General features: G+C 43.0%; 1 protein-coding gene across 1 annotated transcript; it reads left to right on the top strand.

Moving 5' to 3' along the window:
* Positions 1–6,079: 6,079 nt before the first annotated feature.
* LOC111962278 (fatty acid 2-hydroxylase) lies at positions 6,080–40,357 on the top strand. The gene is made up of 7 exons (XM_023985248.3): positions 6,080–6,462; positions 35,819–35,902; positions 38,630–38,772; positions 38,992–39,092; positions 39,280–39,452; positions 39,744–39,996; positions 40,217–40,357. Exons 1-7 carry the CDS (start codon positions 6,181–6,183, stop codon positions 40,282–40,284), a joined length of 1,104 nt encoding a protein of 367 aa, XP_023841016.1. The 5' UTR covers positions 6,080–6,180; the 3' UTR covers positions 40,285–40,357.
* The last annotated feature ends 31,732 nt before the right edge of the window (positions 40,358–72,089 follow it).

The following is a 72,089-nucleotide window of genomic DNA, read 5'->3' on the forward strand; positions in this document are numbered from 1 at the left end:
GTTACATCAAAACACACGAACAGCCAAACAGTCCCGAATGTGAAAATACATCGACAACACGAAGACATCACAGGAGACAATCACCCACAAACAAACAGTGAGAACACCCTACCTAAATATGACTCTTAATTAGAGGAGAACGCAAAACACCTGCCTCTAATTAAGAGCCATACCAGGCAACCACAACCAACATAGAAACAGATAACATAGACTGCCCACCCAAAACACATGCCCTGACCTAAACACATACAAAAACAACATAAAACAGGTCAGGACCGTTACATTGATGAGGGGAAATAAAATAAAACATCTATTTTAGAATAAGACTGTAACAAAATGTGGAAAAAGTCAAGGGGTCTGAATACTTTCTGAATGCATTGTATGCTCCCAATAATGTTATGGTTAAACCTAATAACCAATGTTTCGGCAATGCAGTGCCTTCTTCAGGGTTTCATAATGAATGCTTAAACCAGGTTACGTAGACAAAGATTGCAATTAGTGTAACCAATGAACACAGTGAAGGGTGTGTTATAGTAATTAGGGTAATGAGGGATGAACATCAAGATGTTGAATACATTGGGCTATTATTTGCATTATCATATTTCAACATGATTAGACATGGTAGAATACATGTTATTAACATCATTCATCTTTGTTTAATTTAATTTATTTCATTGTTTCCATTTAATGTCATCTTTGTTTTATGTCACCATCTTGTGGTTCAAACACAAGGCATAATAAACATTAATAGTCAGCTATCACGATCTCCAGTAGACTGGGCTTCCATGGTTGCTTGAGAAAGTTTGAATCCTATGCAAAACTGACCAGTGTGATCACTTGTGCTGCCTGGAAAACATTGATCGTGCAAGTGGTCGAGCTTTAAATGAAGTGCAACTTATGAAGGCTTCATAAGCACTACATACATTTGTCACAAATCATCTCTAACTGTATGTCATGCTATATAAAGGGTTCATAAATGGGGCCTAACTGTGGGACATAACCATCCATGTCAAATGTGACATAAACCTGTGCTTTTTAAAGGGTGGCATAACCACTGCTTAATACAGGCTTTAAAAATCATATCAAATTGAGGCTTCACAAAGCATCTATAACCTTGTAATGTCATACATTTCTAGGATGTCCCAACCTCTTTCCCTCTTGGGTGCATAGCTAATATTGGACCTGACCCCAACCTAAAGTGCAGTCATGGAAGTCACATGACACCAGGCAACACTTACTTGATGAAAGCCCCCAACATAAGGAAATTGATAGTGGCTTTCTTCTGGAACTGAGTTACATCTTCCTCAGTACGAAAACATGCACCAGACGGACCAGTCCATCTGGCATTTGCCAGAATTGCCCTATGATGACCAGTCTGTCCCTGGGTTCCATATACTCTAATGTATGGAATAAATAGGCATATTCTAACTTTGCAGACTGCTTTTAAACCATACTAAACCATCATTGCTACATCCACAAGTCCAACAGCAAGGGCACTCAAAATATCTGGTCTGATTACTGTTCGACGGATTATTTAGGGCTGCTTTGGACTCCGACAGACCTTAATACACCTTAATAAACCTGTAGCGATCTTAACCTAACTCCTAGCGAACTTGTCAAGTGGTTCAGACCTCTTGGTGTAAAGGTTAAGGTGTTAGCTTGACAGTCCCTGGACCTGGGTTTGAGTCCCAGTCAGTGCTACCCTCTGAGTTCGCTATATTGGTGTCAGAAGTGGGAAGGCACCTGAGAGGCCGTCGTAGAGGCGTGTACACATGAGGGACTAGAGAAGCGTGGGGCCACACTTTCCCAAAGGAAGGGAGTAATGTAGCGACCTTAGCCCAACACCTAGCGACCTTGTCAAGTGGTTTGTAACTTTTGGCGAAACGGCTTGACAGTCGCTGGAACCAGGTTCGAGTCCCTGTTGGGGCTATCCTTAAAATTCACTACATTAGTAAGGGCTATTTGACCAAGAAGGAGAGTGATGTAGTGCTGCATCAGATGACCTGGCCTCCACAATCACATGACCTCAACCCAATTGAGATGGTTTGGGATGAGTTTTACCGCAGAATGAAGAAAAAGCAGCCAACAAGTGCTGAGCATATGTGGGAACGCCTTCAAGACAGTTGGAAAAGCATTTCCAGTGAAACTGGTTGAGAGAATGTCAAGAGCGTGCAAAGCTGTCAAGGCAAAGGATGGCTACTTTGAAGAATCTCAAATATAAAATATATTTTGATTTGTTTAACACTTTTTTGGTCACTACATGTGTTATTTCATAGTTTTGATATATTCTCTATTATTCTACAATGTAGAAAATAGTAAAAAAAAAATAAAAAAAACTTTGAATGAGTAGATGTGTCCAAACTTGTGACTGGTACTGTATATACAGTGCCTTCAGAAATTATTCATACACCTTGACTTATACACACAATACCTTGACTCTACACACAATACCCCATAATGACAGTGAAAACATGTTTTTTGAAAAGTTAGCAAATCTTTTGAAATTGAACAACAGAAATATCAAATTTCCATAAGAATTCACACCACTGAGTCAATACTTTGTAGAAGCGCTTTTGGCAACGATTACAGCTGTGAGTCTTTTTGGGTGTCTCTAAGAGCTTTGCACACCTGGATTGTACAACATTTGCTCATAATTATTTTTTCAATTATTGATTGTTTATCATTGCTAGACAACCATTAAGTCTTGCCATATATTTTCAAGCCCGATTTAAGTCAAAACTGTAGCCAAGCCACTAAGGAACATTCAATGTCGTCTTGGTAAGCAACCGTTGGAAAGCAGACTAAACCAGGTTTTTCTCTAGGATTTTACCTGTGCTTAAAGCTGTATACCGTTTCTTTGTATCTAAAAATACTCCCTAGTCCTTGCCGATGACAAGCATACCCATAATATGATGCAGCCACCACCATGCTTGAAAATATGAAGAGTGATACTCAGTGATATGTTTGGGATTTGCCCCAAACATAACGCTTTGTATTCAGGACAAAAAGTTCATTTTTTGCCAATTTTTTTGCAGTATTACTTAAGTGCATTGTTGCTAACAGGATGCATGTTTTGGAATATTTTTATGTGGTAGAGGTTTACTTATTTTCACTCTGCCATTTAGGTTGGTATTTTGGATGAACTACAATGTTGTTGATCCAGCCTCAGTTCTCATATCGCAACCATTAAACTCTAACTATTTTAAAATCACCATTGTCCTCATGGTTAAATCCCTGAACAGGTTCCTTCCTCTCCGGCAACTGAGTTAGGAAGGACGCTTGTATCTTTCTAGTGACTGGGTGCATTGACACACAACCCAAAGCCTAGTTAACAACTTCACCATGGTCAAAACAATATTCAGTGTCTGCTTTTAATTTTTATCTACCAATAGATGCATGTCTTTGTGAGGCATTGAAAACCCTTCCTGGTCTTTGTGGTTGAATCTGTGCTTGAAATTCACTGGTTGATTGAGGGACTTTACAGATGATTGTATGTGTGGAGAACAGATTAACAATTAACAGTTATTCAAAAGTCATGTTATCCACCAATATTGAACACAGAATGAATCCATGCAACTTAATGCGATTTGTAAAGTACATCTTTATTCTTTAACTTATGTATGATTACCATAAAAGGGGTTGAATAATTATTTACTCAAGATATTTCAGCTTTTACATTTTTAATAAAACAATTCTACTTTGACATTGTGCTATTATATGTAGATCAGTGACAAAAAATCTTAATGTAATTAATTTTAAATTCATACATTATTTTAATAGCAGGTCACTGTAAAGTCCCTCTGAAGAGTATGAAGTTGTCAAGGCTCAGGAGAAGACCCAGATGCAGACAGTTTCGAAGTAACAAAAGTTTATTACAAAAACAGGGGGGCAGGCAAACGACAGGTCAAGGGCAGGCAGAGGTCAGTAATCCAGAGCAGAGTCCGAAAGGTACAGAACGGCAGGCAGGCTCAGGGCAGGCAGAATGGTAAAAACCCAGAAAACAGGGACTAGAGAAAGACAGGAAAAACACTGGTAGGCTTGATGAAACAAAACAAACTGACAAGAGAACACAGGTATAAATATAATGGGGAAGATGGGCGACACCTGGAGGGTGGAGACATGCACAAAGACAGGTGAAACAAATCAGGGTGTGACAGAATTAGGCTGTTTGAATCCTAAGCAATCTGCCTACTTATTGTTGGAAGTACAATAGACCAACATAATCACTGTAGTAGGTCAAAGCTGTGTGCTGGAAAACCTTGGTAGAGCATGGGTACACCTTGTGGTGCTGGTGAATTTCCTTTTCCCACACTTAAAACATTTTTTGGTTTTTACACCGGAATGTGATTATACAACATAATACAGCAAAACACAGTAATAAAAGTACACAATAACAAATGACAAAATAAATAATGCATTTATGAGTATTTATTTAATATTAACAGCTGATTTTCCAGAGGGAAGAAAAAAAACAGAAACCTATTTAAACCAATATGGATTAAACTGGAAACATTTCCCCTGATCTCTTTAAACAAGACAATTGAGAAAGCTCCTGGAAAATGCACAAAATAATCAACATGTACCCATTAACTATTTACATGAAAATGTACTTTAAAGTTTAATAAATGGCAGTATAAATATGAAAACAGGAGTACTCACAGATTTGGAGCAGAACATACATAAGTGCTACTGATGGTGTGCATATCAATAAACGTAAGTTGTTCGTCAGCTCCACGTGGGCCAGTTTGACGAATTTCTTAGCTTCTCAAATGAAAGAAAGTGGCCCCTGAAAATGAGAAACGTTTACAACCTGTGCAACTTATCGAGTGTATTTGTACCGTACTACGGAAGAGGGTAACGACATCTTCCTTGAGAGTTTGAGAGCTGGTCCCTCCAACTTTCTCTCCTCGGTAGTAGCAAGACGCACGCACAATACTAGTAAACGTCACACTGTCCCTTGCCACTCAACGATGCCCAAACAACCCCAAGGCCCTTTTAAGAGAGACCTAATAAATGACAATAAGCATGAGTGCCGGTGTGTGTGTGTGTCGGGAAAGGGGTGTCAAAAACTATACAAGAAAGAGAATGGTCAAAATCTCCCCTCAGGTAGGCAGACCTCGAGTCGCACCGCATTATTTCCGCCTCATGCACAAATTCACGTTGCTCATTTGAACAGAGAAAGTGAAATATTTATCGAAATTAAAATAGACGACGAACTGCTAATAATAAAAATGCAGGTATTCCGATACACGTGGCTACTAATTCAGTGCAGCTGCAGCGCGAGAGTCAGGAGTATGTTTTATAAAAACAGTGTTGACAGTGCTGAATAAAGACTTAAACATACAGCTCTTTGCTGTAATCTTTGATAGTTTCTCTATGGTCATAGTTTTAAAAGTGACTAAATCTCATGTAGGCATGTATCAAACTTTGCTGTGGAGTACTAGGCACGGTGATTTGAGCTATCAGATTGTCCAGAGCAGTGGGCACACTTGATTTACGCACAGCTCTCCGTGTCGGCCGGGTAGGCGGAGTTTGTCCCTTCAGTTCAGACAAATGAAATGGTTCAAAATGGGAACACTGCCTTTTCGGCGCACAGGGTTTCTGAATCAAGTGCACGTAAAGGCAAAAGCGCAAAGTCGAATTTAAAAAAAATCTAGTAATAAAGGAGCTCAAGCCTTTATCGTCGGCTTTTCTACAGAAATGTTTGGTGATCGACTGGGAATACCTAGATGATCGATCGCGATCGACCGGTTGGTGACCCCTAATACAGGTTATTGATATTGAGAGGCGCCCACACATCAAACAGAACTACGCCCATGAGGAAATAACACGCATGTTTAACAGGTTCTCTATTAGACTAGTTTAAAAAGTTCGTTTTTATTTGATCTCAACCACATCTAAACATGAATTAACAATGCAATTATGATCTCATAGCTGTAAACATTGGGGGTAAAAAAGAAGCTAGAGTGCTGTGAAGTTGCAGAGCAAGCAAAAGGCAGATGAAAGACAGCTTTGAGCAGTCTTGAGCGATGAATAATTAATGATATGCTAATGAGTTGGTCGAGTAAGCTCAGTCAGGGCTGAGAAATGAAGTAGAAGTTAGTACGCGGTCAGTCGGCCAGGGGGTCTTTACGCGCTCCTTTAGTTTATGCTTTGTTTTGTGGACAATTCAACATCGCAATGTCTCCATTGGTGTCCCCTCGGTTTTTCTCTGAGATGGAGGTAGCCCGTCATTGCACAAAATACTCATGTTGGGTATTATTGGGGACGAAGGTTTATGATGTGACGGGATTCCTTCGAATGCACCCGGGTGGAGAGGCTCTAATATTACACAGGTCAGGGAGTGATATCAGCCTGGAGATGGAGGGACCCCCGCACCGCCATTCCGAGAACGCACGGCGGTGGATGGAACAGTACTACATCGGAGAGCTGGACACAGACAGTAACGCCGATGAAACACAGGTACGGGCTATAATACTCTGCTCTGGTAGCCTACTCTAAAATGTAACCCAAGCATAGTTTCTTATCGAATCAAATCAAATTGTATTTGTCACACGCGCCACATACAACAAATGCTTATTTACAAGCCCTTAATAACCAACAATGCAGTTCAAACAATATAGTTAATATAATATTTACTAAATAAACTAAAGTTAAAAAAAATCGAAACAATCAAAAATAAACACAATAAATGTACATAACAATAACGAGGCTATAGGTTAGTCGAGGTAATTTGTAAAGTGACTGCATAGATAATAAACAGCGAGTAGCAGCAGTGTAAAACAAAGGGGGTCAATGGAAATAGTCCGGGTGCCCATTTGATTAGTTGTTCAGCAGTCTTATGGCTTGAAAGTAGACTACAGTAAATTAAGACGATGTACATGGCGGTGTGATTTTCACATCTGATTTGAGACACATTGCCTATTTGCATCTAACAACAATCTCACATTGCCCCTATTTGTAAACCACATGCATGTGGTTTACAAATAGGAGATGATGATGGCACAACAATATGCCTATTAACACAGTCAGTGGATTTGGGAGAAACTTTCCATTACAATAATGGTTGTAGGCTACATGCTAGTCAGTGGCGGTCGGTGCTGTTTAAGTTGAAGGCAGACAATTTTCTTTTTTCATGAGCATGGCCTTTTCTATTACAGCATATTGGATGACTGTCATTCATATTCCATTCATCCAGTTCAATGTAACATTGATAGGTTTAGGCTACTACATGATACTCTAATTTTCCCTATACCCATCCTGTGGTTGCTACAACCTAGCCTATAAATGAAAGTTTACAATGTAGGTGTACACAGGTCGAGAGAAAGATTTAAGGTGACAGACAGTGACACATTCAATACCGCCTTGCATACTTGATTACACTAGGGTGTAATCATTAGTTCAACAGTTGCAAACAAGAGTTTCTATTGGACAAATTCAGGTATGTTTATTCCCGTTTCATTCCGTTTGCTTCTGTTTAAGAAACGTTTTTCAACAGAATCGGCTAAATGAATACACCCCTGATCGGACATAAACCCAGTTCACTTTTATAGCAGCCACGTTGTATTCCTTCTCGCATCTGCGCGCTCTCCTCCTCAAACCTTTTCCCTTCGCTTGTGGACTTCAATGCACAACACATCAGCTGTATGCAATAAGGCAAAAAAAACTTTCCAAGCCAAACCATGTCATAACCGCTACACACAGCATACCTCGTTGTCACCATATTAGCTAAAGTTACGTCCTAGTCAACATAGCTAATAGAACTAAAGCGTTAGTAAACCCGCTACAATTATACAGTAACGTTAGTGTACAGTCAGTAAGCAGTTTAGCACTTACACCGGTGGGCCCGATGGCAATACATTTGTAAAACCAAAAGCTTACCTTGACTTGGAAGAGTTCCAGTGTTGTGTTGGATAGTCATAGCCAGCTAGCTAATATAGCATCCCTCTGATTGAGCTGGGTGTTTGAGTATGTTAAACTAGCTAGCTAGCTGGAATTTGCTGGCAAAGAAAGTGAAAGTGAAAAACAAGACGAAATATAGTTCTCTCACTCTCTTGCTTCTCTATCATTTTTGAAGAAATTAATTTGTTAAAAACTGTTCAGCTATTGTCTTTCTCTGAGTCATCTATCACCACATTTTATGCACTGCAGGGCTAGCTAGCTGTAGCTTATGATTTCAGTACTAGATTCATTCTCTGATGCTTTGATGGGATGGACATGTCAGTTCATGCTGCAAGAGCTCTGATAGGTTGGAGTACATCCTCTGGATGTTGTCATAATTACTGTGTAAGTGAATGGAAGGGGGTGAGAACCATGAGCCCCCTAGGTTTTGTATTGAAATCAAATCAAATGTTATTGGTCACATACACATGGTAAGCAGATGTTATTGCGAGTGTCGTGAAATGCTTGTACTTCTAGTCCCGACAGTGCAGCAATATCTAACAAGTAATATCTAACAATTCAACAACAGATACCTAATACACACAAATCTAAGTAAAGGAATGGAATAAGAATATATAAGTATGTGGATGATTAGGGATGGAGCTGCATAGGCTAACATGCAATAAATAGTATAGAATACAGTATATACATATGAGATGAGCAATGCAAGATATGTAAACATTATTAAAGTGGCATTATTAAAGTGACTAGTGGTCCATTTATTAAAGTGGCCAATGATTTCAAGTCTGTCTGTAGGCAGCAGCCTCTCTGTGCTAGTGATGGCTGTTTAACAGTCTGATGGCCTTGAGAGAGACTGAAAAACAGCTTCTATCGGTACTAGCTTTGATGCACCTGTACTGACCTTGCCTTCTGGATGGTAGCGGGGTGAACAGGCAGTCACTCGGGTGGTTGTTGTCCTTGATGATCACCCTCTGGAGATCCCATTGGTTGTAGGCGGTGCAGTTACCGTACCAGGTGGTGATACAGCCCGACAGGATGCTCTCAATTGTGCATCTGTAAAAGTTTGAGGGTTTTAGGTGACAAGCCACATTTCTTCAGCCTCTTGAGGTTGAAGAGGCACTGTTGCGCCTTCTTCACCACACTGTCTGTGTGGGTGGACCATTTCAGTTTGTCCTTGATGTGTACGCCGAGGAACTTAAAACTGTCCACCTTCTCCAATGCTGTCCCATAGATTTGGATGGGGGGTGCTCCCTCTGCTATTTCCTGAAGTCCACAATCATCTCCTTTGTTTTGTTGACGTTGAGTGAGAGGTTATTTTCCTGACACCACACTCAGATCCCTCACCTCCTCCCTGTAGGCTGTCTCGTCGTTGTTGGTAATCAAGCCTATTACTGGTGTGTCGTCTGCAAACTTGATGATTGAGTTGGAGGCGTGCATGGCCATGCAGTCATGGGTGAACAGGAAGTACAGGAGGGGGATGAGCACGCACCCTTGTGGGGCCCCAGTGTTGAGGATCAGCGAAGTGGAGATGTTGTTTCCTACCTTCACCACTTGGGGACGCCCCGTCAGGATGTCCAGGACCCAATATCACAGGGCGGGGTTGAGACCCAGGGCATCAAGCTTAATAATGAGCTTGGAGGGCACTATGTTGTTGAATTCTGAGCTGTAGTCAATGAACAGCATTCTTACGTAGGTATTCCTCTTGTCCAGATGGGATAGGGCAGTGTGATGGCGATTGCATCGTCTGTGAACCTATTGGGGCGGTAAGCAAATTGAAGTGGGTCTAGGGTGACAGGTAAGGTGGAGGGGATATGATCCTTGACTAGTCTCTCAAAGCACTTCATGATGACAGAATTGAGTGCTACAGAGCGATAGTCATTTAGTTCAGTTACCTTTGTTCCTGTACCCAAGAATGCAATGGTGGCCATCTTCTCATTCCAAGATGGCATAGCAGTCAGACGTCCTTTGTCCTCGACTTGTCGTGTCCCGTGTATATATATATTTACATCTTTTCTTCGCATATCTTTTCATATTTTTTTTTCTAAAAACTCAACTTCAAAACACTCTCCTGCAATCTGCCTCACCAATTAATTTGTAAAAAGTATTTTTCACCTCAAATCTGAAATCCACAACAGAAGCTAGCCAGAAGTTAGCCAGTTCACTGGCTAACGTTAGTATTCAGCTAACCACGGTTGGCGGTCATCAGCTATCCTTTAGCTCAAAAAGCTATCGCCAGTTTTGTACAACGCGACTCAGACAACATTTTCAGACAAGATAGAATGGCCAAAGGGGGCGGTGTTAGAACCTACTGCAGAGATAGCCTGCAGAGTTCTGTCCTACTATCCAGGTCTGTTCCCAAACAATTTGAACTTCTACTTTTAAAAATCCACCTCTCTAAAAACARGTCTYTCACTGTTGCCGCCTGCTATAGACCACCCTCTGCCCCCAGCTGTGCTCTGGACACCATATGTGAACTGATTGCCCCCCATCTATCTTCAGAGCTTGTGCTGCTAGGTGACCTAAACTGGGACATGCTTAACACCCCAGCCATCCTACAATCTAAGCTTGATGCCCTCAATCCCACACAAATTATCAATGAACCTACCAGGTACCACCCAAAAGCCGTAAACACGGGCACCCTCATAGATATCATCCTAACCAACTTGCTCTTTATTAAATACACCTCTGCTGTTTTCAACCAAGATCTCAGCGATCACTGCCTCATTGCCTGCATCTGTAATGGGTCAGCGGTCAAACGACTTCCACTCATCACTGTCAAACGCTCCCTGAAACACTTCAGCGAGCAGGCCTTTCTAATCGACCTGGCCCGGGTATCCTGGAAGGATATTGACCTCATCCCATCAGTAGAGGATGCCTGGTTATTTTTTTTAAATGCCTTCCTCACCATCTTAAATAAGCATGCCCCATTCAATACATTTTAGAACTCGGATCAGATATAGCCCATGGTTCTCTCCAGACCTGACTGCCCTTAACCAACACAAAAACATCCTGTGGCGTTCTGCATTAGCATCGAACAACCTCCCTGATATGCAACTTTTCAGGGAAGTTAGAAACCAATATACACAGGCAGTTAGAAAAGCCAAGGCTAGCTTTTTCAAGCAGAAATTTTCTTCCTGCAACACAAACTCAAAAAAGTTATGGGACACTGTAAAGTCCATGGAGAATAAGAGCACCTCCTCCCAGCTGCCCACTGCACTGAAGATAGGAAACTCTGTCACCACCGATAAATCCACTATAATTGAGAATTTCAATAAGCATTTTTCTACGGCTGGCCATGCTTTCCACCTGGCTACCCCTACCCCGGTCAACAGCACTGTACCCCCCACAGCAACTCGCCCAAGCCTTCCCCATTTCTCCATCTCCCAAATCCAGTCAGCTGATGTCCTGAAAGAGCTGCAAAATCTGGACCCCTACAAATCAGCCGGGCTAGACAATCTGGACCCTTTCTTTCTAAAATTATCTGCCGAAATTGTTGCAACCCCTATTACTAGCCTGTTCAACCTCTCTTTCGTGTCGTCTGAGATTCCCAAAGATTGGAAAGCAGCTGTGGTCATCCCCCTCTTCAATGGGGGGGACACTCTTGACCCAAACTGCTACAGACCTACAGTGGGGAGAACAAGTATTTGATACACTGCCGATTTTGCAGGTTTTCCTACTTACAAAGCATGTAGAGGTCTGTAATTTTTATCATAGGTACACTTCAACTGTGAGAGACGGAATTTAAAACAAAAATCCAGAAAATCACATTGTATGATTTTTAAGTAATTAATTAGCATTTTATTGCATGACATAAGTATTTGAAAACCTACCAACCAGTAAGATCCCGGCTCTCACAGAACCTGTTAGTTTTTCTAAGAAGCCCTCCTGTTCTCCACTCATTACCTGTATTAACTGCACCTGTTTGAACTCGTTACCTGTAATAAATACACCTGTCCACCCACTCAATCAAACAGACTCCAACCTCTCCACAATGGCCAAGACCAGAGAGCTGTGTAAGGACATCAGGGATAAAATTGTAGACCTGCACAAGGCTGGGATGGGCTACAGGACAATAGGTAAGCAGCTTGGTGAGAAGGCAACAACTGTTGGCACAATATTAGAAAATGGAAGAAGTTCAAGATGACGGTCAATCACCCTCGTCTGGGGCTCCATGCAAGATCTCACCTCGTGGGGCATCAATGATCATGAGGAAGGTGAGGGATCAGCCCAGAACTACACGGCAGGACCTGGTTAATGACCTGAAGAGAGCTGGGACCACAGTCTCAAAGAAAACCATTAGTAAACACTACGCCGTCATGGATTAAAATCCGCAGCGCACGCAAGGTCCCCCTGCTAAGCCAGCGCATGTCCAGGCCCGTCTGAAGTTTGCCAATGACCATCTGGATGATCCAGAGGAGGAATTGGAGAAGGTCATGTGGTCTGATGAGACAAAAATAGAGCTTTTGGTCTAAACTCCACTCGCCGTGTTGGAGGAAGAAGAAGGATTAGTACAACCCAAGAACACCATCCTAACCGTGAAGCTTGGAGGTGGAAACATCATTCTTTGGGATGCTTTTCTGCAAAGGGGACAGGATGACTGCCCGTATTGAGGGGAGGATGGATGGGGCCATGCATCGCGAGATCTTGGCCAACAACCTCCTTCCCTCAGTAAGAGCATTGAAGATAGGTCGTGGCTGGGTCTTCAGCATGACACGACCCGAAACACACAGCCAGGGCAACTAAGGAGTGGCTCCGTAAGAAGCATCTCAAGGTCCTGGAGTGGCCTAGCCAGTCTCCAGACCTGAACCCAATAGAAAATCTTTGGAGGGACTGAAAGCGTATTGCCCAGCGACAGCCCCGAACCTGAAGGATCGGAGAGGGTCTGTATGGAGGAGTGGCCAAAATCCCTGCTGCAGTGTGTGCAACCTGGTCAAGAACTACAGGAAACGTATGATCTCTGTAATTGCAAACAAAGGTTTCTGTACCAAATATTAAGTTTCTGCTTTTCTGATGTATCAAATACTTATGTCATGCAATAAAATGCTAATTAATTACTTAAAATCATACAATGTGATTTTTGGATTTTTGTTTAAAATTCCGTCTCTCACAGTTGAAGTGTACCTATGATAAAAATTACAGACCTCTACATGCTTTGTAAGTAGGAAAACCTGCAAAATCGGCATTGTATCAAATACTTGTTCTCCCCACTGTATATCTATCCTGCCCTGCCTTCTAAGGTCTTCGAAAGCCAAGTCAACAAACAAGATTACAGACCATTTCGAAATCCCACCGCACCTTTCCACTATGCAATCTGGTTTCAGAGCTGGTCATGGATGCACCTCAGCCACACTCAAGGTCCTAAACGATATCTTAACCGCCATCGATAAGAAACAATACTGTGCAGCCGTATTCATTGACCTGGCCAAGGCTTTCGACTCTGTCAATCACCACATCCTCATCGGCAGCTCAATAGCCTTGGTTTCTCAAATGATTGCCTCCCGCCTGTTCACCAACTACTTCTCTGATAGAGTTCAGTGTGTCAAATCGGAGTGCCTGTAATGTTGTCCGGGCCTCTGGCAGTCTCTATGGGGTGCCACAGGGTTCAATCTTGGGCCGACTCTCTTTCTCTATTACATCAATGATGTCGCTCTGCTGCTGGTGAGTCTCTGATCCACCCTACGCAGACGACACCATTCTGTATACTTTTGGCACTTCTTTGGACACTGTGTTAACAACCCTCCAGACAGCTTCAATGCCATACAACTCTCCTTCCGTGGCCTCCAACCGCTCTTAAATACAAGTAAAACTAAATGCAATGCTCTTCAACCGATCGCTGCCTGCACCTGACCACCCGTCCAGCATCACTACTCTGGACGGTCTGACTTAGATTATGTGGACAACTACAAATACCTAGGTGTCTAGTTAGACTGTAAACTCTCCTTCCAGACTCACATCAAACATCTCCAATCCAAAGTTAAATCTAGAATTGGCTTCCTATTTCGCAACAAAGCATCCTTCACTCATGCTGCCAAACATACCCTCGTAAATCTGACCATCCTACCGATCCTCGACTTCGGCGATGTCATTTACAAAATAGCCTCCAATACCCTACTCAATAAATTGGATGCAGTCTATCACAGTGCCATACGTTTTGTCACCAAAGCCACATATACTACCCACCACTGCGACCTGTACGCTCTCGTTGGCTGGCCCTCGCTTCATCCTCGTCGCCAAACCCACTGGCTCCAGGTCATCTACAAGACCCTGCTAGGTAAAGTCCCTCCTTATCTCAGCTCGCTGGTCACCAAAACAGCACCCACCTGTAGCACGCACTCCAGCAGGTATATCTCTCTGGTCACGCCCAAAGCCAATTCCTCCTTTACTCCTCTCCTTCCAGTTCTCTGCTGCCAATGACTGGAACGAACTACAAAAATCTCTGAAACTGGAAACACTTGTCTCCCTCACTAGCTTTAAGCACCAGCTGTCAGAGCAGCTCACAGATTACTGCACCTGTACATAGCCCATCTATAATTTAGCCCAAACAACTACCTCTTCCCCTACTGTATTTATTTATGTATTTATTTTGCTCCTTTGCACCCCATTATTTATATTTCTACTTTGCACATTCTTCCACTGCAAATCTACCATTCCAGTGTTTTACTTGCTATATTGTATTTACCTCGCCACCATGGCCTTTTTTTGCCTTTACCTCCCTTATCTCACCTCATTTGCTCACACTGTATATAGATTTATTTTTCTACTGTATTATTGACTGTATGTTTGTTTTTACTCCATGTGTAACTCTGTTGTTGTAGTATGTGTCAAACTGCTTTGCTTTATCTTGGCCAGGTTGCAATTGTAAATGAGAACTTGTTCTCAACTTGCCTACCTGGTTAAATAAAGGTTAAATAAAATAAAATAAAAAAATCTTGAAGCATGTGGGTACAACAGACTGGGATAGGGAGAAGTTGAATATGTCCGTAAACACACCAGCCTGTTGGTCTGCGCATGCTCTGAGGATGCTGCTAGGGATGCTGTCTGGGCCGGCAGCCTTGCGAGGGTTAACACGTTTAAATGTCTTACTCACGTAGGCCACAGAGAAGGAGAGCCCACAGACCTTGGTAGTGGGCCGCGCTGGTGGCACTGTATTCTCCTCAAAGCGGGAAAAGAAGGTGTTTAGTTTGCCCGGGAGCAAGACGTGGCTGGTTTTCCTTTTGTAGTCCGTGATTGCCTTTAGACCCTGCCACATGCGTCTCGTGTCTGAGCCGTTGAATGCTGAGTCTGACAGCACAGTGGGTCGTCGAGGATTTCGTACTGAGTAAAGTCGTATTTCTTGCTCATGAATGTGCTGGTTGTCATACCGCTGCTGCCATTTCAATGGCATTTGAGAACATGTTTGAAACTTGGAAACATGAACACACTAGCTAGCTCCATTTGAACAACTGACTCGAGAAATAAGCTCATCAACTGCGCCTGCAGCAGATGTGATACCCTCTGTCATGGCATTGAAACGCCTGCTCAAAAAAACTGCAGACAGGCTGTGAACAAGTGATTCGGGGCATTCTCTCATTACTGTCCTCTACTTTGATGCAGACAAAAAACAGGGTTTACTTGAACTGTTACATACACAGCTGGACAAGATGGAAATGGACACAGTGACAGTGCGCACCGAGGAAGAGAGGCCACGGACAAACAGACAGCTGAAACTTCACTGTTTGACATGAAATCCTGGTTGAGAATGAAACGACTGAACAAATTAACAATGAAACAGCACAGCAAGTAAGTGAAAGAAATAGGTTTTGATGATGTTTTACTGGTAATGGTTACATATGTAAATGCCAACAAAATAACGTTTTGGTCAGTGTGGTGTGTGTGAACTTTATTTAACTTGGCAAGTTCGTTAAGAACAAATTCTTATTTTCAATGACGGCCTACACCGGCCAAACCCAGACGATGCTGGGCCAATTGTGCGCCGCCCTATAGGACTCCCAATCACAGCTGGATGTGATACAGCCTGGATTCGAACCAGGGACTGTAGTGACGCATCTTGCACTGAGATGCAGTGCCGTAGACCTCTGCGTCCGTGTGTGTATTAACTATTTAACTGTACTAGAATAGTTAAAAGGCCGCAAAAATTTAAAATATCGGTTATCGGTATTGTTTTTTTGTCAAGGAAAATATCGGATACCGGTATCGGCCAAAAATGTAATATCGGTGCATCACTACTTATAACACTAAGTTTCATTGGTCGACTCTGACTTTTGGAAACTGTTGCTACCTCTACAACCCCATCATAAAGTGTGAGTGTTGCGGAGAGGGGGCAAGGGATGCATGTGGTTGTCACTGCCTTGATCCTGTTTACTACAGTTAAACACTGTCACTCTATTGATCCTGTTAACCACAGTTAAACACTGAACTTCTCCCTTATGCAAGTCTTTATGCCTAAGTATGGCATTCTCCTCTGTGTCAAAGTCTTATTTTATCACATATCAATTCAAAACATTGGGTTCAGTTTCAATTGACAGACTTGTGTTTACAGTGCTGTCAGGGTTTTGTATTGATTATAGTGCTGGTAGTATAAACAAGAGTTTTGGCGATGTGCCTCTTGACCCCAACCCTGTTTTGTTGCTCTGGGTTTGGCTACTCAGAGTGGCATTAGACTACAACATACTGGACAGCACATCTTGTGTGTATGAGAAAAGGAAAATACACTAATCTGGCTTCTGGCTGGCTTCCGTGCATTGGCAGGGCAGAGCAGCTACGTCTAGTAAGATGAGGAGCGGGGGTGTGTGTCTATTTGTCAATAACTGCTGGTGCGCAATGTCTAATATTAAAGAAGTCTCAAGGTATTTCTCACCTGAGGTAGAATACCTCATAATAAGCTGTAGAGCACAATATCTACTAAGAGAGTTCTCATCTATATTATTCGTAGCCGTCTATTAACCACCACAAACCGATGCTGGCACTAAGGCCGCACTCTACGAGCTGTATAAGGCCATAAGCAAACAAGAAAATACTCAGCCAGAGGCGGCGCTCCTAGTGGCCGGGGACTTCAATGCAGGCAAACTTAAATCCATTTTACCTAATTTCTACCAGCATATCACATGTGCAACCAGAGCAAAAAAACCTCTAGACCACCTTTACTCCACACACAGAGACGCATACAAAGCTCTCCCTCACCCTCCATTTGGCAAATCTGACCATAATTCTATCCTACTGATTCCTGCTTACAAGCAAAAACTATAGCAGGAAGTACCAGTGACTTACTCAATACGGAAGTGGTCAGATGACGCGAATACTACGCTACAGGACTATTTTGCTAGCACAGACTGGAATATGTTCCGGGATTCCTCCAATGGCATTGAGGAGTATACCACCTCAGTCACCTGCTTCATCAATAAGTGCATCTACAACGTTGTCCCCACAGTGACCGTACGTACATACCCCAACCAGAAGCCATGGATTACAGGCAACATCTACACCGAGCTAAAGGCTAGAGCGGGACACTAATCCGGATGCTTAAAGAAATCCTGCTATTCCCTCAGACGAACCATCAAACAGGCAAAGCATCAATACAGGACTAAGATTGAATCCTACTACACTGGCTCTGACACTTGTCAGATGTGGCAGGGCTTGAAAACTATTACGGACTACAAAGGGAAACCCAGCAGTGAGCTGCCCAGTGACGCGAGCCTACCATACGAGCTAAATGCCTTTTATGCTCGCTTCGAGGCAAGCAACACTGAAGCATGCATGAGAGCACCAGCTGTTCCAGACAACTGTGTGATCACGCTCACCGTAGCCAATGTGAGCAAGACCTTTAAACAGGTCAACATTCACAAAGCCGCAGGGCCAAACGGATTACCAGGACGTGTACTCAAAGCATGCGCGGAGCAACTGGTAAGTGTCATCACTGACATTTTCAACCTCTCCCTGACCGAGTCTGTAATACCTACATGTTTCAAACTGACCACCATAGTCCCTGTGCCCAAGAAAGCGAAGGTAACCTGCATGAATGATTACCGCCTGAACCATTCACGTCTGTAGCCATAAAGTGCTTTGAAAGGCCGGTCATGGCTCACATCAACACCATCATGCCGGACACCCTAGACCCACTCCAATTTGCATACCGCCCCAACAGATCCACAGATGACGCAATCTGAATCGCACTTCACACTTCCCTTTCCCACATGGACAAAAGGAACACCTATGTGAGAATGCTGTTCATTGACTACAGCTCAGCGTAGTCAACACTATAGTGCCCACAAAGCTCATCACTAAGCTAAGGACCCTTGGACTAAACACCTCCCACTGAAACTGGATCCTGGACTTCCTGACGGGCCGCCCCCAGGTGATAAGGGTAGGCAACAACACATCTGCCACGCTGATCCTCAACACTGGGGCCCCTCAGGGGTGCGTGTTTAGTCCCCTCTTGTACAACCTGTTCACCAACGATTGCATGGCCAAGCACGACTTCAACACCATCCTTAAATTTGCTGACGACACAAAAGTGGTAGGCCTGATCACCGACAACGATGAGACAGCGTATAGGGAGGAGGTTAGAGACCTGGCAGTGGGGTGCCAGGACAACAACCTCTCCCTCAATGTGAGCAAGACAAAAGAGTTGATCGTGGACTATAGGAAAAGGAGGGCCACCCAGACTATTTACATTGACCCCCCCTTTCATTTTACACTGCTTCTACTCACTGTTTATTATCTATGCATAGTCACTTTACAAATTACCTCGACTAACCTGTACCCCACGCACATTGACTCGGTACCAGTACCCCCTGTATATAGCCTTTTTATTTTTTACTTTAGTTTATTTAGTAAATATTTTCTTAACTCTATTTCTTGAACTAAATGCTCAAATCAGTTTCGGTTTTCAAATCTGTTTAGGACTACTGACTGTCCAAACAGCAAGCTACAAGTGACCAAATCGAATTTGTGCGTATTCAGGCTAGGGTTGCAAATTTTTGGGGAATATTCAGAGGTGGAAACTTTCTGTGGGAATATATGGGAATTATCGGAAATATATGCAAATGAATATTAATACCATTTAAGGAAGGACCAGTTGCGCTCTGAGGAGGCTGATGTTGGTGGGATTTGGAGGATGATGGAGGCAACAGGGGTAAGAGCCTCAGATCCACAAAGTCCCTTCCACCAGTTGGCTGATGAGATATGTTGGCACGACTGCCATATTGTATCACCATCCCAAATCCCTTGCTTGGAAGTGTACTTCGCCAGACTGCCAAGAACCTTGCCCTCCTCCAGGCCAAGGTGGCGAGACACGGTAGTGATGACGCCATAGGCCTTGTTGATCTCTGCACCAGACAGGTGGCTCTTGCAAGCATACTTGAGGTCCAACATGTATGCTGCGGCGTGCATGGGCTTCAGCCAAAAGTCTTCACGCTTTTTTATATATTTCAGAACTGCGGTTTCCTCTGCTTGGAGCAACAGTGAAGTGGGCAGGGCAGTACGGATTTCTTCTCTTCTCTTACAGTCTGAACATCAGACAGGATGGCATTGTCTCCCTCAATCCGTGCAATGGCTACTGCTATAGGTTTCAGGAGTGTCAGGCTGCTTACCACTCTCTCCCAAATACATCATCCAGGAGGATCCTCTTGATGGGGCTGTCCATATCGGCAGACTGTGATATGGTCATTTCTTGGAAAGACTCCTTCCCCCCAGGAGACTGTCAAACATGATGACAACACCACCCCAATGGGTGTTGCTGGGCAGCTTCAATGTGGTGCTCTTATTCTTCTCACTTTGCTTGGTGAGGTAGATTGCTGCTATAACTTGATGACCCTTCACATACCTAACCATTTCGTTGGCTCTCTTGTTCTCTTGTTGAGTGTATCCATTGTTTTCAGTGCCATGATGTCCTTGAGGAGCAGATTCAATGCATGAGCAGCATAGCCAATGCATAGCCAATGATGTGAGGGTAGGACTCCCACTTTAGACCAATGTGCCCTTCATGTTTGCAGCATTGTCTGTCACCAGTGCAAATACCTTCGATGGTCCAAGGTCATTGATGACTGCCTTCAGCTCATCTGCAATGTAGAGACCGGTGTGTCTGTTGTCCCTTGTGTCTGTGCTCTTGTAGAATACTGGTTGAGGGATGGAGAGGATGTAGTTAATTATTCCTTGCCCACAAACATTCGACCACCTATCAGAGATGATTGCAATACATTCTGATTTCTCTATGATTTGCTGGACCTTCACTTGAACTCGATTGAACTCTGCATCTAGCAAATGAGTAGATAAAGCATGTCTGGTTGGAGGGGCAAAGAACATTCAGAAATCTCTTCCAATAAACATTGCCTGTGAGCATCAGAGGTGAACCAGTTGCATACACAGCTCGAGCAAGACATTCATCAGAATTTATCTGACTACATTCCTTCATTGAGTCAAAAACACTTCTGATTCCAGGAGGACCGTGGGATGTTGCAATCGATAAGGTGTCTCCTTCATCATTTTCACCTCGAATCGAAGTAGAGGGACTTTTGTCAGAGGTTGCTTGTTGTGAGCGCTGAGGGAACTTTATGCACTTGGCCAGATGATTCTGCATCTTTGTTGTATTCTTCACATATGATTTGACACAGTATTTGCAAATGAACACAGCTTCCTTCTACATTAGCTGCAGTGAAATGTCTTCACACATCAGATAGTGCCCATGGCATTTTCCTGTAAAGATGAGTAAAAAAACAACAAATACAATTCCATGTTGTAACGTCTGCTTCCAACTCACACTCTCAAACACATACATCCCCTGAACGCAGCTCACTCTCCAGATCCCAATCACCTGAATTCTGATCACCTGTTCACACACCTGTATGTCATTATCACACACTATTTAGTTCAGTTCTTTGCACCTCATCATTGTGAGGTATTGTTTGTTTTGTGACACACTTCTATTCGGAGCTCTGTTTTTCCCAGCAATTTAATCCGCCCGTGTATGATAGTTTTTGCCTGCCTCACTAATGACGCCTTTTGCCTATTCCCTGCCTGTACTTAGCTTATCGGATTTCCTGTTATCAACCTATTGCCTGATCTCCCGGACGACGTTACTAGCCTTTTCCCTGCCTGTACTATTGCCTTTTTGGACCCCCTGTGTATGACCTTCTGCCTGCCCCTGGACCCAGCTACCTGCCTCCTCCTGTGGTCCATTACAAATCAACACCTACTGCACCCTGCACTTGAATCCAGCTCTCTCTCCCATTGTGTTCATTACACATGTACAGATAAATAGTTAAGCAGTTAGATTAAACAACTCCTTTGTAGGATAAATGTTTTAAAATGAAACATGTATGGATACAGGTGCATTAACACTCCTCAGTTAGCAGGCTCAAGCAAGCTAAAACCCACATGTTAGCAAAAACTAACTAGCAGAAATTGTTAACAAGTTAGAAATAATTTAAACACACTTTGCTGTAGGCTACTATTTACTAGTTAACAAAAATAATGTATGTCATATAAAATATATTCACCCCACCCAGTATTGTAATAAAAACTTACCAGAAAGCATGTAGTCCTTGGCCCAGACAGTGTAGTAGTGTGGGCTCAATAGCATCTCATTAGTGTGCAAGATCTTGAGAATCAGCTGTACATGTGATGGAAGAGTGCACTGCACATGTGATGGAGGACTACACTGTGCATGCAGTAGGTTGCAATTACATTGAATTGGGGATAGTTTAACCAAAATATGCCACAAGACCTAAAATTGCCTTATGTGTATCCCACAAAAACAATTCACTGTTATAAGCTAACCTTTTGATGAATTTAAGCAAAATTACCCAAATTCCAGGGCTTAACTTTCCAGGGAAAATTTCCAGAAAAATGCTGGAAATTTACCGGAAAGTTTCCGACCCTTTGCAACCCTAGTTCAGACAGCAGTTATTTTCTGACAAGGCTACACTAGTTGTCATAGTAATGATGTGTTTGTGTTCAGTGGTGTAGGCTGATTGGTGGTGGTGCTAGTGTTTCCTATCACTCAGAAGTTATGTAGCAAGCTAAGGTAACAACAATGCCTGCCATGGACGTTTCTCAGTTGCTTTGCATTTTCAAAATCATTAGGGTAAGAACGTTTTTAAAGCCTCAAAGGATAAGATGATCCAACTTTCAAAATGAGTCCTTTTTGGCTAGCCACGGCAGTCAACTAGCTAGCTAGGTAGCTGTTTAGCTTTCTAGCATAATCACTCATTTGTTTGTAAACAATTAACAAGCTAGTTAGTTACCACATGTTCTTGTCAAACTGTCAACAGAGCAGCTAGCAAGCAACAAGATATTCCAAATAGCAGTCTAAAACACTTGAGGGCAAATAAATCAGATTTGACCATTCAGACACATGTCACATGGCCAGGAATCAGATTTGTATCGGATTTCAAACCATCTATAAAGGTGGTTTGAAATGTGTCTTGAAATATCCGATTCCATGTGCTTTTTGGCTGTTCAGACTGCAGGAAAAAGAACAGATTCGAATCGGATATGCAAATAAATAGTCTCTTTTTGAGTCACTTCAAACTGCCAATGTGAACACGGCTTCAGAGACTTACCCAAAAACAAACATGTAATGACTCAGGGGGTTGAAAACCTATCTAATCAAGATATATTAGTGTTTTATTTTTTGTATATATTTTTTTAATTGTAGCATTTTTTATCCACTTTGACATTATAGAGCAGGGCTGCCCAACCCTCTTCCTGGAGATCTACTGTCCTGTATGTTTTCAGTCCAACCCGCTTCCTGGAGATCTACTGTCCTGTATGTTTTCAATCCAACCCTCTTCCTGGAGATCTACTGTCCTGTATGTTTTCAGTCCAAGCCTCTTCCTGGAGATCTACTGTCCTGTATGTTTTCAGTCCAACCCTCTTCCTGGAGATCTACTGTCCTGTATGTTTTCAGTCCAACCCACTTCTTTGGAGATCTACTGTCTGTATGTTTTCAGTCCAACCTCTTCCTGGAGATCTACTGTCCTGTATGTTTTCAGTCCAACCCGCTTCCTGGAGATCTACTGTCCTGTATGTTTTCAGTCCAACCCTCTTCCTGGAGATCTACTGTCCTGTATGTTTCAGTCCAACCCTCTCCTGGAGATCTACCGTCCTGTAGGTTTTCAGTCCAACCCTCTTCCTGGAGATCTAATGTCCTGTAGGTTTTCAGTCCAACCTAATTAGCATATCTGATTCAGCTAGTTAAGGTCTTGTTGAGCAGTTAATTAATAGAATCAGGTGTGTTAAATTAGGGTTGGACTGAAAACCCACAGGATGGTAGATCTCCAGGAAGAGGGTTGGACTGAAAACCCACAGGATGGTAGATCTCCAGGAAGAGGGTTGGGCAGCCCTGTTATAAAGTATTGTGTGTGGATTGTTCACCAAAAAACGTCAATTTAATCAATTTTAATCCCACTTTGTAACAACAAAATGTGTAAAAAGTCAAGGAGTGTGAATACTTTCTGAAGGTATTGTATTTTTATGTGTGTGTGTGTGTGTATGCATAGGCTTTTGTGAATGGTGAATGTTGGCCGTCTGGCCTGATGTGGCCCTCCACAACTCTTTAGGACAGAGTGCCCTCTGAGAGAAAAAAGCTCCACCAGTGGGTTGATGATAACCTTTTGGGAGGAATTTGTGAGGGCAGTCGGTGGTGCCTCAGCCTCGAAGGAATGTTTCCTCTTTATGGATCTGAATCACATTTTTTCTCTCAAAGGCCTTATTGTCACTCATCCCCAGGGACATGACCAAGCATTATACAGCAGGCTACTGAGGGGGTGGAAACTAGAGCGCCTCAAACGTTCAGTTTGAAGCCGCCATCTCATCTCCTTTTGTAATTTGACAGCAGAATTAATCCATAAAGTATATTTTATCTGCTGTAGTTGGCCTAAGTTTATCATTGTGAATGCTAGTGTTGTTTAGCTTCTGCTTCCATGGAGACAGTTGTCACAAGCCTTCAATTAGCACACATCTTCATATGTAGGTCCCTCAGGTAATGCTCTACAACTGCTGGTTCAAGTCAAAGGGTGGTGAGGGAATAGGATGATGAGAGGGCCGGAGAGAGAACAGGTTGTGAGGTCCGATTGATTAAGACGCAACACAAACACAGCCGGCATGTTTCACCTGTCCTGTCTGAGGATGGCTGGCCTGCTCTGCCACAGTAATTGCAATAAGATGTGGCATGGGCCCCTGGGAGAGGCAGCAGGGGCAGAGTTGAAGAGGTGAGACTGTCGTCACCAGGATATAGAGAGATCCAGGGGGATGTCATTGGCTAGTGTGGCAGGGTAGTCCCACACATGAGGAGCCCTGAAGGCTGGCAGAGACACAGCTGCCTGTGGCAGTGCTGAGGGGTGGGGGATGCCATACTACACTGTTGCTTTATTTGTCTCTGCAGCCTCCTGATTCTCCTTACCCCTCCCCATCAGGAGAGCCAGGGATAGTCAGTTTCTCGCTCACAGACATCATTTTGTATGATTGCAGACCAACTCATTAGTGATGGGGGAAAACATCAATACAGGTATATTTCCTTTTTATTTTTATTTTTTATTTTTTTTAAATAAATTTTATCCCCTTTTCTCCCCAATTTTCGTGGTATCCAATCGCTAGTAATTACTATCTTGTCTCATCGCTACAACTCCCGTACGGGCTCGGGAGAGACAAAGGTCGAAAGCCAAGCGTCCTCCGAAGCACAACCCAACCAAGCCGCACTGCTTCTTAACACAGCGCGCCTCCAACCCGGAAGCCAGCCGCACCAATGTGTCGGAGGAAACACCGTGCACCTGGCCCCCTTGGTTAGCGTGCACTGCGCCCGGCCCGCCACAGGAGTCGCTGGAGCGCGATGAGACAAGGATATCCCTACCGGCCAAACCCTCCCTAACCCGGACGACGCTAGCCCAATTGTGCGTCACCCCACGGACCTCCCGGTCGCGGCCGGCTGCGACAGAGCCTGGGCGCGAACCCAGAGACTCTGGTGGCGCAGCTAGCACTGCGATGCAGTGCCCTAGACCACTGCGCCACCCGGGAGGCCAGTTATATTATTTTTGACAATATATTGCAATATTATTTTTGACATTATGGTTATATTATTTTTGCACTAGTCGGCTGTATCTGTGCCACTTTTTAAATAGTGAGCCAACATGTTTTTAGCACGTATTTTCATGACTGATCAAAACTCACTTTTTCACTGCTCTCTCTTGTCCCTCTGCAGCAGACATGATCAGCAATATGTTTGGAACATCAAATCACAATAAAATCGCACTGATCAAAACTCACTTTTTCACTGCTCTCTCTTGTCCCTCTGCAGCAGACATGATCAGCAATATGTTTGGAACATCKAATCACAATAAAATCGCACTGATCAAAACTCACTTTTTCACTGCTCTCTCTTGTCCCTCTGCAGCAGACATGATCAGCAATATGTTTGGAACATCGAATCACAATAAAATCGCACTATCAAATCTCAATACATATAGAATTGTGAGAATCGCAATACGTATCATATCGGCACCTAAGTATCATGATAATATGGTATCGTGTGGACCCTGTCAATTGCCAGCCCTACAAAATATACTGTAGCTGTTTAGCTAATAGGTTTTTGCTAACATGTTTAGTTAATAGGACACTGCACAGGTCAGATTGTATAGCAAGGACAGACACAATGGTAGACAGGTGCGTAAACACAACAAATAGGGCAGGGCCAGATGAATTAAATGGAGATAAAACCAAAGGACAAATTGTTGTGTTTAGTTTCATGTTAGTGAGTTGTTAACCATTGTTAACCACTAAGAGGACAAAAGGAGCTCTCATTGTCATTTCTCCCATAGCTCTGTTTATTTCTAACACAGGCCTCTCTCCGCCTCCAGGGCCTTGAGGGCCACTATACTAGAGGCTGTCTGTTGGTATTTATATAGGAAGGACCTAACTCTCAACGCCAAGTCAAGTTCATTGTTCAAGCACCACCCAATACCAATTCTCTGTCATGTGTATTTATAAACGGCCTATGGCTAAATGGTAGTAGCGCTATAACAAAAACGTGTTTTCTAAAACAAACCATTAAAGGGTGGGTGAGCAAGTTTGGAGTGAATGACTGAAGGCACACCCTGGCCCAGCATTTGGCTCATGTTAGGCGTATCTTGACAAGCTATGGTGATCAGTCGTTTAGCAATTGCTGAGTAACTGTAATCTTGGGTGGGAGGTTATTACCTCTCCCTTTTAACAAAGTAGAAAATCCATCTGGGTCAGCATGAACAGGAGCCTATCATTCCATTACTTACTTCTTCTTCTCCAAAACACATCCACACACCTTTTAAACCAACAATATCAGTGATTAAGAGGAAGATAAATCTCTCTCATGCTGAGCTAAGAGCACGTAGAACATATAAAATTATCTTTCTATGCCTATGCTAATATCAGCGTTGTCCTGGTCATTTATGATATATATGTTAGCACACATGAACATGTGGATAGACCTTTGCACCTGGCTTTCCCAATCTGTGAGCTATGAACTTTTACCTGCCACTAGTTATGAATCTGTGTATTGAAGAATCTCCCCAGTTTCCATGTCAAGAGATTTTCTGTGGTTGTCTGCTGCTCAGACTGAATCTAGGTCAAAACTCACTGGTCATCATGCCCATATCGTGTTTGAAGTCTATCATGGTTCTCCTGGTTTATTGTGGTAATATAATGGCAGTCTCTTGTCATACTCTGTGTATGTAGTAACAGGACACTCGGTCCCAAATGTCTCCAGCTACAGTTTGTCTCTGATTATAGTACCATCCTCATCCGCCCAACTGAAAGAGAGAGAACACGATTGCGTGTGTGTGAATGAAAGTAATCTTAATTTCTTGCCAGTCAGGTTTGACTGGCTTTGTTACTAAGAGGCTGAGTGATCCTGCTAGCCTGTGTGTGTGTGTGTAAGGAGAGGAAGAGGAGAGGGAGTCACACACCTCCACACCCTGTCACTGTTTCTCTCCACAATGTCTTCCACAATGAAAAGTCAAACGTTTTGTGAAAACATGTTACTCCCCTGAACGGAATAATTCATGCAGTTCCGTTATATAGCAGACGTATTTCTACATTTAAAACATCCTTTATGGGACCATTTTTACACTTTAATAAACAGCTGAAGTGACTTTTATGCAAGGTGACTGTTGTGACTTAAAGGAATGTGGGTTCTGTAAGTGACCTAAATTAAGTAATTAAGTCAACTTTAATTACTTCATTACCCACTTGCTGAAATTAGTAACTTGAAGTCGAGACGTGACAAGGTGGTAGTTTCATACCCAATTGGCTCAGGGATTAAAGAAAGAAAGAGAAAGAGAGATCTGTAAGAGAGACTGCTCTTACATATTCTAGCAGAGCCATTTTAACTGATGTGTGAATGAGATTGAGACTGATCTGACATTGACACTCAGTAAATGGTTCTTATGTACATGTGTGTGGTGAAGGGGAAGTATACTTATCTCTAAACTCTGTAGCCCGTCCGACTGTGTACCCCGGCACAGATATGATAGTGATGGTTAACCATTAACCAGGATGAGTCACATGACCTCTTCACTGTGACCAGGGATGGAACTATTGATGACATCTGGGATACACCTTTTTTTAACTGACTTACACAAAATCCACCACCCTCCTGCTGTGACATAATGACCGGTGATACTGTTACTTGAATAATACTGATTGTGTCTGTCTGTCGTGTCTCCTCTTGTTACCCAACTACTCTGGCTACACCATTACGGCCTCCAGTGTGGGCTCAAGGACTCCAAGTGTGACTGTGAACTTTGAACCTGTATCCACATTGGAAATGACCATACAGCCAAACCCAGCAACTGTTGGCAAACACTTGAATAATCTGCTTGATACTGTTAAAAAGAAACTCCCTGCTTTCTCTTACTACTCCTTTATACAACAAGCTATCCATCCATAATCTCTCACAAAAGCCTTGACGTAACATGTATTGAGATTGTGTCCTGTTCCCTCTTCTCAGCCATTGACTCACCCCACTCATTATCAGAGCTGCTCTCTGGATAGGAGCAACACTAGCCTGTTATGTGTAGGCCTACTTCTAGTCCAGTACTGTGCCCTTATATGAGCGCCAGTGGTTGCCGGTTTTGTCTTGACAAAGAATAAAATACAAGGCAGGATTGTGCTGTGGCTCTGGCCAGCTGGGTGGGCAGTTGTTCATATTGCCTGTCTGTGTACTCACAATTCCCCATCCTAAACCAAGCATTCCCCTCCCAAACCACGGGCCCCCGCCTTCTTCTGCCACGCCCATCCGCCCAGTGCCCCACCAACACACTATGGCCCCTGTTCTAATGGTACCAGCCTGGACTAGGGTCTCCTCTGTCCATCCCCTTTGTTTTTTGTCACTCATTCTTTCCTTAATTCTCCTTCCCAGCCTATTAGATGGAGGACACACAGAGTGCCTTATTACCGTTCGCTCCCCCACCTCTCCTCTCAGTGTAGGGCTGAGAGGACCGGGAATGAAGAAGCTCTATTGTCTGACTAAATGACTCAAATGTAACTGCTCAGTTCTCCCAGCCTGCATGCCTCCACACCAGCTGCAACCAGAGACAATTACCCCCATTCCCTTGAAACACTCAGACCCATACTGTAGAAGTAGCAATATGGGTAGTAGTATAGAAACATGCAGTGCAGGATATATCTTATAATTAATCTTCTAGGTTTAGTCACCAGAAAAGGTCACACATCTTATTTTTGAATGAGAATATAGTTTGATGTCTGGCAATGTGAAACTAGGCCTAATTTTTCCATTACTGTCAATGCCCACACTTGGTTCCCTACTATGAATACAGGAAGGTTTGGTATAATAAAGCTATAAGGCACGAGGGGGTGTGGTATATGGCAAATATACCACAGCTAAGGGCTGTTCTTAAGCCCGACGCAACGCGGAGTGCCTGGATACAGCCCTTAGCCGTGGTATATTGGTCATATACCACAAACCCCCGAGGTGCCTGATTTGCTATTATAAACTGGTTACAAATGTAATTAGAACAGTAAAAATAAATGTTTTGCCACACACGTGGTATCTTACATACCACGGCTTTCAGCCAATCAGCATTCTGGGCTCGAACCACCCAGTTTATAAAAGGAATTATAAATCAGGTGGTTCTAGCCCTGAATGCTGATTAGCTGAAAGCCGTGGAATATCCGACCCTATACCATGGGTATGACAAAACATTTATTTTTACTGTTATAACTATGTTTGTAATCAGTAACTATGTTTTATCAGCAATAAAATGCAAATTAATTACTTAAAAATCATACAATGTGATTTTCTGGATTTTTGTTTTTTAAATTCCGTCTCTCACAGTTGAAGTGTACCTATGATAAAAAATTACAGACCTCTACATGCTTTGTAAGTAGGAAAACCTGCAAAATCGGCAGTGTATCAAATACTTATTCTCCCCACTGTATATCCATAAAAAGGATGCCAGCTGATTCATGATTTTGACTGGCTGAGAAACGCTGCCTGCTTGTCTGTCTCGTCCCGACATGTTCATTACTATGGGACAGCTGGAGAATTTGAATATTGAAACAATGTTGCAAATGTCAGAGAGACAGACAGCAAGGTTTATACAATTCTCCGCTGTTGAAAACAAAATGTTAGTCTAAAAGAAATGTGAGATAATATCTAGATGCTTTTTATAGTATAGATCAAGTTTATAAATTGCCTGGCTGAGCTGATGAGACAGTGGATTGCGCAGTCAGATGGAACAGAGTAAATAGCCATTTTAACGTCATAGATTTAGCCGGTGGTAACTTGTGACATAGACACCTGCTGGAATGCTGTTTTTACCAATCAGCATTCAGGATTAGATCCACCCGTTGTATAAAATAGCAATAAGACACCTCTGGGGTTTGTAATGTGCACGATGTAACACAGAATGCCTTGATACAGAACTTAGCCATGGTATATTGGCCATATACCACACCCCCCCAGGCCTTATTGCTTAATTGTACACCCACAAACATCTGAGATGAGTGGTCCATGACCTTTGAGTACGTATTTTGTTAACCTAAATTGTATGCTGTGACCAGGGGTGTGAAAAGTGTATAGTACAGTATTTGCAAACTCTAACAGTAATTCAATACACCATGTAATCTCTGTCAATATTCCTTGCGTTCTACACATTGTGTCATAGTTCACATAGTAGGAGTATACACAGGCACAACCCTATTCTGTGTAGTAGACCTAGTCAGATTTATGCCGGTGTGTCTCGCCCCAAGCAATGTGTGTATGTGACTGTCTGTTTTCACATTTTTAGACTGAGTAGATGTCTCAGAGAGAGAGTGAGGGGACACTGTACTCTACGCTATGAGCTGATGGGAGGCCCTCTGTCCTCTCCTCTACTCTGATGTGCTGTGTTACCATGGTGAGGCCTACCTGAGTGAGTGTGTTCAGTGGATGGGAGGTAAACTGGTCTGGTCTGGATGACCTTACTTAATGGACCTGCCTCTCTCTTAGCAGTATCCATCCCTCACTTACCCACCCTGGCTGAGCAAATTAAAGCCTTCCGCCCTCTCCTCTCCTCAGGCCCTCTCCCATTTCACATGGAATAGTCAAAGCCCTACACACCCACAGTACACACCGAGACACTGCTCTGCTGAAGGCACTTTCAGTCTAGAACTTCAACGGATTATTATATATTTTTTAATTAAAGTATATTATGGCTTGCTATAAGTATCAGTAAGCTAGTTGATTTACACACTTGTTGGCTCTGACGCCTGTGTTTGGTTCACAATAACTTACCCTAACGTTCAGGTCCATGTTAAGAGTGGCCATATTTCCACACATGCTGGTTTCAAATCAAAGCCATTGCCCAGGGTGATAAAAACTAGGCCCTGAATAATTATTGCCAGACTCCAATTTGCTGCTGATTCCAGCCAAGCCTTCCAATAAGTCAGTGAACTCAACTCAGGTTACGATGTAGAATCAGGTCAGGTGCTTCTACACTTCTTCACTTTCTCAGTGGTCTTATGACAATACTCTCTTCAGACTTCTCTGGGAAATAATATGTTCTGTTCCTCTTCAGAAATGCTAACACACCAGCTGTAATATTCAATGGTATTTTTAGTGTTGTAATACTTTTTTTTTTTCAATTGCTTTGGTGCAGTTTTCACAAGTATGTGGTACATTTTCACAACCCTTAGTACAAAAACCAAAGGAGATCATCAAAAAGGTAGTTGTTTCAAAACTTTTTCAATTGACTTAGTACAACAGACATTCATAGTCAATTTTTCACGAAACTTAATCAGTGTTTGATGTTCGCCACACATCATGAAACATGATTACAATACAGGTGGAAGGTGTATGATTGGGCGACAGATAGACTAACGGTTAGAGCGTTGGGTCAGTAACCGAAAGGTCGCTGTTTTGTCTATCCAAGCCGACAAGGTGAAAAATCGGTCAATGTGCCCTTGAGCAAGGCACTTAACCCTAATTTGCTCCAGTGTGTACCACTATGGCTGACCCTGTCAAACAGCACATTTCACAGCACCTATCCAGTGTATGTGACAATAAAACATTATTTGTATTTTTTTATTAACAAATAATTGCCATCGCCATGAGTGTGCCACCCTCCTTCAGGCAATGGATGAATGAAATCAAATCACATTTTATTTGTCAGATGCGCCGAATACAACGAATACACCTTACAGTTAAATGCTTACTTACAAGCCCTTAACCAACAATGCAGTTTTAAGAAAAAATAAGTGTTAAATAAAAGTAACAAATAATTCAAGGGCAGCAGTAAAATAACAATAGCAAGGCTATATACAGTTGGTACCAGTTCAGAGTCAATGTGCGGGGGCACCGGTTAGTCGAGTAATTTAAGTAATATAAACATGTAGGTAGAGTTAAAGTGACTATGAATAGATAATAAACAGAGAGTAGCAGCAGCGTAAAAGAGGGGAAGGGGTGGGGGGGCAATGCAAATAGTCTGGGTAGCCATTTGATTAGCTGTTCAGGAGTCTTCTTTAAAAATGTTTTTTTTTAACCTTTATTAAACTAGGCAAGTCAGTTAAGAACAAATTCTTATTTACAATGACGGCCTAGGAACAGTGGGTTAACTGCCTTGTTCAGGGGCAGAACGACAGATTTTTACCTTGTCAGCATGGTGGATTCGATCTAGCAACCTTTCGGTTACTGGCCCAACGCTCTAACCACTAGGCTACCTGCCGCCCCAAAGCCTTACGGCTTGGGGGTGGAAGCTGCTAAGTCTTTTGGACCTAGACTTGGCACTCAGTAATCACTTGCCATGCAGGAGCATGCAATTACATCAATACAGACCAATGTCATGCTTGGAATTGCCATGCCAAAAGGTTTTTCCAAGGTGCATGAACAATGAGGACATTAAGTGCTTTACTGCGATGTCAATGAGAACCTATGACCAAATGCTCAAGACAGGATTTGTGCATCAATGAATGTGAAAGATGTCTTCAATGATCACATATGGGATAGAAGTGATGTAAATTTGATTTTCTATTTTTATTAAAGCCTTATGTGAAAACAGTGTAATGTAATGTAGCATAGTACTTTCAAAGGGCAATTGTGAATTGTTTGCTATAAAATTAACTGGATGTTAAAACAGCTAATCAGTTCAGGTGCACTAATACATTGAACTATCAGTGTGACATAAACCAAATATTAAAACATGCTGAAGCTCACATATGAACGGTGTGTCTGCCTCAGGCAGGACTTTAATGGCACCAATGTGATCATTAACTTTGTATTTTTTTGTGCATCTTGTTTATAACTGTAATGAGTTTCCATCATGTGAGTTGACATGTTTTTTTTTGCTTGTGTGTTGTATTTGCATTCAACATAGTTTAAGTAAGCTCATGGAACACAGTTATAGTGCCTTGAGAAAGTATTTTATTGAAATGTATTGAAAATGAAATTCAGAAATATCTAATTTACATAAGTATTCACACCACTGAGTCAATACATGTTAGAATCACACCTGTAATCGCTGCCAAAGGTGAGTCTTTCTGGATAAGTCTCTAAGAGCTTTGCACGCCTGGATATTTGTACAATTCTTCGAGCTCTGTGAAGTTGGTTGTTGATCATTGCTAGACAGCCATTTAAGTCTTGCCATAGATTTTCAAGCCAATTCATGCCAAAACTGTAACTAGGCCACTCCGGAACATTCAATGTCATCTTGGTAAGCAAATCCAGTGTATATTTGGCCTTGAATTTTAGGTTATTGTCCTGCAGAAAGGTGAATTTGCCTCCCAGTGTGTTGGAAAGCAGACTGAACCAGGTTGTCCTCTATGGAGTTGTCTGTGCTTAGCTCAATTACGTTTATTTTTATCCTAAATAACTCCCTAGTCTTTCCCAATGACAAGCATACCTATAACATGATGCAGCCACCACCATGCTTGAAATGATGAAGGGTGGTACTCAGTGATGTGTTGGATTTGCCCCAAACATAACACTTTGTATTCAGGACATAAAGTTGATTTATTTGCCACACAGAGAGGGAGAGAAATAATAACGTTTTGGAACTTTTTGTGAGTGTAATGTTTACTGTTCATTTTTTAAATGTTTTGTTTCACTTTTGTTTATTATCTATTTCACTTGTTTTGGCAATGTAAACATATGTTTCCCATGCCAATAAAGCCCTTAAATCAAATTGAGAGAGAGATGGTGGAAAAGGTTGGAGGAGGCAGAGAGTGAGATGTGGTTAGGATTTAGAGAGAACAAATGAGGTGTTGTGTAGCCGTGGAGATGGGAGTAGAGGAGGATTGTGGTTAATCATTTGTATAGCTGGAGAGTTGAGAGAGAGAGAGCTGCCGATTTACACCTGATTAATATTGCACCTGTCTGACTCTGAGAGGAGTTGCCAGGCAATGGCTCGACCAGGGAGAGCTGAGAGGGGATGCCCGGGAGAGAAAATGAGATGGCCTCGCCTTGTCCCTGGGAAAGGAGGGGAATGGGAAGACCATCACAGGACAGACATGGTGGGAGGGATGACACTGAAAGACAGGCTCTACCCCTAGATCACAGGGAGGCTAACCTTCACCAGGTAGTTTAGGTCAAATTTGTTGCTCAAGAAACCACAGATCAACTCTGTGACAGGAGGGTTTAGACTAGGGTCAATAAAACCATCTCTTACCACCACTCGTAACTTGAGCTATGAAATTCACCTTCAGAAATGAACATGGAATTCCTATTGGAATATTCGCCTGCCCTTTTATAAGAATGAATGATGGAATCAAAAGTTATTGTTGAAAAGTAAAGGATGGAGGTGTGTTCCGTTGTTAAATAGTTACTTTGTCGCTTTGTGTAAATAGTCAACACCCATAGTCAACACCCAATGGTGGGCATTGGGTTACAAGCTGAGGCATGCCTCTCTGCCTATTTGTTTTAATTGAACAAACTCCTCACGTTACATATCACCAAGCTTGACAGCATGGCTATCCAAGGATCTAGTTATCCCTATAATTTTCACCCACTTAGTTTTATGACAACCTATAATATGGCTGAATCATGATGATCAGCTGATAGAGCTACCCTTTGAGGAGATTACCTGGTCCTGAGCATAAACCCAGACAATCATGTAATGTGCCCTGAGACATAAAAGGATGCCTTACCAAACAATATGAACTGAAAGGAATGCGCTTTATGATATAATCAGGGCTGTGTCCATGTTACGTCCTTCCCATTCTTCAGGGCAATTGACAAAGGCAGATCTATATGCTCTATGCCTCTGACTCATACAGTCAATAAATCAGAGAATGTACCGTGCCTGTTTATGAGTGAATGCAGATAACATCTGGACATCATGAGTGTAATGGTGGACACTGGACATCATACTCAGTCCATACAGGTGGCAACACTGATACTAGTAGTTGGCAACGCTGATACTATAATGCCATTAAATAATCTGGAGTATAGCCATGGGGATGTGCAGAAACAAATACCTGTTATGATTCGCCACACACACATCTAAACCAAATTGTATGTCCCCATGGTAACATTATATTGTGAATAATTTGCTTTAGTTTCAAGGTTTAATTTCACATGCACAAGTAAAGTAAAATGCCTTTCTTGAAAGCTCTAAACCCAACAATGCAGTAATCAATATCAATGTAATACTAAAAATAACATAAGGTAGAACAAAAACACTAAAGCAATAAAAACAACATGAGAAAGTAAGTAAGCATACTACTGTATATATAGGGTCAGTATGTTCCAGTACCATATTTACAATGTGCAGGGATACTCGAGTGATAGAGCTATGTATAGGGGTAAGGTATTAGGATATATGATAAACTGAGTAGCAGCAGAGTATATGATCAAATCAAGTCAAATCCAATCACATTTTATTGGTCACATACACATGTTTAGCAGATGTTATTGCGGGTGTAGCGAAATGCTTGTGTTTCTAGTTCCAACAGTGCAGTAATATCTAACAAGTAATATCTAACAATTTCACAACAATACACACACATTTAAAGTAAAGGAATGGAATTAAGAATGTATAAATATTTGGATGAGCAATGTCAGAGCGGCATAGACTAGAATATAATACAGTATATACATATGAGATGAGTAATGCAAAATATGTGAACATTATTAAAGTGACTATTGTTCCAATTATTGAAGTGGCCAGTGATTTCAAGTCTATATGTATATAGGGAAGCAGCTTCTAAGGTGCTCGTGATAGCTATTTAACAGTCTGTTGGCCTTGTATGTGAGTGAGTGTACGTGGTGTGTATAGAGTCTGTATAAATGTATGTGCATATTATGTGTATGTGAGCAAATGATGAAGTGAGTGTTTGTGCGTGTGTGTTGGGAGTGTCAGTGTGTGTGAGTGCCTTAATGGACATCCTGCCGATGTTCGCATTTTGAATTGCATCTCACAACCGTTGTCTCTCATTGTCTCCTGTTGTTCCACAGACAGTGAGGGAGAGGAGGAAGGAGCACACCGTGGACGAGGAGCCTTCACCCCTCAGCAAATGCAGTCAAGTCGACCTGGATACGGTGAGAGAAAAATACATTGAGAAAAAGGGAGAGGGAGAGAGAGAATCAGAAAGAAAACTGGAAGAGGAAAAAATAAAGATCTAGAGCAGTGTTTCCTTTTTGGGTTACTGTACCACCAACTGAATTTAGCTCTGGCCGGAGTACCCCGGAAGTACCCCCTCGTGCATTCTACCAGTAGGCCTATGGTCTCATGAGTCTTCTCAAGTACCCCTGGCTAAGAAACACTGATCTAGAGGATGCCCGCACGGTCCTCTGGACTTCCCTCTTTGATCAGGCTGAACATCAAAACCCAACCACTGCAGGCTTTCAGCCAGGCAGGAAGTGACAGGTGATCATATCAGGTGTTGGTTATGGGGTTCAACTACAAGTCAGAGTTGAGCTCAGATCCCAGAGCCATACTGGGTCGTCATTGGCCCAACACTGTGACGCTATGTCTCCACCCTCGAAGCATCGTTACCCATCGCTCCACAAAAGCAGAGCAAGGGGAACAACTACTTCAAGGTCTCAGAGCGAGTGACGTCACCGATTGAAACGCTATTAGCGCTCACCCCGCTAACTAGCTAGCCATTTCACATCGGTTACAAAGGCAGTGTAGCATGCAGCCAGGGTTGTGCAACATCAATGTGTCTGGTCCAAGACCCTTGAGTTCAACGCTCTTGCTGCTCTGACTGTGGCCTGTGAGCTACAGTACACTGCTGCATTGACACACAGGGTGCGTTCGTAAATTCACTCTGGCTATCTACTCTGATTTCAGAGCACCTTCATCTGAGTGTGCCGGAGTTCAGAATAACTGATGAATTTACGAATGCTCAACTCCTGTGGAATATGTCCGGTGTCAGTTAAACATCAGAGTAAAAAGATTAATGAAATTGTTGCCAGCAGCACAGTAATAGTCACAAAATGCTCTGGATAACATGAAAACAGCCTAACCAGCTCTGCTAGGGTGAGAAAAATGGTCAGAGTGAGGTGTTCTCTCATGTATGTCTGGAAGTAGCTAGCAAGATAACTTTAGCCAGTTAGCTTGGGTGCTTGACTGCCGTTGTGAGGTCAGAATGCTCTGATCAACCCTACTCCTCGGCCAGAGAGTCCAGTGTGGGCTCTGAACCCCACGAGAGCGAAACGCTCTAAATTTACGAATGCCCAGAACACACTCAGCACTCTCTGGCACTCCAGAGTGAATTTACGAATGCACACATAGAGGGAGAAGAGAGTTGAGAAAGATGGAGACGTGACCACGCACAGTCATTCACCCGGCTTTGCTAAAAAATGTGTGCCCACCCGTTTTCACAGCTAATTATTGAAGAGCATGGGGAAGCCGCTTCAGAGCATTCATAATCATAGCTTATGACCGTTTGTAGGTGATATGAAGATATGTGGAAGGTTTATCTGTGTTCAGTATAGATAGACAGGGTACGGTATGCAGGGAGAGGTTCCTTTGTTCTCACTAACAGAACAGGTCTTTCTCAGGCCTTAGGAATGTTTTTGATTAGCTAGTGGATAGCAGCGAGTCACCTTCACTTTGCAACAGGGGCAGCCAGGGCCAGCTGTGTGTGTTTGTCATTGTGATGCATTGAGCGATGGCATGATGCTTGGCATTGCTTGTCACGTACCTAGTGCAGCGTCTCTTCTCTTGGCTCATTCAGCCCTACGTACTTACACAGTGGAGGAATCTGTGGCCTGAATACCATGACACTTTTGTCACTCATTATTATATTATTGACCTGTTTGTTTGCTTTTCAACACATACCTGACTGAAACCCCATTCCTCACTTTTAACCTCCTACCCCAAGACAATCGATGTCCTCAATGAATGGTTTGTTTACATTTTTGTTTCTCTAAATTGATCCAACCTTGTCTACTATACTGCCCTACCAAGCAAAAAGGAAGTAACTGCACATTTGGTCTAAAAATGAGTTGGTCATTTTTGCTACATTAAATACATGCTTAATCATGTGGACAAGTATCCTGCTTCTATTGTATTGTGTTTTGGAGAAAGTGGGGTTCATGTTAGCAGTAAAGTTACTGTGAAACCAAAGTAAATAAAAGTAATTTTTCTCTGTTCCACGCTATGAGCAGTTACTGCCTTTTTGCTTGGTAGGGCAGTATAGTAAATAGATATTTCACGCAGTCTATATAAACCTGACCCATCCTATAATTTATTACAGTGCAGAAGAGACCATGACTCTAAGAACAAGCCCATCTCAGTCTGCCTGGTCTCTATCCAAGGTCACGTTAATGGTTAAAGGAGACGTTTAGTAAAGGGTATGGACAGAGATATGATCTGCAGATCCTTCACAGAGATTAGATCACGCGTTTATCAGGGAGATGAACCTTTCCTTCCTGGGTCTGAAGTGTGGTGTGTTGGAGACTCTTTCCCGTGGACATCTGTCTCAGTCTCTCTACCGCCAACTGCTGGACAGAACACCATCAGTCAGAAGGGCTAAGCCAAAGTGATCTCACTGTCACAGTTATGACTGAAATAAGTTATCGAGTCCAATTTCCATTGGATTTCGATTCTCCATGAAAAAGAAGTAGTTTGACAATTCAAGCTTTTAGGCAGAAGTGGTGTTAATGGGGTTCTAAAACATTAGAATCACCTTGTATTGTATGATGCTGTATGTATGTATGTATGTATGTATGTATTGTACTGTTGTGTTGTGTGCTGTAAGCCTTAAGCTACTGTACTGTGTTGTAAGTTGAGCCGTGGCTCCCCTGCTATTCCTGCAGGACCTGGTGGACTGGCGGAAGCCCCTGGCCTGGCAGGTGGGCCACCTTGGAGAGAAATATGACACCTGGGTGCACCAGCCTGTGGACCGGCCCATTCGCCTGTTCGGGAACGAGTTTCTAGAGGCCAGCACTAAAACGTCCTGGTAAGAGAGAAGAATGTACACTTCGGGACGGTTTTCCAGACACAGATTAAGCCTAGTCCTGGACTAAAAGGCTATTTTAATGGAGACTCTATTAAACATACTTTTAGTCCCAGACTTGGCTTAATCTCTGTCCGAGAAATCGGCCCATACAGTGTAGAAATGCACTTACCCCAGAAAGATAAGCTTGGGTTTAGATAAGTCATGATTGTCTGCGTGTAGGTACATGGTCCCTGCTGTGTGGATGCCACTGGTGTTCTATCTCAGCTGGTACTGCTACACCACCTTGGCACTGGAGACAACCAGACTGTTCGCCAGCACAGGTAACAGACCCAATCATATCTCTCTGTCTCTCTCTCTCTCTCCTTCCATCTCTCTCTCTCTCTCTCTCTCTCTCTCTCTCTCTCTCTCTCTCTCTCTCTCTCGCCAGCCAGCCAATTCATGCTTTTCCCCATGTACAGTCTAGTAGATATCTATATCCTGTATCTGTCCCACCACCTCCCTCTCCAGACTACTCCGTCTTGGTGCACAAGTACAGCTTTCCCCTCATCTTTGTGATGGGCATGGTCATATGGACCTTCATCGAATATTGCATCCATCGCTTCGTCTTTCACATGCGCCCGCCCGCCCACAACTATTACCTCATCACAATTCACTTCCTGCTGCACGGACAGCATCATAAGGTGAGATACGGACATACACAGAAGAGTGAATGATACTCTGGAACTAAATGTTAAAAATCACTCATGTCTTTTTTTTAAATGGATAAGTACCTACATGTGTTTAATGCCTCTTTGGTTTATGATTAATTTGGAATTCAGAAACTTGGGAAACTGCAGAAGGATATAATTTTTGTTCCAAATCTAGGCCAAGCCATATGCTTAACTGATAAAACAATTTTTTTCAGTAACTAGTCAATGTCTATCTGCTTCTGAACTAACACCATGGTTAATCCTGCTGTTTCCTCCCTCCAGTCACCCTATGATGGCTCCCGCCTGGTCTTTCCTCCTGGCCTGGCCTCAGTGGTAGTAGGCAGCCTCTACCTGCTGCTAACCAAGTCCTTCCCCGAGACCCTGGGGGTGTCCCTGTTTGTGGGGGGGCTGTTTGGGTACGTGGTGTACGACATGATCCACTACTACCTTCACTACGGCTCCCCTCAGAGAAACACCTACCTGTACAGCCTCAAGGCATACCACGTCAAGCACCACTTTGAGCACCAAAGAGCAGGTAAGGAGGACCAGAATAACTCTTTGCATCACCATACTTCTGTTGGCATAGTAATTTCTAATGAAGAGAATGAGGGACATAGAATGTGAAGTATATGACCTCAGATTCTTCATACGTCTCTGTAATTCTCTGTACTTCAGCTCTGTGTATGGTTCTTATATCTATTATACCTTATGACTCGGTCCGCTCACTGATGACATGCATTGGTTTCCCTCTGCAGGGTTTGGAATCAGCACCACATTGTGGGACCATCCGTTCAACACGGTGATCCCCGAACAAACCTTTTAGAAGACCCAACTTAATCTACTCTCCAGAGAGGGGCGACCTTCCCCCATCCCTCTTACACCTGACAACTTACCCCTTCAATGACCCTACCCTGTGACTCCAGCATGTCCCTCTAAACTACCACAAACCAGTCTGTCTGTCTGGCTCACTGCTTCGCTGCTACAGCGCTACTCTCCTCTCCGAACAAAACAAAACACACTTCATGTTCCACCTGCTAATCAAAGCAGGAAGGTATCTTTTCAGAACTGGGGGGGGGGGGGGGGGGGGGGGGGTGGAGGGTCCGTAACGGGGAACATGTTTATATTTCTTTATTGTTTATAATGGACAAAAGGATACAATTAAGATTGTATATGACTATGATGCAGTAAGGATGAACTTACATGCAGTCCCAGGTTCTAACGGTCAACATCCCACCAGAGACCGTAGAGAGAGAGATTGGAAAGTGAGAGAAGGAGTGTGCATGTGGAAAGAGAGGAGAATGAGTGATGTTTAGGAGGGTGAAAAGTGAAAGAGATTACACTTGTCCTTATAGAAGCTGTCCAAGTTTATACATTTACATATACCTTTAAGAAAACTCAGGAAAGTCCCTTCTCTATCCCTGGAGTGTTGATGCTGCAGAATGCCCTCCTCTATTCTAAAGGTCAAGCGTTACTAATGCTCTTCCCACAGAAAAACGCTTTTGACAGCATGTGCTCACCGAATCCAAAGATGGTTCATCTGTAGTGTCTTGCCTTCACCGGGACATTTCCATAAAAAAATCTGTGGGAAGGTATGAAGGGAGCTGATTTACTCTTTCACTATGTTCATATTAATGTATATTTCAACATAATGTCTATTTGTATTAATTAATGGTATGACTAAATATATAGAAATATGTGTGCAAACAAAGAGATACTGTATCTTTCCCATTCCATCTCTCTCATATACACTGGTTTGTTGTTGACATGTCAAATGAAGCTTCAGAAAGAGTTGATGTTTTACTAGGTGTGGAGAGATGGAGTCGGATGTATACATCCTGATTTTTGTGTGGATGGATGTATTGAAGAATGGCTGGATACGTGGTGTTATGGATACAGAACGCTGAGGGCATGAGACCGGTCTATCAGGTCTCCTGCTGTAGGGAGCAGCACGTGGCTAGTGTGATAAGGTAAAGGATGGGGCGGATTTATATTAGGACCTCACTATAGGTGCCCGTTCACCTCCCTGCATGTAGGGTGACGATCTAGCATCAGACTGAAGTGTAGGAGACCCTTGGTTCAGTTACAGGTTGATCCTCAGCTGTTCTGACTAGTTGTTTTCAATCCTGATGTTTCTATCTTCTGCATTCCATGTGTTTTTGTTCATTCCCTTCTTGATTTTCTTTACTGTTTTAATTAACCCTTGGGTGAAGCCACTACAGATGAGCCCAAATACTCCTACTGTTCCTCAGGAGACCATGGAAACAGACAGGGGACTGGGGCCTCACGAAGCCCATGTGGTCTCAGACAGGGATTTGAACCATTAGTTAGGTCATGTTAGTGATACTATATTGCTACAGTAAGGAAGGCTTCCGGGGGCCACAGTCTCCTATCACCTTGATGGGGGTGATTTATAAGACGAGAGTAATTCTTCATTGCAAAAATATTGTGTGTAATCCAGCATGTACTTAACTGTATAAAAATTGCAGTGGGAGTGGTCTGTTTGGAACTCAGGTCAGGGGTCGGGGTTGGGCTGGGTTCACACTGTATTCAGACAGAGAGCGGTCAGCAGAGTATCAGTAAAATATCCAGATTAGCATCAAGGACTCACATTACAGTACTGAGATGATGCATGTTCAAACCAATATTTGTACTCATGCTTATGATGACTTTTGTATGATGAACCTTTCACATGACTTGATAAAGAACCAACAATTGTTGTGATGTTGATAATGATAATAATGCTGAAAATAAGGATGATGTTGATAATGATAATAATGATGATGTTGATGCCCCCTCTTCCCTGCACTCCCCTCAAGCTTCTGGTTGGGTTAAAGTAATAATACATATATATATTTATAAACAACTTGTAAACTTTAATACTGTCAAGTGGAAATATCTCTGCTAAATTATGCATTTAAAAAATTTCCAAATCTGTTTACCATAATACATATTTTAACTTTGTCTATGTAAATGCAGATATATCTGTAAATAAATGCCTGTATATTTCTGATGATCACTCGTTTTTGAGCCAGCCCATTTTTGTCTTCTAAACCTACTATTATAAAAAACAAATTATAGTCATGTTGATGTACTGTACTGAACTCTAGATCATTGTTATTCTTTCCCTTTAGTAATGGCTGGTAATGAACGATTGATGTCATACAGCATACTGTACATATCCTCTAGGATCTGCTGAGACACTGGTCTCAGAACAGAGGACCCTTCAGTCATAAACAACAGAGAGCTAAGGTATGCTATCATCTGGCACATTGCCCCGCCATAATCAAATAAGGAAGCTAATAGTGATATAATCCATCAAGGAGTATATTTATTTAGTATAATTCAGAAGGAGCTTGGTCACAAACTCCACTAACTCCAGAACATTTTTGCATTTATATTGAATAATTTCTTTAAGCCTATGTTGAGTTCTCTTTTAAAAGCTCAATTTACCACCAATGTAAAATATAGTCATTAAATATGTATAGCTGTGCAGTATGATTACCGCCTGCTGAGTAGTTCATTAGTGTGGCAGCTGTGGTCTGTGAGTCTGAGAGCTCTGTGGTAAAGGTCTGCATGGGACTGATATTTTCATTCCACTACCGCCAGCTCCTGCAGCTTTTCCCACCGCACCCGCACACTTCCAATGTTCTTTTTGTCCCACTCTCACCTGCTACCACAAGAACTGGTTCCGAACCCGGCCGCAGTACAAATGTTGTTTTAGACGTAGGCTATGTGATGCAGCTCGCTTGGCAGCCATGGTCCCAGCAATTTTGGGCCATATAGGCAATATAACAATTCGCTAAAATAACATAAGTTAAATTACCAGAGATTCTCACATGGCCCATTATATTAGGCTATCGGTATTACAGGGTTATACCTATCAGCTAATAGGCTAAACATAGTTTTAAAGCACAGGAGGCCAGAAAAGAGCTAATGGAATGGCATCAAACCCCTGGAAACCATGTGTTTGCTGTACGGTGCTTTCGGAAAGTATTCAGCCTTTTCCACATTTTTGTTACGTTACAGCCTTCTTCTAAAATTGATTAAATTAAATAAAAAATTCAGGTGCAATCTACACACAATATCCTATAATGACAAAGTGAAAACAGGTTTTTTGAAATGTTTGCAAATGTATTACAAATAAAATACAGAAATATCTTATTTATAAGATATATATAAATATAAGTATTCAGACCCTTTGCTATGACACTTGAAATTGAGCTCAGGTGCATCATTTTTCCATTGATCATCCTAGAGATGTTTCTACAACTTGATTGGAGTCCACCTGTGGTAAATTAAATTAATTGGACATTATTTGGAAAGGCACACACCTGTCTATATAAAGGTCCCACAGTTGACAGTGCATGTCAGAGCAAAAACCAAGCCATGAGGTCGAAGGAATTGTCCGTAGAGCTCTGAGACAGGATTGTGTCGAGGCACAGATCTGGGGAAGGGTACCAAAACATTTCTGCAGCATTGAGGGTCCCCAAGAACACAGTGGCCTCCATCATTCCTAAATGGAAGAAGTTTGGAACCACCAAGACTCTTCCTAGAGCTGGCCGTCTGGCCAAACTGAGCAATTGGAGGAGAAGAACCTTGGTCAGGGAGGTGACCAAGAGCCCGATGGTCACTCTGACAGAGCTCTAGAGTTCCTCTGTAGAGATGGGAGAATCTTCCAGAAGGATAACCATCTCTGCAGCACTACACCAATCAGGCCTTTATGGTAGAGTGGCCAGACGGAAGCCACTCCTCAGTAAAAAGCACATGACAACCCGCTTGCAGTTTGCCAAAAGGCACGTAAAGACTTTCAGACCATGAGAAGCAAGATTCTCAGGTCTGATGAAATCAAGATTCAACTCTTTGGCCTGAATGCCAAGACCTGAAAATAGCTGTGCAGCGACACTCCCCATCCAACCTGACAGAGCTTGAGAGGATCTGCATAGAAGAATGGGAGAAACTCCCCAAATACAGGTGTGCCAAGCTTGTAGCTCATACCCAAGAAGACTCGAGGCTGTAATTGCTGCCAAAGGTGCTTCAACAAAGTACTGAGTAAAGGGTCTGAATTCTTATGTAAATGTCATATGTATATAAAAGCCTGTTTTTGCTTTGTCATTATGGGGTATTGTATGCAGATTGAGGAAAAAAACGATTTTGTCAATTTCAGAATAAGACTGTAACCTAACAATGTGGAAAAAAATCAAGGGGTCTGAATACTTTCCGAAGGCAATGTATGCTGAACAAAAATATAAATGCAACATGCAACAATTTCACTGATGTACATTTCATATAAGGAAATCAGTCAATTTAAATAAATTCATTACGCCCTAATCTATGGCGTTCACATGCCTGGGAGCCAGGCCCAACCAATCAGAAAGAGTTTTTCCCCACAAAAGAGATTTATTACAGACATAAATACTCTTCAGTTTCATCAGCTGTCCGGGTGGCTGGTCTCAGACAATCCCACAGGTGAAGAAGCTGGATGTGGGGGTCCTGGGCTGGCGTGGTTACACATGGTCTGCGGTTGTGAGGCCGGTTGGACGTACTGCCAAATTCTCTAAAATGACGTTGGAGGTGGCTTATGGTAGAGAAATGAACATTACATTCTCTGAGAACAGCTCTGGTGGACATTCCTGCAGTCAGCATGTCAATTGCACGCTCCCTCAAAACTTGAGATTGTGTGAGAGAACTATGTTGTGTGAGAGAACTGCACATGTTAGAGTGGCCCTTATTGTCTCCAGCACAAGGTGCACCTGTGTAATGATCATCCTGTTTAATCAGCTTCTTGATATGCCACACCTGTCAGCTGGATGGATTATTTTAGCAAAGGAGAAACGCTCACTAACAGGGATCAAATCAAATCAAATGTTATTTGTCACGCAAGAACAACAGGTGTAGACCTCAGAGTGAAATACTTACTTACCCAACAATGCAGTTTTAAGAAAAATAAGTGTTCTTATTAGGCTGGAGTCACTGGGCAGCTCGTGGCTGTGCTTCCCTTTGTAGTCTGTAATAGTTTGCAAGCCCTGCCACATCCGACGAGTGTTGGAGCCAGTGTAGTTCGATTCAATCTTAGTCCTGTATTGACGCTTTCCCTGTTTGATGATTCATCGGAAGGCATAGCAGAATTTCTTGTAAGTGTCCGGGTTAGAGTACCGCTCCTTGAAAGCGGCAGCTCTACCCTTTAGCTCAGTGTGGATCTTGCCTGTAATCCATGGCTTCTGGTTGGGCTATGTACGTATGGTCACTGTGGGGACGACATCATCGATGCACTTATTGATGAAGCCAGTGGCTGATGTGGTGTACTCTGCAATGCCATCGGAAGAATCCCGGAACATATTCCAGTCTGTGCTATCAAAACAGTCCTGTAGCTTAGCATCTGTGTCATCTGACCACTTCCTTATTGAGCGAGTCACTGGTACTTCCTGCTTTAGTTTCAGCTTGTAAGCAGGAATCAGGAGGACAGAGTTATGGTCAGATTTGCCAAATGGAGGGTGAGGGAGAACTTTGTACGTGTCTTTGTGTGTGGAGTAAATGTAGGCTAGAGTTTTTTTCCCTCTGGTTGCCCATGTAACATGCTGGTAAAAATGGGGTAAATCGGGTTTAAGTTTCCCTGCATTAAAGTCCCCGGCCACTAGGAGTGCCGCCTCTGGATAAGCATTTTCTTGTTTGCTTATGGCCCTACACAGCGTGTTGAGTGTCATCTTAGTGCCAGCATCGGTTTGTGGTGGTAAATAGACAGCTATGGAAAATATAGATGACAACTCTCTTGGTAAATAGTGTGGTCTACAGCTTATCATTAAATACTCTACCTCAGCCGAGCAAAACTTAGACTTCCTTAATATTATATTTTGTGCACCAGCTGTTATTTACAAATATACACAAACTTAAGCAAATTTGTGCACAACAGTTTTGAGAAATAAGCTTTTTGTTCGTGTGGAAAATGTCTGGGATCTTTTATTTCAGCTCATGAAACATGTGACCAACACTTTACATGTTGCGTTTATATTTTAGTTCAGTGTATTTGATACCATTCCACCTATTCCACTCCAGTCATTAACACAAGCCTGTTCTCACCAATTAAGGTGCCACCAACCTCCTCTGTTTGAAATAGAGCCAGAGTTGGAGAGAGAGTGGACACTTGGACTTTCTCTTGAGTTACAGTGCATTTCAAAAGTATTCATACCTCTGGGATTTTTTTTGCATTTAATTGTTTTACAAAGTGGGATTAACATGGATTGTATTTTTTGTCAACAATCTACATAAAATTCTCTGTAATGTCAAAGTGGAAGAACATTTTTGTATATTAAAAAAAAGATGAATATAAATTAAATAACTACAATATAGTCATTGCATAAGTATTCAAGTCCCTGAGTCAATACATGTTAGAAGTAATTGTTGCCAAATGTATAACTGTGAGTCTTCTTGGGTAAGTGTCTAACATGCTGACTCCACTGAGCACGCATGTGCATCCGCGTGCGCCATTGTGCGCATGTTCATTTTGTCCATCCACACCAGACACGATCAGGACACACAGGTTGAAATATCAAAACTAACTCTGAGCTAACTATATTGATTTGGGGACAGGTCAAAACACATAAAACATTCATGGACATTTAGCTAGCTAGCTTGCTGTTGCTAGCTAATTTTTACTGGGATATAAACATAGGGTTGTTATTTTACCTGAATTGCACAAGGGCCTTTTTTTCCTGGATCTATGTTGAATTTTTACCCATTCTGAGTCTCACACAAATGTGTTATCTACTCCGATTATTAATCCACATATAAAAAGGTAAACCTAGTTTGTTTCTAGTAATCTCTTCTTCTTCTTCTTCTTCTTCTTCTTCTGTGGACGTTATATGGTGGTTGGCAACCAACCACCACCAATCACCCACGTGGGGATATACTCCTAAAAAACAATGAGATGGGAGAGGCGGGACTTGCAGCGCATCATGTGTCAAAAATAGAACCAAGTTCTATTTTAGCGCCTGGCTATGCAGACGCTCATTGACTCCCGTAAGCAGTTTTGGTGGAATTATTGAATAACGTGTGTCAATTTATTTTGCAAGCCTGCGCTTTCAAAACACAGGCAGTGTGGTCAGCATATAGAGCTTTACACACCGGGATTGTGCAATATTAGCCCATTATTCTTTTCATAATTCTTCAAGCTCTGTCATGATGTTGGGGATAATGGCTAGACAACAATTTTCAAGTATTGACATAGATTTTCAAGCAGATTTAAGGAACATTCACTGTCTTATTGATAAGCAACACCAGTGTAGATCTGGCCTTCTATTATAGAATATTGTTCTACTGAAAGGTGAATTCCTCTCCCAGTGTCTGGTGTACAGCAGACTGAAGCAGGTTTTCCTCTAGTATTTTGACTGTGATTGGCTCCTTCCCATTTCTTTTCATACTAAAAACTCCCCAGTCTTTGCTGATGTCCAGCATACCCATATCATGATTCAGCCACCACCATGCCTGAACATAAGGAGGCAGTTACTTAGTGATGTGTTTTGTTGGATTTGCCCCAAACATAAGGCTGCATTTAGGCCAAAACGTCTATTCCTTTACAGTGTTTTATTGCAATATTACTTTATATTATATGTACAGTGGGGAGAAGAAGTATTTGATACACTGCCGATTTTGCAGGTTTTCCTACTTACAAAGCATGTAAAGGTCTGTAATTTTTATCATAGGTACACTTCAACTGTGAGAGACGCAATCTAAAACAAAAATCCAGAAAATCACATTGTATGATTTTTAAGTAATTAATTTGCATTTTATTGCAGTGGGGTTACAGGTTTATCAACTTTAAAAGCAGAATTACTTTCTCATTGTTCGTCAACTGATGATATACAATTTTCTAACTCCGAGTCTACTTTTATCCAATGTAAAAAACACAATTTCAAACTTTTGCTACATAAGACCTTAATCGAGGCGGTCGGTCACAATTGTGAGGCTTTGCCTCTGTACAGTATACAGAGATACAACATGTTACATCAAGGCAGAGGAAAATTAAAGCTAGATAGGTAAGGAGGAAAGGAGTGGGGGGAAGGTGTAACGGCTTCCGTCGGTAGAAGGAGAGGAGGACCAAAGCGCAGCGTGGTATGTATCCATATTTATTACAATACTTCTTAAAGACGAACAAAACAATAAACAAACGAAAACCAACGAAGCTACAGTCCTGAACATAAAACAGAACATAAAACACATGAACGCACGAACAGGAACAATCACCCACAAACCAACAGTGAATACAGGCTACCTTAATATGGTTCCCAATCAGAGACAATGACAAACACCTGCCTCTGATTGAGAACCATATTAGGCCAAACAACAAACCCAACATAGAAACACAAAATATAGAATGCCCACCCAGCTCACGTCCTGAAAACACTAAAACAAGGAAAACACAAACGAACTATGGTCAGAACGTGACAGTACCCCCCTCCAGGTGCGGACTCTGACCGCACAACCTAAACCTATAGGGGAGGGTCTGGGTGGGCATCTCTCCGCGTGGCGGCTCTGGGGCTGGACGAGGACCCCATCCACCATTGTCTTTGTCACCTCCTTAGCGTCCTTTGAGTGGCGACCCTCGCCGCCGACTCGGCCTAGGAACCCTAACACCGGCCCACTAGACTAAGGAAACTCCTCCGGACTGAGGGACAGCTCCGGACCGAGAGGCAGCTCATGACTGAGAAGTAGCTCATGACCGAGGGGTAGCTCATGACAGAGAGGTAGCTTATGACAGAGAGGTAGCTTATGACAGAGAGGTAGCTTAAGACAGAGAGGTAGCTCAGGACAGAAGGGCAGCTCCGGACTGAAGGGCAGCTCCGGACTGAATGGCAGCTCCGGACTGAATGGCAACTACGGACTGAATGGCAGCTCCGCTGAATGGCAGCTCATGACTGGAGGGCAGCTCATGACTGAAAGGCAGCTCATGACTGGAGGGCAGCTCATGACTGGAAGGCAGCTCATGACTGGAGGGCAGCTCATGACTGGAAGGCAGCTCATGACTGGAGGGCAGCTCATGACTGGAGGGCAGCTCATGACTGGAGGGCAGCTCATGACTGGAAGGCAGCTCATTACTGAGGGCGGCTCCATTACTGAAGGGCGGCTCTGGCAGCTCTGACTGCGGCGGTCTGGCGGCTCCTGACTGGCGGGCGCCTCTGGCGGCTCCTGACTGCGGCGGCTCTGGGCGGCTCCTGACTGGCGGGCGGCTCTGGCGGCTCCTGACTGGCGGGCGGCTCTGGCGGCTCCTGACTGGCGGGGTCGCTGGCGGCTCCTGACTGGCGGGCGGCTCTGGCGGCTCCCTGCACAGACGGGCGGCTCGGATGGCGCTGGACAGACGGGCGGCTCAGATGGCGCTGGGTAGACGGGCGGCTCAGGCGGCGCTGGGCAGACGGGCAGCGCAGGCGGCGCTGGGCAGACGGGCAGCGCAGGCGGCGCTGGGCAGACGGGCAGCGCAGGCGGTGCTGGGCAGACGGGCAGTGCAGGCGGCGCTGGGCAGACGGCCGACTCTGACCTGCTGAGGCGCACAGTAGGCCTGGTGCGTGGTGCGTGGTGCCGGAACTGGTGGTACCGGACTGGAGACACGCACCACTAGGCGAGTGCGGGGAGCAGGAACAGGGCACACTGGACTCTCAAGACGCACTATAGGCCTGGTGCGTGGTGCCGGAACTGGTGGTACCGGGCTGTAGCCACGCACCTCAAGGCTAGTGTGGGGAGAAACAACAGTGCGTACAGGGCTCTGGATACGCACAGTAGTCCTGGTGCGTGGTGCCGGAAATGGTGGTACCGGACTGGGAACACACACCACTGGGCGAGTGCGGGGAGGAGGAACAGGGCGTACTGGACTCTGGAGACGCACAGGAAGCCTGGTACGTGGTGTTGGCACTGGTGGTACTGGGCTGGGGCGACACACCACTGGGCGAGTGCGGGGAGGAGGGAAGAGGGCGTACTGGACTCTGGAGACGCACAGGAAGCCTGGTGCGTGGTGTTGGCACTGGTGGTACTGGGCTGGGGCGAGGAGGTGGCACCGGATATACCGGACCGTGAAGGCGTACTGGAGCTCTTGAGCACCGAGCCTGCCCAACCTTACCTGGTTGAATGCTCCCCGTAGCCAGGCCAGTGCGGGAAGGTGGAATAACCCGCACTGGGCTGTGCTGGCGAACCGGGGACACCATGCGTAAGGTTGGTGCCATGTACACCGGCCCGAGGAGACGCACTGGAGACCAGCTGCGTTGAGCCGGCTTCATGGCACCTGGCTCGATGCCCACTCTAGCCCGGCCGATACGTGGAGCTGGGATGTACCGCACCGGGCTATGCACACGTACAGGAGACACCGTGTGCTCTTCCGCATAACACGGTGTCTGCCCGTACTCTCGCTCTCCACGGTAAGCACACACCTCAGGGCGAGTACCGTGTATACTATGCCAAACCAACAGCTCTCTCTCTTCGCTCTCCTCCAATATTACCAACAACTCATCGAATGTCTCATAATCTCCCATCCTTTCACTTTCCTCCAATCTGTCCAATAACTCCTCCACATTCTCTGACTCGTACCTCAATTTCGCCAACTGCTCCTTATGGTAAGCACGGGGAACTGGCTCAAGTCTCCTACTTGACCCAACTACACTCTCCGTGTGCCCCCCCCCAAGATATTTTTGGGGGAGCCTCTCGGGTTTCCAGCCACTCTGCCATGCTAGCTCCTGCTGCTGCCGCTGCTGCCGCTGCTTCCCGTTACCACGCTGCTTGGTCCGAGTTTGGTGGGTGATTCTGTAACGGCTTCCGTCGGTAGAAGGAGAGGAGGACCACAGCGCAGCGTGGTATGTATCCATATTTATTACAATACTTCTTAAAGACGAACAAAACAATAAACAAACGAAAACCAACGAAGCTACAGTCCTGAACTAGAGAACATAAAACACATGAACGCACGAACAGGAACAATCACCCACAAACCAACAGTGAAAACAGGCTACCTCTTAATATGGTTCCCAATCAGAGACAATGACAAACACCTGCCTCTGATTGAGAACCATATTAGGCCAAACAACAAACCCAACATAGAAACACAAAATATAGAATGCCCACCCAGCTCACGTCCTGACCAACAACTAAAACAAGGAAAACACAAACGAACTATGGTCAGAACGTGACAAAAGGGGAAAAAAGGAGAGGGAATGATGGACTGTACTGTATTTCAATAAAACACAAAATATGTTGCTGTAGGTTGTCCATAAATCATAAAAATGCTATACTAGTTGAAGTTTACATGAAACTATCATATTTATTTCATCAAACACAGTGCCTGTGGACATGTGTCTCATTACCTTAACACTTTTTCAAGTTAGTGCAAAAACTCCAATCAGTTTTTAACCAAGTTTTATTCACCCGTGATGCATCATCTAGAAGAGTAGTAGAAGTCATTTTTTTCTGATATGCCTTCAGAATGAGGGTCTTTATCTCAAACACCCCCTTTACCCCACTTGCCCTTCTCAATACCGAAATATCTAAAATTGGGAAAAAGTCTGATTTAATTTTACTATATTTTTCATTTTAAATATTTTTATTTTCAGTCTTATGTTAAACTCAGTTTCCATCAAGGGAACAATGTAAAAAATAATAATTAGAATTAGATTTATTTATGTATTACTTTTTCAGACTATCTGATCAGAAAACATAACAATTATGAAATCGATAAATACAGATTATAATCTCAGTGATCCAAGAGAGTATTTTGTAAAAAATGGTCAAATGTCAGTTTCATGAGAATGACCCACACCGTGGTCCTGAAATGAAAGTGGGGCTTGGTCAGGGGTCATTAACACACTGTAAACACACACACACACACACACACACACACACACACACACACACACACACACACACACACACACACACACACACACACACACACACACACACACACACACACACAACACACACACACACACACACACACACACACACACACACACACACACACACACACACACACACACACACACACACGACACACACACACACACACACACACACACACACAACGGATATGTCCTTGCAGATGGGTGAGTCGGAGTTCCAGGACAGGAATGCAGTGAAACTTCTTCCCTTCAGGGTGTGGAGCTTTGTGTGTTTATTTTTACTGTCTAACAGGCACCTCCTAGCTGCTTGCCTCGGTCTGTCTGCATCCCCGGGTCCTCCTACTGTCCCACAGAGTAGAGGACTGCATTCCTGCAAGATACTCACGTAAACCGCAGCCCCGACAGAAATGATTGTGGCGTGCAACCCCTAGAGAGTGTCAAAGTTAGGGGGTGTCGGATGTTGGGGGAAAATGTGCAACGTTTTTTTGTCACAGGCACAGGATACAGAAGGTGTGAACGGTACAGGCCATGGACCCAAAATATTGAGGTTTTGTTCCCCGAGCCACTTAGTTATCACTTTTGCCTTATGGCAAGGTGCTCCATCATGCTGGAAAAGGCATTGTTCGTCACCAAACTGTTCCTGGATGGTTGGGAGAAGTTGCTCTCGGAGGATGTGTTGGTACCATTCTTTATTCATGGCTGTGTTCTTAGGCAAAACTGTGAGTAAGCCCACTCCCTTGGCTGAGAAGCAACCCCACACATGAATGGTCTCAGGATGCTTTACTGTTGGCATGACACAGAACTGATGGTAACGCTCACCTTGTCTTCTCCGGACAAGCTTTTTTCCAAATGCCCCATTACGCTGAATTAATATTTGTGTCATTCTCAAAACTTTTGGCCACGACTGTACAGCCTGAAATGAAATCCTGTAAATGTTCCTTATGTTGTGACTTGACATTAACATTAATCTGAAGACTGTTATTTATCTAATTAACTAACTATGTTTAATTGTTACCCGATTAAATTAATCATGGAATAATTAGATCATTAGGATCTGGGGCACCACGAGAGCGGTTCTTTAAAGAGTTACCATCTCCCAAATTAAACTCTAAAAGGTCTTTACCTATCACATCTATAACAGTCACCTTATCAATCATAACCTCGTATCATATCATCATTCTGAAGTCGTAACCTCCTTGCATCAACAAAAACCAGAGCCTTACTTATGATTCAGTACTACACAAATTGGCTTAGTTATTTATTTACTAGCTAATTAAAAGTTATTGACTGGAGACTTAATATGCTGAAAGCAGGTCCCTAGTGGAATGACAACAACATGGCTGCTTGCTAAAGAAGAGCTGGAGAGGGAGAGAGAGGGACAGAGACACTTAACATTGGTACATTCAGAAACTAATCTCACCTACAGTAACCATATACTTTATACACAAACCGCCACCCGCTTTGCGTAAGAAGCCATGAAATGCCTGCGTTTGCTCGATCTCTTGGTGAACAGGGACACCTTGGAAAGGGAGTTGGGCCTTTTCGCGGCACGCTTATAAGGCTCTGATTGTCCAAAATGGTTCCAACAAGTATTCTACTGTTGTTCTTCTCTGTAGTGGCCAGTATCCGGTGACTTGTCGTGTAGTCCTGAACAGAACTACAGAGTTGACTTTCTTTCCATTCACTCTTGAAGAGGCTTCTTTGAAGATAGGCTAGCCAGCCGTATCGGTGGTTTGAGCAGAGTAACAGAATGGTCCTACTTAAATTTGCTTTCACAGATACTTTACTTAGGCCAGCTAATCACCCGTACCAGTGATTGTCAGGGAGGTGAGTTTATCGTCTCTGCCTCGTGTTGAGATTCAAAGTTCAACCACTTTAAACTTGCAGCTGCAGCTTCACGTCTTTCTGGTCTGCTATGTTAATTTCTTAACCCATCATTCATACAGTTTGCAGGAAAGAGGCGGTTCCAGCAGGCTGACATGCTCTCTGACCTCACTCAGGGTCGGTGACTACTCACTGTGCAAAGTTATAAAAAACAATTATCTCTTATAGCTTTTCAAATCACTTTTTCATGTTACATGCACAATACATGCACAAAACATAGTATGGAAACTTCATACATGTGGTGGGTATACTTTCCAAGTTCCAATATTTCCTGTATAAAAATTTTAATGACATCACAAAATAACAATCAAAATGACATTACTCTTCTATTTATCGCCTCTGACCATTCCCCACGTTCTATGTTAGAAATATTGTTCCAGTATTCACTTTTGAACGTTTCAGTGGGAAAAGTCTGTTGAGACAAAGCACATTCCTTTGGTGAATTTGGAGAGGGGGAGCCTGGATCTTCTTCCTTGATTTACAACAGGACGTGGGTTGTTAATCCCCACCAGTTTTTGTATATTTGCCGGAGTAAACTGTCGTGGAAATTCTACACCATGTCATGGAAATTACCACTAGGGACACTCAAAGTCTATCTTAAATGAATCATTATTTATTGTCAGCGCGCTGGAGAGGTTGAAACAAACTCAATGCACCATAGTGAATGTGTGTTAGGAGCACTAACGGGGCAGTCCCGTTAGTTTCCTTATATACTGCAGACAAATCATATATGCATGATTTATCTTATTCATCATTCATAATTAATTAACGTTTGCTTCATTCATGTGACAGACCAATACCTCACAAGGCTTCTTCTCTCTAATCTGAAACCTTGAAACTGAGATATCTTTCGTTCTTAAAACAAGGTCTGGGCGTACTGCCAAATTGCACATACTGATAAGTGAGGATTTGTTCACTTGTCACTTGCATGAACACAGTAATTGGTTATTAGAACAGCACATGAATAGAACACAGAAATTAGTTATTAGAAAAGCACAAGTATAACATTTCCATCACAAAACTAAAATATTATCCCAGTTTAATATGCTGCTTGTGTATTCATTCCCATATCAGCTAAAAAATTTAATCATAATGTTTTGTTCACAGAGAAGAAAGCACATGACTAGCTAGTTGGCTACAGCAGGTTCTACTATTTCACAATAGCCTGGAATCACTAGTAATCATTACTTCTAAACAGAATACCTTTTTGGGTGTGTTCTTGTTGTTTGGTTTACTGTTTGAACAGTCACTGAGATTATATTTGGTTATTAATGCAAAATAGGCTACTTTAATGAATAGCCTATAGATCAGATCGAGGAACGAAGCTACAATACTAGCTCCATGGTTGCGGAAGGAATGATATGGCAGGTCTCAATTTTCAGGAAAAATGTAAAGTATGCAATGTCCGTCTGTGTCACGATCGTGTGGAGGAGAGACGGACCAAAACGCAGCATTTGGAAAATAAGCCATCTTCCTTTTATTAATGAAGAAGGCAAAACGAAACAAAAACACTTACAAACTAACCAAAACAATAAACGACCGTGAAGCTAATAAACGTAGTGCACATACACATGCTACAAACGTTCAGACATAGACAATTCCCCACAACAAACTAAAGCCTATGGCTACCTTAAATATGGCTCCCAATCAGAGACAACAGAAACCAGCTGTCTCTAATTGGGAACCCATTCAGGCAACCATAGACTCTACTAGACAACTACACACAACATAGACACAGCTAGACAACTATACTAAACATAAAGCCAACTACTCTAAATAAACCCCCTAAACCTTACAATCACCCTGGACACTACAAAACCCACATAAATACCCATGTCACACCCTGACCTAACTAAAATAATAAAGAAAACAAAGAATACTAAGGCCAGGGCGTGACAGTCTGCCTTCAATCGCAAGGGGGCATTGCGTTTCCACTCTGTTGTGGATGGTCCCCATTCAAATGAATGACATCGTAACGGAGTGCTTATGGGTAATGTGAACGAGGCGATCCCATTCTGAGCATTCTAACTGTCTAATAAAGACTATTGCAAAAAAATATAATTAGTTTGAAGTGGCAACCTGTCATTCAGGGCAGAGCCCCATCTGTTTTGAGCCCCACCTGCCTGTTCAGCCATTTTTTTTTCATTAGGCAGATCCAAATGCAGGTGTTTCAGCCTAGCTCAGTGCATTTGGTGGTGGTGTGGCAGCCAGCAGAAAATACAGAGCGAAGGGGTTGGTAATGTTCTCTAGTTGCGCCGTGATTGTCTCAGTGTTCTGTCACTCATGGAGACACCACGTCACCGCAAAATCTACAGGGAGAGCTTGAAAATTCAAGCCTCTTGGGTGCTTCTATAGATGTACATTAGAATTGCCCATCCAAGAAGGCTCAAGGCCACAGTTAAAATTGTCAAATCACGTTATATCTACTGTCATGACGTGGCCCATTCTGGGTGTAGATCGTGGCTTCCCCCTCTCTCACTCTCTCCTACACCCAGGTTCTGTTATCTCAGGTTGTAAATTCCTGGTGGAGACTCTCTGTCTTTTCATGCAGAGAGAGAGACCGCAGAGTGAACAAAGGATTTCACGTGGCCGAACTCCTAAATCCCCAAAGTGGGAGAATTAAAAACAATATGTCCACTTTTGTGGGAATGGTCCGTGGACACTTAATTAAGGGATGGGTATGATGAGTGTGTTACATTTGGTGACCTCATGAAGGACAGGAAACACACATAACTATATCTCTGCATGTGGACATTTCTTAATTATGGTGTTTGCATCTAATTCTTGTATAAAATAAATGAGTTAAGATGAAACTATTTGTGAAATGATGTAATGTGATGTTAACCTTTCATTTTGAGAGAATTGTATTCCCTGTAAAGTTTAACTAGTGTGGCGGATGAATCAGCATTAGTTGGGTAACATAGATAGTTAAGATGACTTATCTGCATAATATGTTTATGTGATATACTTGTTATTAGAATGTATCCCTTCGGACTCTGGTGTTGGCAGTTGCACTTCTTCCCTCAGCTGGGGCTCTTTCAACTGGGGCCCAGAGAGGGGAGAGGTCAGGCTTGTCTTCACATGTCCCTGGTGCTATGCAGAATACCAGAAAGGGAAGAGGACAGGAGGGAACATTGTCTTCATATGTGAATGTGTCTTTACCTATTCTTAAACCATGTGAAGGGATAGCGTGATTAATGGGGAACCAATTACTTGTCTCCACAATGTCTGTGCGCCAGTCACTCCCTCCTTTGGCCTTGGAGGATGTGTGTGGTAGTGTCTGCAGCCATTGTATGTCATCTCTGATGTTGCACTTATCCTGGGATAGTGTATGTCCTAGAGGCTCACTCCCCTCTCAGTGAGCTTGTCCAGGAGTGTGGTCAAGAAGGGGTTTTACTTGAGATGGAAGTATCTGGAGTGGACAATTGATTTATGCCATTGGTCGAGTTGGTGTTTTTGTGCTATGAGTACCGGGAACGAGATCGGAACCTCGTCTTAGGGACCAAACTGAACGATAATTTATAGTGAATGCTATCTGGCTACGGGATACTCCTTTCTCATTTAAAAAGTCTCACCTTGTGAACCATTCCAAATATCTGTGGTTTGTTATGTGGACTAGGGGGTGGATCTTTGCTATAAAAGATCTCAGTAGCCTTTGTGTTGTGGCTCTCTCAATTAATCATCTGAGGTTGATTCGTCGACAAGCCACCGCTATTGCAAAGCTCTCACTAATAAAGATTCAGTTTACTTTTAACTCTGACTTGTGTGATAAGTTTGTCTCTCCTCATTTGATAATACAGAAATTAACCACCACACTAGTCAGCGGCCACGCCCCCGTGAGCACAGACATGATCTGGCGTCATGGAACCGCCCTTTTCTATTGTTACGAATAACACCCCTTCCTGATGAAATCCTCTTCTGACTAAGCAAACCCACAGCGGGAGCTGTGATAGCGAATAGTTGAGTACCAAAACTAGAAAAATATACCACTTGGAGCACTGACTACACGGCTGGAAATGGTTAAACTCTGAGACTATTGATCCCTACAGAATAAGAGCAAATCCTGATACTAATTACTCGTCTGCAGCTAGAAATTATGTAAACCTGGGATGTGAATACCGACAACCACCAAAACATCTATTCTGAGAACAATGGACGCCTGACGTATCCATTACAACAGACACTATCAGGAGCAGCCGATAAAGCTACCACCAGAAGTAACCAGACTCTCTGATGAACTGTCTACGGACTGACGATTCCAACAGAGAAGATCACAACGATATATGGGCGTAAATATATTCATTGCAATTATTTCCGAATGAGTGAGCGTTCATATGCAAAGGATTAGCATTTCAATTAATATAATTATCAACTGTATGTAGTGATCCCTTTTGTCTTTCCTGCTCCTTTCTCAGTCCACACCCCCTTCCCTTTGTCCACCAAGCCGTCATATCGGTTTAGCCCACTAGGGGATCTCCCCTATCATTGTTAGTAACCAATATCAACTGTTCGTTTGTTATGCATTTCTGTGATTATTTATTTATTTAGTAAATATATGATGAAGCCAATTGGTGTATGGATGATTCATAGTTTAGGCTGGGTTCGTGCAGAACCAAGAATTCTACGACGTTCAGATGAGACTGATGTGAGGTAAAGAATAATTCATTAACTTCTCTGCGCTACGGATACCGGTAGCGGGTTTAAATTCGACAACATACGGTGATCGCCACATAAATAGTCATATTAAACATTCCTGAAAATACAAGTGTCTCACATGGTTCAAAAGCCTAGAATCTTGCTAATCCAACTGCGTTGTCAGATTTAAAAAAGGATTTACTGCGAAAGAATACGATGCGATTATCTGAGCACAGAGCCCCATACCAAAATACTATTTCAACCAGCACAGGCGTAATAAAATCACAAATTGCAATGAAATAAATCGTTTACCTTTGAAGATCTTGCTCTGTTTGCAATCCCAAGGCTCATTGTTACACAATGAATGGTCTTTTGTTCGGTTAAATCCATTTTTATAGCCTAACACGAAACATTTTGTGAACGCTTATCTTGTTGAATTTCGTGTCATTCAATTTTCGACTAAACATTCGACGTAAATACACAGACTAAACGTGACTTTATCCAGTCATGTTTGGTTTCATTGCAATCAACTGTTTGTTTGTAACACAACCAAACTTGATGGGTCATTTCGCAGGACGTATTGACCGAAAGAAACCGATTGGAAGACAACAAGTAATGACCTCATTGTGCACCAATTATATGACCGCTGTTTCGTTGATTGACTGTATTTTAACCCAATGACCACTGATCGTCTTGAAATCTAGCTGGGTAGATAGCCAATGAGCAGAGGTAAACAGCAATATGTAATGGTTCTGTGTTGGAAGACCAACCCATGTAGTAAACTCCGGCGTAAAGACGGTCTATCGCCATTGAAGATTCATACTGGAAGGAGCCAAGCTTGTTACGCACAGCACTATTTCGGTAACGAGCATCTTCAGTTGTTTATATATCAAACATCATGGCGAATAAGTCAGGGAAAGCTAAATCTAAGACTAGATATACGAATGTAGACAAAATTATAGAGGAAATTGATCGTGAAAGTGAGAAAGATATGCTTTTGGAAGAGGACTCAGTTAGCGACCATAGCTATTACTCAAATGGAAGCATATTTTTTGAACGGAGAGGACATTGTTTTGGACTGGTAAGTTCCTCTCATGCTAATGCCGTTGTTTGAAATTAATAATATAAAATATTATTTGTGATTGTTTTTACATTTTATTGCAATATATAAAAATGTAATGAAATGTGTAAAGTACACATTGGCTATACATTGTGGGTGGGGGTATGTTTTTATGTATGTGAATGACCCATAGCCTATGTTTGTGTGTATATATATATTTCAAAATGTATACCTTCACCAATTTGGCCACTTGGGTACATTTGGGCTACTTGTGTGGGACACCTGGGTGACTTCATGATAAATGTCATGTAGCACACTCATTTTGGAAGTTATCATTCTGAAACTTTGCACAAGTACTGTTGCCCTCTTATGTTTTTCACTGAAATTGTCCCCATATTCATATCTGAATGTTTGTTTTATCTTGTTCATTTTAAAGATGATGATACAACAATTAAAAAGAAAAAACGTATGTTTTTTTCATTGTATTATCTAAACCAGATCTATTGTGTTATATTCTCCTACATTCAATTCACATTTACACAAACTTCAGAGTGTTTTCTTTCAAATGGTACCAAGAATATGCATATCCTTGCTTCTGGGCCTGAGCTAGAGGCAGTTAGATTTAGGTATGTCTTCAGGCGGAAATTGAAAGAAGGTAGCTGTAAGAGGTTTTAATAGAAGACTAATTGATCAGATATTAAAATATCTGAAGAGTTATATTCGGAAAATTATAACTTTGTAATCTGAAGATTTTCCGTGGTGCCCCACTTCCTAGTTAATAAAATGTACATGATTAGTTTAATCACGTAATAATAATTACAGAGAATTGATTTGATAAAATAACTGTCACGCCCTGACTTTAGAGAGCCTTTTTATGTCTCTAGTTGGTTTGGTTAGGGTGTGATTTGGGGTGGGCATTCTATGTTTTGTTTTCTATGTTTCTTTATTTTTATGTTTTGGCCGTGTATGGTTCTCAATCAGGGACAGCTGTCTATCGTTGTCTCTGATTGGGAATCATACTTAGGTAGCCCTTTTTCCCTCCTTTCAGTGTGGGTAGTTAACTTTGTTTGTGGCACTATAGCCCTGTAAGCTTCACGGTTGTTTCTTTCGTTTGTTGTTTTGTTGGCGACATTTTAAATAAAAAGGAAAATGTACGCTCACCCCGCTGCACTTTGGTCTTCTTCCAGCATCGGCCGTGACAATAACAGTCTTCACCTTTAATGATGCCGAAGACACGACACTACCGTAGCTTTGATTGGACTGATCATATCAACATTATACTTTCAAAATCTTAGTTAGCAAGCAAGGCAAGGAGTCATCATCATGGATAACGTAGACAATCTACTAGCAAATCCTTTTCAATCCTTGTCATATGAAGAGAAATTATAGATAAAATGTATCGGTGCTCATCGGCCATTGGACATACAATACATTCTGTTAGTATTCAGACCCCTTGAATCTTTCAAAATTTTGTTCAGTTATAGCCTTATTCTAAAATGGATTCAATAGTTTTTCCCCCTCATCAATCTACACACAATACCCCATAGTGACAAAGCAAAAACTGTTTTATAGAAATGTTTGCAAATGTATACAAAAAACACTGAACTGAAATATCACATTTACATATACGTATTCAGACCCTTTACTCAGTACTTTGTTGAAGCACCTTTGTCAGCGATTACAGCCTCAAGTCTTCTTGAGTATGACGCTATAAGCTTGGCACAACTCTATTTACATTTACATTTAAGTAATTTAGCAGACGCTCTTATCCAGAGCGACTTACAAATTGGAAAGTTCATAGATATTCATCCTGGTCCCCCCGTGGGAATTGAACCCACAACCCTGGCATTGCAAGCGCCATGCTCTACCAACTGAGCCACACGGGACCACATATTTGGGGAGTTTCTCATATTCTTCTCTGTAGATCCTCTCATGCTCTGTCAGGTTAGATGGGGAGCCTTGCTGCACAGCTATTTTCAGGTCTCTCCAGAGATGTTTGATTGGGTTCAAGTCCAGGCTCTGGCTGGGCCACTCAAGGACATTCAGAGACTTGTCCCGAAGCCACTCCTGCGTTGTCTTGGTTGTCTAGGGTCGTTGTCCTGTTAGAAGGTGAACCTTCACCCCAGTCTGAGGTCCTGATGGTGCCAGGTTTCCTCCAGATGTGACGCTTGGTATTCAGGCCAAAGAGTTCAATTTTGGTTTTATCAGACCAGAGAATCTTGTTTCTCATGGTCAGAGAGTCCTTTAGGTGCCATTTGGTCAACTCCAAGTAGGCTGTCATGTGTCTGCGCTCTACGGACATTTCCTTCGACCTTATAGCTTGGTTTTTGCTCTGACATGCACTGTCAACTGTGGGGCTTTATATAGACAGGTGTGTGTCTTTCCAAATCATGTCCAATCAATAGAGTTTATCACAGGTGGACTCCAATCAAGTTGTAGAAACATCTCAAGGATGATCAATGGAAACAGGACGCACGTGAGCTCAATTTCGAGTCTCATAGCAAAGTGTCTGAATACTTATGTAAATAAGGTATTTCAGTTTTTTTTATACATTTGCAAACATTTCTTAAAACCTGTTTTCACTTTGCCAATATGGGGTATTGTGTGTAGATTGATGAGGACATTTTTTTATTTAATCAATTTTAGAATAAGGTTGTAACGTAACAAAATGTGGAAAAAGTCAAGGGGTCTGAATACTTTCCGAATGCACTGTAAACATTACACAACAAGTTGGAAATCGTAAATTCAACAATGAGTTGTTTTTCTAATGAATCAGTGGCTAACTGCAAGAGTTGCAAAGCAATCACTAGCCTGCTCTTCAGTGGAGATGGTGTGTAAACATTCCATGGGCTAGAAATGGTTGAATAAATTGGCCATGCTGTCAACCCAGCATGACTTCTGCCGCATTCAGAATAACTCGAAACTTGGAACTGAGACATCTCAGACTTCAGTGAGTTCAAGACCACTGGGAACTCTGAATAAAATGAGCTCCGACTGGGAAAATACATTTTGAACGGTCATCCAACTCGGAATTCCATGTCGGGAACTCTGGCCTCTTTCTAGAGCTCTGAGCTGAAGATCACTGACATCATGATTCAACCCTGTTTCTTTTCCCTAGTTCCCAGTTGCCTTGAAAGCACCATAAATCATGAGAATGCCAGCCTTTGAGGGCAAAGTTTGATGACAAAATTTGCCCACAAGAAGGATTGCCTCACCACCTTCCTGTACAAGAGAGCACAGCACAACAAGGTGAGTCCATAAATGATGTTTTATGCCAGGGAGATATGTATATTGTAGCTAAGAAAGTAATACTAAGTGTATGTTGTGTAGTAAGCTGTGCCTCACCCTAATAAGTTGGTCCCTTTCCCCCTCATAACTTAGCCTACTGTTCTGACTTAGTGGTGCACATGTAGCCTATAGCCTGTTTTAGAGAAATGTCATCATCGAATATTGTAAGAGCTTTCATTGTCTGCTTATATGCCACCTTTATTTATCATACGGTTCTGACTTGCTGTACAGGGAGAATACTGTAAGAACGACCCATGTTCTGAATTCTGCCGCTGTACATTTTAAAAGTGCTGAACAAATTGTTACATTTACTACGTCCGTCTTAGCTCGCTCATTAATGTCTTAATCGAACGCAACAAGCATGCAGATGCAATAAGTAAAAGTTAATTATCTAAGTAGGGATAGCTAACACATAATGTCACAAAGCATGATGCGCTAGCCAGTTAAAAAAATATTCCAGTTAATGTTCAACTGGTTAATTTGACAAACAAAATTACCAAACAATTTCTCAATGTTACTCAAAATTACTGTAGTTGGCAAATTATTTTGATCATGTTTTGTGATACACCAGGTGTTATACTGTATTAGTCCCCATAGCATGTTGCCCTGTCACCTACAGTACAACATTATGAACAGTGCAGGAAACAATACAATTGGCCAGCCACAGTCATGCTTTTTTGTCCTACCAGATCCACGATAAGAAGGTTCTAGCTAGTATATCCCTCTAAATAGTATATCCCTCTGTCCTTCAACTCTTGTTGGATGTAGATGTCTGGTTTATCAGGTACCAAGCTTCCATGACTGTTATGATAATTTTTATTTTATTTTATTTAACCTTTATTTAACCAGGAAGGGCTCATTGAGATTTAAAATCTATTTTTCAAGAGCGTCCTGGCCAAGATAGGCAGCACCAAGTCATTACAAAAATTACAGACACACAACATGAAAAACTACAAGTAATCTAGTAAAAACCATAGAATTCACAAGAGTTTAACAAAATCAAAAACAGCAAATTAAAAACATTGACCGGTCAGGGAATCAGTCTCAAGATCATTCATCAGTGATTTAAAAATACCAATCGGTACAAGTTCTTCCAGTTTAAAAGTATTTTGTAAGGCGTTCCAAGACAATGGCGCAGAGTACATAAAAGCCCTTTTACCAAATTCAGTTCAGACATTTGGAACAGTTAGCAGGATAAAGTCCAGTGAACGAAGAGAGTACCCACCACATTTCTGAACAATACAAATGCCCAAATAAAAAGGTAGTAAACCCAAAATAGCTTTATAAATAGAAGTATACCAGTGACTGAGCCTACAAGTGACTAGAGAAGGCCAGCCAACCCTGGTATACAAAGTGCATTGGTGCGTAAGGGTTTTGCAGTTTAAAATAAATCTCAAAGTGCCATAGTAAAGGGTGTCAATTGATCTCAAATACTGAGCGGAAGCATTCATATATACAATATCCCCATAGTGTAGTAAAGGCATAAATGTAGCTGATACTAGCCTCCTTCTGGCTTCAAAAGAAACACAGGCCTTATTCCTAAAATAAAATCCCAATTTCAGCTTCAATTGTTTTGTAAGTTCACTGCCTCCCCAATTAACCCCGATTAACACAGAGGTTGAAGCTAAGCTAAAGAAAAGGGCTACCACACACAGGGCCATCACAGGCAACCTTGAGGCTTAGGACAGGAACAAGTACAATAATTCTCCCTACGACCTCCGCAGAGTCATCAAATGAGCAAAAGGACAATATACGAATAAAGTGGATTCATATTACACAGGGTACGACGCCCGTTGCATGTGGCAGGGGCTACAGTCCATTGCGGATTACAAAGACCCAGCCCAACGATGCCTCTCTACCAGACAAACTCAACATATTTTATGCATGCTTCAACAGTAACAACACCGTACCGTGTGTGAGGTACCCCACCGAAACAGAGGACTGGGTGATCTCGCTCTCCAAGGCCGACATGAGTAAGGTCTTTAATCTGGTCAACACTCACAAGGTCGTGGGGCCAGATGGTATTCTAGGGCACTCTCAAAGCATGCACAGATCAGCTGGCAGGTATATACTGTACATGGTCATTTTCAACCTCTTCTTGTCCCAGTCTGTAATTCCCACCTTTTAAGATGACTACCATCATTCCCAGTGGTGTAAAGTACTTAAGTACAAATATTTTTAAGTACTACTAAAGTAGTTTTTTGGGGTATCTGTACTTTACTTAACTATTCATATTTTTGACTACTTTTACTTCACTACATTCCTAAAGAGAATAACTTACTTTTTACTGAATACATTTCCCCTTACACCCAAAAGTAATACAATTGTGCCATCTGGTTTGCTTAATATAAGCAATTTGAAATTATCTTTGCAATTACATTAACTTTTGATACTTAAGTATATTTAAAACCAAATACTTTTAAGTAGTATTTTACAGGGTGACTTTCACTTTTACTTTTAGGTATCTTGAATGTATTGTGAGTGGACCAAGTATTTTGTCTGTTGCTCTAAAGCGGAAAGGTGGAATAAACAAGTCGGGAGCAGGTTTTGTCATAGAACAAAGTTCTCTATTGAGGTATCTTTTCTTCTCCCACATGCCCACACAACCAAGGAAGATCTCACAAGGATAACACAAATCTTCTTCTTTACAGGAATTAGGAAAACAAGGTGAGTAACTTTTAACTATAGCATAAATCATGGGTGTGTCACCGTCTTAACTATACGTTCGTGGAGAGCTCATTTCTGGTGGTGGTGAGAATCAGTGTTTGCCATTCCCGTGAGGTAGTCCGTTCCTTTCTTCTGTCGTCTGTCAGGTAAGTCATCTGTTTGGAGAATCAACACCTCCTTTTTCCACTGGTTTCCTCTGGTTCTCCTGTATCTTATGTAGGAGGAAGAGAATAGGTGGTTAGTGCCGCCAGGTGTGCTTAACTGCCTCTGATCCCCTGTACTCACGTGCCAGGCTGGGATACTATCAGTGGACACAGCCTGCCTCCTGGTGGTCCTTCCACAGTATCTTTACTTTTACTCAAGTCTGACTTTCTGGTACTTTTTACACTACTGATCATTCTTGTTCCCAAGAACTGGACCACCTTGTAAATCAAAGGCTTACTTACAAGACCTTAACCAACAATGCAGTTCAAAAAATAAAGTGAAGAAAATAAAAAACATAATCAAATCAAAGTTTATTTGTCACGTGCGCTGAATACAACAGGTGTAGGTAGACCTTACAGTGAAATGCTTACTTAGAGGTTCTAACCAATAGTGCAAAAAAGGTATTAGATGAACAATAGGTAGGTAAAGAAATAAAATAACAGTAAAAAGACAGGCTATATACAGTAGTGAGGCTATAGAAGTAGCGAGGCTACATACAGACACCGGTTAGTCAGGCTGATTGAGGTAGTATGTACATGTAGATATGGTTAAAGTGACTATGCATATATGATGAACAGAGAGTAGCAGTAGCGTAAAAGAGGGGTTGGCGGGTGGTGGGTGGGACACAATGCAGATAGCCCGGTTAGCCAATGTGCGGAGGCACTGGTTGGTCGTATAGTTAAAGTGACTATGTATATATGATAAACAGAGAGTGGCAGCAGCGTAAAAAGAGGGGTTGGGGGGAGGCACACAATGCAAATCCAGGTAGCCATTTGATTACCTGTTCAGGAGTCTTATGGCTTGGGGGTAAAAACTGTTGAGAAGCCTTTTTGTCCTAGACTTGGCACTCCGGTACCGCTTGCCATGCGGTAGTAGAGAGAACAGTCTATGACTGGGGTGGCTGGGGTATTTGACAATTTTTAGGGCCTTTCTCTGACACTGCCTGGTGTAGAGGTCCTGGATGGCAGGCAGCTTAGCCCCAGTGATGTACTGGGCCGTACGCACTACCCTCTGTAGTGCCTTGCGGTCAGAGGCCGAGCAGTTGCTGTACCAGGCAGTGATGCAACCAGTCAGGATGCTCTCGATGTTGCAGCTGTAGAATCTTTTGAGGATCTCAGGACCCATGCCAAATCTTTTTAGTCTCCTGAGGGGGAATAGGCTTTGTCGTGCCCTTTTCACGACTGTCTCGGTGTGTTTGGACCATTCTAGTTTGTTGTTGATGTGGACACCAAGGAACTTGAAGCTCTCAACCTGCTCCACTACAGCCCAGTCGATGAGAATGGGGGCGTGCTCGGTCCTCCTTTTCCTGTAGTCCACAATAATCTCCTTGTTTCATGTTTCTATGAACTTTACGGGTACAATTTCGATTTTTTGTCTGCCTGTTTTGACTGCGTTTGAGCCTGTGGATTACTGAAGAAAACGCGCGAACAAAACTGAGGTTTTTGGATATAAAGACACTTTATTGAACAAAAGGAACATTTATTGAGTAAATGAATGTCTGCTGAGTGCAACGCATATTTTTTTTTTTTTTTTTTTTTTTTCACCTTTATTTAACCAGGTAGGCTAGTTGAGAAAAGTTCTCATTTGCAACTGCGACCTGGCCAAGATAAAGCATAGCAGTGTGAACAGACAACAACACAGAGTTACACATGGAGTAAACAATAAACAAGTCAATAACATGGTAGAAAAAAAGAAAAAAAGAGAATCTATATACAATGTGTGCAAAAGGCATGAGGAGGTAGGCAATAAATCAGATAATTACAATTTAGCAGATTAACACTGGAGTGGTAAATCATCAGATGATCATGTGCAAGTAGAGATACTGGTGTGCAAAAAAAGCAGAAAAGGAATAAAGCAGTATGGGAGGGTGAGGTAGGTAAATTGGGTGGGCTATATACCGATGGACTATGTACAGCTGCAGCGATCGGTTAGCTGCTCGGATAGCAGATGTTTAAAGTTGTGTGAGGGAGATAAAAGTCTCAACTTCAGAGATTTTTGCAATTCGTTCCAGTCGCAGGCAGCAGACAACTGGAAGGAAAGGCGTCCAAATGAGGTTTTGGCTTTAGGGATGATCAGTGAGATACACCTGCTAGAGCGCGTGCTACGGGTGGGTGTAGCCATCGTGACCAGTGAACTGAGATAAGGCGGCACTTTACCTAGCATAGCCTTGTAGATGACCTGGAGCCAGTGGGTCTGACGGCGAACATGTAGCGAGGGCCAGCCGACTAGGGCATACAGGTCGAGTGGTGGGTCGAATAAGGTGCTTTAGTAACAAAACGGATGGCACTGTGATAAACTGCATCCAGTTTGCTGAGTAGAGTATTGGAAGCCATTTTGTAGATGACATCGCCGAAGTCGAGGATCGGTAGGATAGTCAGTTTCACTAGGGTGAGTTTGGCGGCGTGAGTGAAGGAGGCTCTGTTGCGAAATAGAAAGCCGACTCTAGATCTGATTTTGGATTGGAGATGTGTGATAATGAGTCTGGAAGGAGAGTTTGCAGTCTAGCCAGACACCTAGGTACTTATAGATGTCCACATATTCTAGGTCAGAACGTCCAGGGTGGTGATGCTAGTCGGGCGTGCGGGTGCAGGCAGCGAACGGTTGAAGAGCATGCTTTGGTTTTACTAGCGTTTAGAGCAGTTGGAGGCCACGGAAGGAGTGTTGATGGCATTGAAGCTCGTTTGGAGGTTGGTTATCACAGTGTCCAAAGAAGGGCCAGAAGTATACAGAATGGTGTCGTCTGCGTAGAGGTGGATCAGGGAATCGCCCGCAGCAAGAGCAACATCATTGATATATACAGAGAAAAGAGTCGCCCGAGAATTGAACCCTGTGGTACCCCCATAGAGACTGCCAGAGGACCGGACAGCATGCCTTCCGATTTGACGCACTGAACTCTGTCTGCAAAGTAGTTGGTGAACCAGGCAAGGAGTCATTAGAAAACCGAGGCTACTGAGTCTGCCGATAAGAATATGGTGATTGACAGAGTCGAAGCCTTTGCCAGGTCGATGAAGACGGCAGCACAGTACTGTTTTTTATCGATGCCGGTTATGATATCATTTAGTACCTTGAGCGTGGCTGAAGTGCACCCGTGACCGGCTCGGAAACCGGATTGCACAGCGGAGAAGGTACGGTGGGATTCGAGATGGTCAGTGATCTGTTTGTTGACTTGGCTTTCGAAGACCTTAGATAGGCAGGGCAGGATGGATATAGGTCTGTAACAGTTTGGGTCCAGGGTGTCTCCCTTTGAAGAGGGGGATGACCGCGGCAGCTTTCCAATCCTTGGGGATCTCAAGATGATACGAAGGAGAGGTTGAAGGCTGGTAATAGGGGGTGCGACAATGGCGGCGGACAGTTCAGAAATAGGGGGTCCAGATTGTCAAGCCCAGCTGATTTGTATGGGTCCAGGTTTTCCAGCTCTTTCAGAACATCTGCTATCTGTATTTGGGTAAAGGAGAAGCTGGGGAGGCTTGGCGAGTAGCAGCGGGGGGGGGGGGGGGGGGGGGGGGGCTGTTGGCCAAGGTTGGAGTCGCCAGGAGAGGCATGGCCAGCCATTGAGAAATGCTGTTGAAGTCTTCGATCATCACGGATTTATCGTGGGTGACCGTGTTACTAGCCTCAGTGCAGTGGGCAGCTGGGAGGAGGTGCTCTTGTTCTCCATGGACTTTACAGTATCCCAGAACTTTTTGGAGTTAGAGCTACAGGATGCAAATTTCTGCTTGAAAAAGCTGGCCTTTGCTTTCCTGACTGACTGCGTGTATTGGTTCCTGACTTCCCTGAACAGTTGCTATCGCGTGGGCTCTTCGATGCTATTGCAGTTCGCCACAGATGTTTTTGTGCTGGTCGAGGGCAGTCAGGTCTGGAGTGAACCAAGGGCTATATCTGTTCTTAGTTCTGCATTTTTTGAACGGAGCATGCTTGTCTAATATGGTGAGGAAGTCATTTTAAAGAATGACCAGCTTCCTCAACTGACGGGATGAGGTCAATATCCATCCAGTGTACCCGGGCCAGGTCGATTAGAAAGGCCTGCTCGCAGAAGTGTTTTAGGGAGCGTTTGATAGTGATGAGGGGTGGTTTGACCGGGGCGCAGCGGATACAGGCAATGAGGCAGTGATCGCTGAGATCTTGATTGAAGACAGCAGCGGTGTATTTGGAGGGCAGGTTGGTCAGGATAATGTCTATTAGGGTGCCCATGCTGACGGATTTAGGGTTGTACCTGGTAGGTTCCTTGATGATTTGTGTGAGATTGAGGGCATCTGCTTAGATTTTAGGACTGCCGGGGTGTTAAGCATATCCAGTTTAGGTACCTAACAGAACAAACTCTGAAGCTAGATGGGGAGCGATCAATTCACAGATGGTGTCCAGGGCACAGCTGGGGCTGAGGGGGGTCGGTAGCAGGCGCAACAGTGGAGACTTATTTCTGGAGAGATAATTTTTAAAATTAGAAGTTCGAACTGTTTGGGCATAGACCTGGAAGTATGACAGAACTTTGCAGGCGTATCTCTGCAGTAGATTGCAACTCCTCCTTCTTTGGCTCCTCCCCTTTGGCAGTTCTATCTTGACGGAAAGTGTTATAGTTGGGTATGGAAATCTCAGAATTTTTGGTGGCCTTCCTAAGCCAGGATTCAGACACGGCAAGGACATCAGGGTTGGCAGAGTGTGCTAAAGCGGTGAGTAAGAAAACTAGGGAGGAGGCTTCTGATGTTGACATGGCATGAGGCCAAGGCTTTTTCGATCACAGAAGTCAACAAATGAGGGTGCCTGGGGACATGCAGGGCCTGGGTTAACTCCACATCACCCGAGGAACAGAGGAGTAGTAGGATGAGGGTGCGGCTAAAGGCTATCAAACTGGTCGCCTAGAGGTTGAGACAAGGAATAAAAGGAGCAGATTTATGGCCGTGGTGAATAGATTCTGGGCATAATGTGCAGACAGGGGTATGGTGGGGCACGGGTACAGCGGAGGCAAGCCCAGGCACTGGGTGATGATAAGAGAGGTTGTACTCTGACATGCTGGTCTCAATGGGTGAGGTCACCGCATGTGTGGGAGGTGGGACGAAGGGGTATCAGAGGTACGGAGAGTGGAACTACGGGGTCCATTGCAACCAAAACAATGATACCTATGATAACTAGCCTGAAACCAGTATACAAGGCATATTGATATTTGGCAGAGACATACAGTAAGGCATAAAGTGATTGCAGTCTTGATTGGGAGAGCTAGCTAAAACAACAGGTGAGATAACAGCAGCTAGTCAGCTAACACAGCAACAGCAGGTAAAAATGGCGACGACTAAGGCAGAGAGGGTCGGATTAACTACACACAGAGCCTGAGTTAAAAACACAGAGCCGACAGATAAAAACACAAGTAAACAGAATGGAGTACCGTAAATTATGGACAGTCCGGCAGGCATCAGCTATGTAGCCAGGTGATCATAGTGTCCAGGGGGCAAGCCGTAGATGGAGCAGGGAAGTCGCCGCTAAGCTAGCACGCGGTGTTTAAAGTTAGTAGCCCGGGGGGTGAGTCTGCTCAGACGAAGGGGGTCTGCTCAGACGGAGGCCGGTTGAGGGTACAGCGTAGGGCTGGTATTCGTCTGCAGACCAGATGTGGACGTGTCGACAGAGAATCCAGGCCGGATGGCGAGAGAGAGGTTGTGATTGTAGAATTGTGTTTGCTAACTGATGCTAGCTTCGTAGCAGTGGCACTACTGTGCTAGCTGCGTTAGCTGCAGGCTAGCTGTGGGATCAGAAGTAGTGGCTCAGGGATTACGGCAGGGATCCGGCGTTGTTGTCGAGAGACAGTCCGATGCTGTTAAATTGGTGAGTAATATCCAGGCTAATAACAGGGCTGGTGTCTGTGCCGAAGTAAAAGCTGCTAGCATCGGTTAAAAATGGCTAAGTAGCTTGTAGCTGGTAGCTTGTAGCTGGTTAGCTACTGGGGGTTCTTGAATGTGTTCCACAGTTCCAACGGTAAAAGTGCTAGCATCGGTTAAAAATGGCTAAGTAGCTTGTAGTGGTAGCTTGTAGCTG

Source organism: Salvelinus sp. IW2-2015, linkage group LG4q.1:29, assembly GCF_002910315.2.
Source record: "Salvelinus sp. IW2-2015 linkage group LG4q.1:29, ASM291031v2, whole genome shotgun sequence".
In the NCBI taxonomy this organism is placed as follows: domain Eukaryota; kingdom Metazoa; phylum Chordata; class Actinopteri; order Salmoniformes; family Salmonidae; genus Salvelinus; species Salvelinus sp. IW2-2015.

Coding starts and splice junctions, on each gene's coding strand:
- LOC111962278 (XM_023985248.3), top strand. CDS start 6,181: ATGTCTCCATTGGTGTCCCCTCGGTTTTTCTCTGAGATGGAGGTAGCC. Junction 35,903..38,629: donor GTCAAGTCGACCTGGATACG/GTGAGAGAAAAA, acceptor CTATTCCTGCAG/GACCTGGTGGACTGGCGGAA. Junction 38,773..38,991: donor GCCAGCACTAAAACGTCCTG/GTAAGAGAGAAG, acceptor GTCTGCGTGTAG/GTACATGGTCCCTGCTGTGT.